Here is a 72,089-nt window from a genome sequence, read left to right on the forward strand (position 1 = left end):
AAAAAAAAAGGGTAGATGTTGCCAGTTCAAATCGTACTTAATTTATGGCTCACACCTGTAATCCCAGAACTTTGGGAAGCTGAAGTGGGCGGATCACTTGAGGTCTGGAGTTTGAGAACAGCCTGGCCAACATGGTAAACCCCATCTCTACTAAAAACACAAAAATTAGCCAGGCTTGGTGGCACGCACTTGTATCCCAGCTACTCAGGAGGCTGAGGCAGGAGAATCACTTGAACTGGGAGGCGGAGGTTGCAGTGAGCCGAGACTACGCCATTGAACTCCAGCCTGGGTGACAGAGTGAGACTCTGTCTCAAAAAAAAAAAGAAAAAGAAAAAGAAATAGAAAACCCCAACAAAAAACAACTTAATTTATGTAAACAGGGATACATAGTATACCCATTTTTATACATAGACATCAAGGAAATTATGATTTTTTTTATTTGTGCTATATCATTTCACTTATTTTATATCTTTGGTCATTCTCACCAAAATTTAATCATTTTAATCTACCTTTTAAAATAATAAATGACCCTTAGTTTATAAAGCAAGACATTTTCTGATAAATTATTTCTCTATAAAATAAACTTTGTTACTAACATATAGTATAATATAAGAGGTTCAGCTTACATATATATGCTCCTTAATATTTTGGTCTCAATTACAACGTCCCCTATACGTTAAACTGACAGATTCTTTCAATCCACCAGCAAATGTTTTCTTTGCCCACAGAAACTTAAATTGCAGGAAACTTCTCGCTCAGAATGAAGGATTAAGTAAACATGATTAAGTAAACATGATTAAGAAAACTCTGGTCATAAATATAATGCTATATGATTTAGCATAATGGCAGATAATTTTCTACAATGTAATTTGCATTTCTGCATTGATTTCAAGAACTGAAATTCCAAAGAGTCTTATAAATTGAATTAACAAAGTCCTCTTAAGTCAATTGTATTTCAATCAAGTAGTTGGACACAGCCTCCCTATCCTGCAAATGGGGTCATTTGGCAAAGGCTGAGAGTGAGAATCCAATGCTGCTGTCACGACATTCAAGAATTTTCACCTGGACGTGGTGGCTTATGCCTGTGATTCCAGCACCTTGGGAGGCCCAGGTGTGAGGATCTCTTGAGCCCAGGAGTTTGAGACCAGCCTGGGCAATATAGTGAGACCCCATTTCTACTAAAACTGAAAAAATTAGCCCAGTCTGGTGGCATGCACCTGCAGTTCCAGTTACTCAGGAGGCTGAGGTGCGAGGATCACTTGAGCCCAAGAAGTTGAGGCAGCAGTGAGCTATGATCATTCCACTGAACTCTAGCCTGGGTGACAGAGAGAGACTCTATCTTGAAAAAAATCAAAAACTAAAAAATTTTCATTTGACGTCAGAGTGAAAGGAAAGAATAAACTCTACTACACATCATTTGATAAAAGCTGTTGGATGAGACCAGGCACGGTGGCTCATGCCTGTAATTCCAGCACTTTGGGAGGCCGATGCGAGTGGATCACTTGAGGCCAGGGGTTCAAGAGCAGCCTGGCCAACATAATAAAACCCTGTCTCTACTAAAAATACAAAAATTAGCTGGGCGTGGTGGCATGCACTTGTAATCCCAGCTACTCGGGAGGCTGAGGCAGAGAATCTATTGAGTATGGGAGGCAGAGGTTGCAGTGAGCCAAGATCGCACCACTCCAGCCTGGGCAACAGTGAGACTCTGTCTCACAAAGAAAGCTGTTGGATGAAGTTAGGCTTGCCGTTCCCTTGGCATGGTTTTTTACTCCCTGCATTCTTTCCATTTTCACCCTTATTCCATCATTTGTTTCTGTTCTTCTCTTTTATGTATAAATATCCCCAAGTAATATCTTCCCTTTATAAACAGAATCAATAGTCCTAACAACTCAAAATACAGTAACAGCAACAACAAATTTCTCAAATCCACCTGAATCACGTGCTACATTCAGTCATCCTTCACCTTCTTTTCCACAACCTGTCTTTATCCTTGACTTCTCTCCTGAATTGTACAGGTCTTCTTGTTAGGAAGGAGGAATTAATGCTGTGATAGATACTGTGCTGGGCCTCTGTTTCTGTTCTCTCCTTTACGTATAAATATCCCCAAGTAACATCTTCAATTTACAAACAGAATCAACAGTCCTAACAACTCAAAATACAATAATAGCAACAACAAATTTCTTTCTTTCTTTCTTTCTTTCTTTCTTTCTTTCTTTCTTTCTTTCTTTCTTTCTTTCTTTCTTTCTTTCTTTCTTTTTTTTTTTTTTTTTTTTTTTTTTTGAGACAGAGTCTCACTCTTGTCGCCCAGGCTGGAGTGCAGTGGCATGATCTCAACTCACTGCAACCTCCACCTCCTGGGTTCAAGTGATTCTCCTGCCTCAGCCTCCTGAGTAGCTGGGATTACAGGTGCCTGCCACCACGCCTGGCTAATTTTTGTACTTTTAGTAGAGACGGGGTTTTGCCATGTTGGCCAGGCTGGTCTCGAACTCCTGACCTTGTGATCTGCCTGCCTCAGCCTCCCAAAGTGCTGGGATTACAGGCGTGAGCCACCATGCCCGGCCAACAAATTTCTTAAATCCACCTGAATCACATGCTACATTCACTCATCCTTCACCATTTTTTCTACAATCTGTCTTTATCCTTGATTTCTCTCGGTAATCATACATGCTTTTTTGTTAGGAATTAGGACTTCACGCTGTGATAGACACCGTGGTGGCATCAGGGATGAATGTCTGTGCTCACTTTATCTATGGGTTCAATTCACTGCAATTAACACATGCCATGTCCCCTATTCAGCATGTATTTACACAAATGTTTTTGTAGTTTAACCCTCTTCTTTGTTCACTTCCTATTTTTAAGAGGTGGGACCTTCTCATGTTGCTGGGATAACTGTGACACCTCTTCTGACTTTTTTTTTTTTTTTTTTTTTAAGAAATGGAATCTTACTCTGTTGCCCAGGCCAGAGTACATTGGCACCATCATAGCAAAGTGCAGCCTCAACCTCCTGGGCTTGGCTAAAGCAATTCTCTCACTTCAACCTCCTGAGTAGCTGGGATTGCAAGTGTGCACCACCACGCCCAGATAATTTTTTAAATGATTTGTATCAACAGGGTCTCACTATGTTGATGAGGCTGGTCTTAAATTCCTTGCCTCAAGAGATCCTCCAACCTTGCCCTCCCAGGCATAAGCCACTATACAGGGATTTTCTGACTTTTTAAATGGTGTCACCTATTTTACATCCCACGGATCTTCAGCTTCTGTTCTAACTCTTCTTGCTATCCCTCTGATGGCTCATTTTTTCCTCTGCGTTCAGCTATCACTCATAATAACTGCCCTTGTGCTACTGTCATCAAGCCAGAGCTCCCCTAGTCTCTAAACATGGCTTTTCTGAAAGGTTAAAAACTATCAGGTCTCACTGGATATCTGAAGGCATCTCAAACTTCAAAAGTCAGTGGTGATTTTATGGGCTTTCTTGAACCATCTGAGCACATAGCACTCACGGAATGATGTAGTTAGACCCCGTGGTGATAATTCCCTGGCAGAATTGATCCCTCATAAATGAGAAACTATGAATTAGACCGAATATTGGAGGAGAATTTCATTTTCCAACATTATATCTAGACTCTATGATCTCCCAGGGAATGAAAAAATGTCAATGTGTGTGTGTGTGTGTGTGTGTGTGTATAGGTGCTTCCTGATTTTTACCTGACATTAGGAGTATCCATAAGAATCATTACATATCTTTGCACTTTACCGAATACTTACAGCCTCCATGAAATTAACACAGTACAAGAAATTTTGAAAATCAGTACAAATGTGCTTATGATGAGGAAATGTGCTTACTTCGAGGAAAATCAACATTTAGGCCCAGGGTGCCCAAACTTTTGGCTTCCTGAGCAACACCGGGAGAAGCAGCATTGTCTTGGGCCACACATAAAATACACTAACACTAAAGATGGCTGATGATCTAAAAACAAATACAAAAAAAATCTCATAATGTTTTAAGAAAGTTTATGAATTTCTGTTGGGCCGCATTCAAAGCTATCCTGGGCCACATGCAGCCCGTGGGCTGCAGGTTGAACAAGCTTGATTTAGACCATCCCATTACATTTAACATACATCCTCTCTCTTCTTCATTTTGCAGGAATGGGGACAAAGCTGTTGAAATCTTCTCCTTCTCAGGCTCACTTTGTCAACATCTGTGGCTGAATGTAGACGTTCCCCCTTTTAGGCGAATTTCTTTAAATTCATAGCAAAGTATGCCCAAGAACATTAAAACAATGCTTCATTGCTTATGCCTGACATTGAAGGGCAAAATTTACACCTGCTATGCAGTTCAAAGTTTGCATGACCTTAGTAGAGGTCATGAAATGTACAGTTTTAAAACTTATTAGAGTATCTTTATGGAACTATTTTAATGGACTAGAGTGACAATATTTTTATGCACCATTGACCTCCCCTGCCCCAAATGATGTGAAAGACTGTGGCTGTATTAGAATTTAGTCTAGTAAGACCAATACCATTTCTGGGAGCTTTTTGTAGTTTTCCTCCATAAATATATTTTCCACATCAACTGTTCTGAGCTGAGTTGCTGGAACGTTTTCAATTCTTTATAAGTACGTATTTTGGCTGAGTTCAGAAACCTTGGACTAGGCACTGTCCTTTGAGTGAGACGTCAGGATTGAGGTAGCACGGGCACAAGACCAAATTTTAGTTCATGATGGAGTATTGCCAGCTTGTGAGCCTGTGGTGCTTTCAAGGAAGCATAGGTGATGGAAATCAAATAAAAACAGAGCCAGGAAAACATCTGGTGTGGAAAGTAGCTCATTGCATAAAATGCCAATTAAAAAAAAAAAAGTTGAGAAAATCAAGCCTCTTCTACTTTTTAAAAGAAAAATTTGACTCTACTAATTATAACCACAAGGAATGTTCTCCACATTTGGATATTTTAACTGAAAGATTAATATCCAGTCATTTATAAACCTCCAAATCCTTTCCTCAACTTTATTCATATCATTTTTTATTCTAGATTTTCAAAAAATGTATGGATCTAGTTTGGAAAAATCATGTCCTTGAACTGTTGAACCATGTTTGTAATCTGTTTTAATAAAAATATAGATATAATACTTAGAAAAACAGATTCTTTCTGGCATTGGAAGGTTAATGATCATTTCATCTATGTTTCTGTCCCCTAGTTCAACCACTTGTCCAACATTCTACTGAATTATCCTCTAGCCTTTATCTTCACAGCTGCGAAGACAGGGAATTTAATGCCTTGATGAAAACAAACTAGGATTCATAAGCTTTTACTGAAACATGACTAAAAATGTCAAACTATTAGAAAAAGTATATCCACATTCATTCAAGATGAAGAAAAACCCATCATAGCTTATCTTAGCCTGACTTAAATGATAGAAGTCATATTCTATTGCCATTTTAAATCATTTTACAGTTTTTAGTAAAGAGATTCCTTAAAGAACTAAAAGTAGACCTACCAATCAATCCTGCAATCCCACTCCTGGGGAACTACCCAAAGGAAAAAAGTCATTATGTCAAAAAGACACACCCACATGCATGTTTATAGCAGCACAGTTCACAATTCCAAAAATGTGGAACCAACCTAAATGCCCATCAATCAAGGAGTGGATAAAGAAAATGTGGTATATATACACCATGGAATACTACTCAACCACAAAAAGGTACGAAATAATGGCCTTTCCAGCAACTTGGTTGGAGCTGGAGGCCATTGTTCTAATGAAGTAACTCAGGAATGAAAAACCAAATATCATATGTTCTCACTTGTAAATGGGAGCTAAGCTATTAGGATACAAATGCATAAGAATGATACAATGGACTTTAGGAGCTCAGTGTACACTGTACCCAAGGAGTTGTCTTTTATCTCTCACTTCTTACCTCCCTTCCCCCTGAGCTCCTAAAGACACACCCACATGCATGTTTATAGCAGCACAGTTCACAATATATACCATATTTTCTTTATCCACTCCTTGATTGATGGGCATTTAGGTTGGTTCCACATTTTTGGTTACAAAGTAAACACAGGGATGTTTTTCTCCCACCCCTCCAATTTTTCCCCCGATTATTGTTTTTCTCATAGAGATATTTATTACCACTTTAAGAAACACACGTTTGTTGTTATTAGTTGCCCGCCTGCATTATTAAGTATAATCAGAACAAAATATACCTGACATTTTTAGGTTCAACTGAACTGCTGCTCAACTGTGGGAACAAAGATTATTAATACATAAATTTGTCTGTACCTAAAAAGCCTGCTTTCTACCTTTTTTTTAACTGTCCAGTTTTAAAACTGTGGTATGCAATTAATAAAACATAGAGTTTTTATTTTTTTGAGATGGAGTCTCACTCCGTCACCCGGGCTAGAGTACAGTGGCGTGATCTCAGCTCACTGCAAGCTCCGCCTCCCGGGTTCACGCCATTCTCCTGCCTCAGCCTCCCGAGTAGCTGGGACTACAGGTGCCAGCCACCATGCTGGGGTAATTTTTTTGTGTTTTTTTTAGTAGAGACGGGGTTTCACCACGTTAGCCAACATGGTCTCGATCTCCTGACCTCGTGATCCTCCCTTCTCAGCCTGCCAAAGTGCTGGGATTACAGGTATGAGCCACTGCGCCTGGCCCAAAACATATAGTATTTAACAAAACACATATAATTTAGAGTTTTAACCATTTTAAAGTATGTATTTTAGTGGCATTTAGTACACTCATCATAATGTGTAAAGCATCCTCTCCTGTTTTTTGTTTTTTTTTTTTTGGTTTTGTTTTGTTTTGGAGGAAGAGTCTCACTCTGTCACCCAGGCTGGAATGCGGTGGCATGATCATGACTCACTGCAGCCTCGACCTCCTGGGCTCAAGTGATTCTCCCACCTTGGCCTCCCAAGTATCTAGGACTACAGGAATGAGCCACCACCCCTGGCTAATTTCTAAACTTTTTGTAGAGATGGGATTTTACCATGTTGCCCAGGCTGGTCTTGACCTCCTGGGCTCAAGTGATCCTCTCACCTCAACCTCCCAAAGTGCTGGGATTACAGGTGTGAGTCACCACTCCCAGCCTAAATGGAAATCTTATACCTATGAAGCAGTGACTCCCCATTCTCCTATTGCCTAAAATACTGGCAACCACTAATCTGCTTTTGATTTCTAAAGATTTTCTTACTCTGAACACTTCATATAAATGGAATCCTATAATATGTAGCATTATGTGTCTGCCTTTTTCCACAGAGCGTGATATGCTTAAGGTTTATCCATGCAGTAGCCTGTGTCAGAGCTTCATTCTTTTTCATGGTTGAACAAAATCCCATTATATGGATAGATCACATTTTGCATCAGTTGATAGGCATTTGGGTTGTTCCTCCTTTTCACTATGGTGAATAGTAATTCTATAAAAATCATGTATATGCATTGGTTTAAAAATGTGTTTGTACTTCCTGTGGGTATACACTTATGATTGAAATTACTGGATCTTTCCTCTACAAAATTTTCAGATATCACATTTTAAAATTTCAACATGCCCTGCAAGAATGGCCATAATCAAAAAATCAAAAAATATGATATTGGTGTTGATACTGTGAAAAGGGAACACTTCTACACTGCTGGCGGGAATGTAAACTAGTATAACCACTATGGAAAACAGTGTGGAGATTCCTTAAAGAACTAAAAGTAGAACTACTGTTTGACCTTCCAATCCCACTGCTGGGTATCCACCCAGAGGAAAAGAAAAAGATACTAGCACATGCATGTTTACAGCAGCACAATTTGCAATTGCAAAAATGTGGAACCAGCCCAAATGTCCATCAGTCGATGAGTGGATAAAGAAACTGTGGTGTACATACACAGTAGAATGCTACTAAGCCATAAAAAGAATAAATTAATGGCATTCACAGCAACCTGGTTGGGATTAGAGACTATTACTCTAAGTGAAGTAACTCAAGAATGGAAAACCAAACATTGTATGTTCTCACTCATAAGTGGGTGCTAAGCTATGAGCATGTAAAGGCATAAGAGAGATACAATGGACTTCGGGGATGTGGAGGGAAAGGGTGGGAAAGGGGTGAGGAATGGAAGGCTACAAATTGGTTTCATCGTATACTGCTTCAGTGATGGGTGCACCAAAATCTCACAAATCACCAGTGAAGAACTTACTCGTGTAACCAAATACCACCTGTCCCCCAAAACTTATGGGAAAAATATTTCAGTATGCATAATAGGATTTCAACACACATAAATATGATTTTAACAAAGACATATAACCACACAATTTTAGTAACGTTCTTTCTAGCTATCAAATGACTGGTATCCCTTAAAATAAATATTTTATATCACACCCTCTATAGAGAAGAAGGAAGTTTGAAAATGTGAGTGATAGTTTGATGTATCTGATATAATCAATTTCTTTCAATTATATATTGCTGTTGGAGCCAAGTCAAGTTAAAGTTCCCTTAAATATATGAAGGAGAGTCCATTAGAAATGATCCAAGAATTCACAGGCACTTTAAAACAATTTGAAAGTGAATTCCATGGCAAACATGGTATTAATGACAATGACCACTTTCTTATCTCTGTAGCAAGTATGATGTACATGTCTTCAGAAATCTGTATCTGAAATATAATTACTGCCACACTGAGAGTATTGCTAGATTGCAGAAATTGTGTGTAATTGATAAATTCATTAAAATGTCTACAATTCTAACTTAGGACACCTTCCCCCTCCCATAAAAGGGTACTGACTTAGTGTAAATGCTTAGGAAAAGTGTTCACTGAACTAAAGTTAACAATCAAGTTATGCCTTTCAATGAAAATCTCAAGTTCAAATTAAAAAAAAAAAAACCCTTAGGAATAAATGAAGATAAAGAACATAGCCTAAAAACATCTGCAGAAAGCACTTCGTTGTCAGCCTTAGAGATGGGTCTTGCACACAGGACAATGTAAATTAGGAAACAAGGCAATATGTAAGTAGTGTCAAACTGGTCCGAGGTCTCTGTTGTTCCAGCCAACGCATTTGTTTGCATAACAGACTGGAGTGCCAGAGTAGAGTAATTACTGCAATCCGTCTCTGAGCCCATTAATCTGTACTGAACTGTAGGGAGTAAATGAAACAGAAAGAAACCCAGTGGAGAAATCTTTCTTTTGTTTGTGTCAAACCTCAAATCGAGTTTTTATCTTGAAACTCCAATTAATAATTTATTTTACTGTTCCTCGACGATCAACAACAAAAATACTAGGTGAAAATCTGGGATCAGCAGGCATTTCCAGACACTTGGCGGAAGTTGGTTAGTGAACAGTCGGTGGAAATGTGACATCGATCTGATCCGGGTCTGCTACCTCTAATGACTGCAGAGTCCTAATTAGTTGCCATTTTCTTACACAAGAATTGGAGCTCCTGTAGTCACCCTGTTGTGCTATCAAATAGTAGATCTTATTCATTCTTTCTAATTCTATTTTTGTATTTATTCACCATCCCCACTTCCCCACTGCCTCATTATGCTTCCCAGCCTCTACTAACCATCCTTCTCCTCTCTGTGTCCATGACTTCAATTGTTTTAATTTTAGCTTTCACAAATAAGCAAAATATGTGAAGCTTGTCTTTCTGTGCCTGGCTTATTTCACTTAACATAATCACCTCCAGTTTCATCCATGTTGTTGCAAATGACAGGATTTCATTCTCTTTTATGTCAGAATAGTACTCCATTGTGTATATGTAGCACATTTTCTTTATTCATTCATCTGTTGATGGACACTGAGGTTGCTTCCAAATCTTGGCTATTGTGAACAGTGCTGCAGCAAACATGGGAGTGCAGCTATCTCTTCATTAACTGATTTGCTTGTTTTGGGGGTATATCGATCAGTGGGATTCCTGGGTCATATGTAGCCATAAAAATAAAAAATAAAAAAAATTGGAACTAATGGTTTGCAGAAAATAACCAAAGTTTTAACTTTTTTTCCTTTTAAGATTTTATTCTTTAGTTATTTTATTTGGGTTTTTCTTTTTCTATTCATTGTTCTCATAAAGATTATTGCACTTGGATGGGATTTGTAGTTTAAGATCTATTTTGAATTAAATGAAAATGAGCACATACACAACATTACAATTTGTGGTGTGCAGAAATAGAAAGAAAAAAATACATCACCAAATACTATATTAAAAAAGAAAGAAGGTCTCAAATAAAGGATCTGAGCTTCTACTTCAAAAGTCAGTGAAATGAGAGCAAGTTAAATCCAAAATAAAGGGAAGGAAAGAAATAATAAAGGTAAGAACAGAAATCAATGAGAGAAAAAGCAATTAAACAATAGAGAAAATCAGTTAAACCAAAAGCTGGTTTTTTGAAAGTTCAATAAAATGGATAAATTTCTAACTACTCTATTTAAGGAAAAAATACATGAAAAAATAGAGAACATTGACAAAACTCACACAGGAAGAAAAAAAAGATAGCTTATGTATACTCAACAAATGGAATTTGCAGTAAAAGTCGTACCCCAAAGAAATTTTTAGTAAGAAATGGCTTATTGGGTGGAACTTTAAAAAAAATGGAGAAAGTAATACTGAGTACATGCAAAATCATCTGGAAAGAAAAGATTAAAAAAAGGGTTTCCAACTCATTTTAAGAGGCTAGTATAATAATAATAAATATTATAATAAGAGTAGACTATAACTTCTTATCCCTAGTGAATATAGGTGCAAAAATCCTTAACAAAATATTAGTAACTAGAATTCAGCAATGTTTAATAATGACCATCTATTTTGGTTAAGTGGGCTTTATTGTTGAAATATAAGGTTGCACTCAGTAATCCACCATTGTAAGTCCACATATGAACAGAATAAGAGGAAATATTTACATGATAATAGGAAGAATCACTGGCTAAAGATAATTGAGGCAGAAAAGACACATGCCAACATTTCAATATAAGAGCCAAAACTACAACTCTTCTATAGGAAATTATCATTTCTTGTAAGAAAAATTATTTGTGACCTTTGGTTAGGAAAATATCTCTTACATGGGACACAAAAAGATGGTCCATAAAGGAAAATAATAATAGGTTGTATTTCATTAAGATTTAGAAAACATTTTTTTAAAAGGTACTGTTAAGGATATGGTAAGTTAACCCACAAATTGGAGGAAAAAGCTTACAATACAACTAACAGATAAAATGACAAAGACTTCTGTTTTTGTTTTTGTTTTTTTAACCAGAATATATATGTTAAAAAAAAACTCTTACAAATAAACAATAAGAAGAAAAGCAAAACAATTAAAATACATGAAATGGCTAAATGATATAACCAGACATTAAGAAAATATTCAGATGACCAATACACACATGATGTGTATTCGATATCATTAGTTATTAAGAAGAGCAAATTAAAACAATGAGTGACCACTACACACATATTGGAGTGGCTAAAATTAGAAAGACTGACCATATTAAGTGTTGGTGATAGTGTGGAACAATTAGAATGCATACATGCAATTTGTAAATGTAATATTAGCAAGCCACTTTGGGAAAAATATTTGACATTTTTCAGTAAAGTTCAATATACACTTGACATATCACACCACAGTGCCTCTTCTATTTAGTTATCCAAGAAAAATAAAAAGATACTTCTACTCAAATGCCAGCACGTCAATGTTCAGGTCAGTTGAAGCCATATTAAGCAGAAATTGGAAAAAAATCCAAATGTCCATCAACTGGTGACTACATCCATAAGACGAAATCCTCTTCAATGATAAAAAGGACGAACTACTCAGATCCACATCAACATGAATCACACCCAAAAACATTATGCTAAGTGAAAGATACCAGGCAGGCAGAACAGAATGATTCATTTCATTAATATGAGATCCTTGACAAACAGAAACCAGTGACTTGGGACTCAGGAATTGTTGCAGACTAGGAGGGAGTTGTGGTAATCGACAGCCATGGGACATATACAATAGATTTATTTATTCATTTGTTTTTGAGATAGGGTCTTTCTCTGTCACCCAGGCTGTAGTGCAGTGGTGTGATCATGGCTCACTCCCGGTTTGATCTCCTGGGCTCAAACAATTCTCCCACTTCAGCCTCCCAAATAGCTGGGACTATAAGTGTGTGACACCATGCATGGCTAATTTTTTTATTTTTTGTAGAGTTGGAGTCTCAATTTGTTGTCCAGGCTAGTGTTAACCTTGTGGGCTCAAGTGATCCTCCTGCCTCAGCCTCCCAAGGTGCTGGGATTACAGGTGTGAGCCACTGCATTGGGCCTATACCATATTTTTGAGTGATGGAAATGGCCTATACCTTGGCTGTGATGATTTTTACATGTATACATATATTTATCAGAATCTATCAAATTCTACATTTCTTAATGTGAATTTTAAACATGGATATTACTATATATGAATTACTCATAAATGAAAATAACTATTATTAATTCTTAAAGACCACAGTTCAGAATTCATGTATGCCCAAGGATGATGATGATGATGAAGAAGTCAACTTGCTCAGAATGCTTGGAGATACCAACTCACCTACCTTCTCCAAGCAGGTCCACACTGAACCCAGAGGGACATCCAGGTTTCCTGTTTCTTAGAAAGTCCAGTGGCTATCTGAAAACCCATGCAGACTTGGAAACCAAGGGATTTTATGAACATTCTCAGTTTAATGAACTGCGTAGAAGGTAAATCTTATTTCCTCTGTAATGGGAAAAGACATATCATAATTTCCCTGATACCCTGGATTCTGGCTGTACTGTGATGTAACAAGGATAAATTCATCTGAGTGGATGAAGAACAAAATTGGGTAGAAATTCAGGTCTCTATCAGACAGATAAACATTGCTAAAACCCCATTTTATAAAGGAGAAAAAAAAAATCTCCCGTCTTATTACGTCTTTGATTCCCACAGTTTTCATCTCCTTCTTTTTTCCTCAGCTCCATGGCCAATGTCTGTGTGTTGGGTGTTTTTTTTTTTTTAATATATATTAAGAAATCATGCTCAATTTTTCTCTTTAAACTCTAGATGAAACAAAACAAAAAAGAGAGAGAAGAAAATGTTAGATAGGCATGCCGTTCAGATGAAAGAGTTCTTTTTATGTTGAACTAAATGGCTTTTAGAAATTAAACCTGATTGGCAAATGACATAAAAAGGGAATTAGAAAGTATTCCAACAAAATGTCAACAGGATTGGCAGTTTCAAAAAATTGTTTCAGTCTGGATTTGATCAACAAGATGAGAAATGGAAACATAAAATTATAAGTGGTTATGATTTTTGCAATTCTTTGCAAACACATAAATGGGTTAAAGAAATCTAGTAATTGAAACATGGTGTTACGTTCAGAAGGGAATTTTCCGCATCTATATTCCAATTCTAGCCTTCATTTTCATTGCTATTATTGAACAACACAAGTCCAGACACCAGATTTGGCCAATAATAAGTATAATAATTGGTTTCAGAACCTTTTTGGAATTAAAGATAAGATGTAACATCTATCTTCCCTCATCCATTTCGTACTTAAAGAAATAAAATTAACATTAACTGAATTCATGGAATGTACCTCAGTCATTATGTGAAATTTGGTTAAAGGGTGCAGTATAGAATACATAACATTCATTAAAAAATGATCCTCTAGGATCTTGCTCCTATCTGGAACAGATTGCTTATTGTAAAATAAGTGCAGACAAGATGGTTTGAGAGGTTATGAAAATTAAGAGACCTCAACTTGCTGCAATTAAATCAGAGTAAATAAATAAGATAGGCTTTCTCCCCTGCATCTCTGCCAAAGCTCAAATCTCATTCAAAGAAAGATAGCTTAAATGATAGCTTACGGTAGATAGCAGTGAATGCAAGGATTGGAAAGGAAAAATATATTGCATTTTGCTTGTTCAAGTTTGCAAAGAAAAGATAAGACCAGTGAAGAAGCAGAAAGAGATAACACCAAGAAAAGGTGGTCATAGGAATAAAAGACTCTTTGAAAATGCTGTCCAGCTGAGAGAAAAAGGAAATCTAAGACCAAAAAATAAAAAATAAACCCTACAAACCAAAGAAGGATATCAAATGAGCATCCACTATCAAATATCACCTGCTGAACACAGTCTCCCTCTAACGAAAAAGTGGCAAGAACTTATTAGAAATGTGATACTCCATTATAAGACACTTAATAGCAAACAAATAGAAATTTGGATGTGAGAATCGAGTATAAACATCCAAATCATGATTTCTGAGTCGGGGTTTTGTGTGTCACACGGATGCTCATTCTGCAAACTAAAACAAACAAACAAACAAACAAAAACAGATTTCTTAGCTGGGCAGTTCAAACACAGCAGTTCAAAATGAGACAGGCTGTCTGCGTTGCTGCTAGCTGAGGTCATGGGGCTAAGTTGTTGCAAAGGGCTGAAAGGAAAAATGCCATGTAAGAGCTTGCAGGAAACCTTCTATAAATTAAAAGAGAAAGGAAGCCCTTCTTCTGCCCTCTTCTTTGTTTTTCCTTTCCCTGTCGTGGGATTGGAATACAGATAATTCCAACTCAAACTGTGGATGAAGGATTTCCATTTGTGGTAAGCACTTTCAGCTTTATTCTAATTTTCTTGTGTGTATGCATTCTTCCTTTTTGTAGAGCAGTTGTTAGCAGCCAGAGAGACAAATTTGGCTGTGAGCTAAGAGTGGTTTGGACATTTTAACAAGTAAAATGTAAAACAAACAAATAAAACAAACAAAACTACTAGCTAGTCCTTCAGCGAGAACAACAGCTTGCCAAGTTGAGGGCATGGCATCTATTCAAATTTTTAAACTATTTACTCTCTGGCTCTTTAAAGAAAAAAATTGTTAACTTATTCCTAAATATATAGCAAATATTTATGAGAAAGGAATAGCTTATGTCTTTCCCTTTTCATTTTTCCAACAATACCTGGAATAATATTCATAATAAGCTAAGCACTTGATAAAATAAATCATGCAACCACTTTTATTAAATGCCTCTTGTGCCAAGTTTACTTTGACTTTGTGTCTTTGAACAATTCCACCCACCAATTTCAATTCTCTACCAAAACCAACCAAAACAAAACAAAACAAAAACCTCCACTGGCCATTTTGTTCATATGGTACAATACATCTAAAACAGTTTATTTGATATTGAAAACCTCATCATGTTTAAGAGATGGTAAAAGGATACTATTGTTTAATGTTTCCACAGCAATTCTTTCAAATAAAATCCTTTGTTTATTTGAGTGGCTTAGTTGAAATTGATGTTAAAAAGTGAATGAAGATGTTATCACTTGCTTACCTGTTATAAAAGTTCCCAGCAAAACTGAAGTCATGCTAGAAAGAAGTGGCAGGATAAGAGACAGATGAATGCTATTGAATTTTGACGAGATATAAAATAAAAGGTATGAATGTGTGTCATATTCACAGATTTCATCAAGAAACAACTTCTAGATATGTCAGATGTATTTTCAAGGCTGGCAAATTTAAGTTACTATGAAGGAAGCATTACTTTAAAAATTCTCTTATTTTTGTGCTAAATGTTGGAATCATTGGATTGTTTTCAATAAATTTTACATAAAATATTTTCAGATAACAGAAGAGAAAAATGTAATCTGTAATTAGTAAATTAATGAAATGTTTTCGAGTACATATGCATATAGCAGTGGTCTTTGATACCTTTTATTATGTAATATAATTTTTAAAAATAATAATTTGAAAACATTCTCTCATAGCTATCATGCTATGTTTTATCAAATCACTTCATTATGTCCATTATAGTTTGTTGACATTTCCTTGGTGTCAAGACAGAATATAGTAGCTGTAATCCTGTAGTTTCTCTGAACCTCTTGGCAGAAAAAAGCAAATTAGAGTGTTATGTATGAAAACATGTTAAAAAAAGAACTTGGAAAGTTAAGTAAATATTAACTTCAGTAAAGTCGTTTTCTCCCCAAATAGTGAACATGGATAGTAGAAATAATATAAAATTTATATTTATTATGTTATTTTATGACTTCAGCCCTCATTGTGAGGTGCATGTTTGTGAGTATATAAAACAGGGCAGTATTGAACATTACTTATGGACTTTAAAATCTTGGTATATTGTCAATTGCCACTATTTTTGTTTTGCTTGTTGCTTTATTTCTATTATTAAATAAATAGGATACTAATTCATAGTAAAAGAATGATTCTTGGCCAATTCTGTTGTAATCCTCTATGGCAAGACCCAAATCTGAAAAGTGATTAAAATCACTAATTTCCACATTGATCCAAAACCCTGACGAATGGTAATAAAATGAGGTTTCCCAACCATGAGAATTCACTTGTCAAATTAGTCCTTTATACCATTAGCCTTATTTTTAATTTCTCCAATTTACATGTTTAATTATCTTCATATAAATTCTACTGAATGGTAGTAAAAACCATCAATTATGTGTCCACCCCTTTGGGAGCTGAGTTTGCAAGACATTCTCATCTCTTATGTGGAGATTGGGAAACACCAGCGTACAATGGCTATCCTGTGACTGCAGTCTCAGTTGGCATCATTGAAGGAGAAGAACACCAAGTTACTTCCTAATGCTCTTAGCCTCTAACACTTTTAGGAAATGAAATTGCACCTGTGTGAGCCCATGTCTCCAGGTGGGTTCCCAAGGACCCCTGCCCCCGGTACCATTTGCCATGCCTTCTGTACAGCCATCCCTCCCTGATTGTGCTAGAATAAGATAGAGGTGATGTGATGGATGGCATTTCTGAAATTGGATTATAAAAAACCTTGCAATTGTTCTCTTCTCTGTATGTGTACGTGTGCCTCTCTCTCTGTGTTTTTCTCTCTGTGTGTCTGTCTGTCTGTCTGTCTCTTTCCCTCTCTGTCTTTCTCTCTTTCTTTCTCTGTCTGTCTCTCCTTTCTCTTTCCTTCTCCCTCTCATCTCTCTCTCCCTCTCTCTGTCCCCTCCCCTCTCTCTGTCTCTTTCTCTCTCCCTTTCTCTATCACTCTCCCTCTCTTTCTCTTTCTCTGTCTCGCCCTCTCTCTCCTTGTGTATCTTCCTCGCCATCTCTCTTTCTTTCTCTCTCTTTGTTAGGCTCTCTCTGTTTCCCTGTCTCTCTCTGCCCCCGCCTCCATCTCTTCCCTCTCCCCCCTCCTCTCTCGGTCTCTCTCTGTGTCTCTTTCTCCTTTTTTCTCTCTCCTTTCTCTCTGTCTATCTCTCTCTGTTGGTCTCTCTCCCCAACCTCTCTGTCTCCCTCTGTCTCTCTCTCCCTTTTTCTCTCAGTCTACCTCTGTCACTCTGTTTCTTCCTCCCTCTCTCCCCTCTTCTATTTCTGTCTTTTTGTCTCTCTCTGTCTCTCTGTCCCTCTCTCTATCTCCATCCTTTCTCTCCTCCCATCTCCTCCCATCAGCACTTCCTCTGGGGAAGCCAGCTACCATATCCTGAGCAGCCTTGTGGAGCAGCCCATTTGATTAAAAACAGAGGCCTCTTCTGTTGGAATAGCCACGTGACTGGGCATGGCAGCAGAATCTCAACCCCAGTCCAGGTTTCCTGTAGTTGCAGCCATAACTGAAAGCTTGATTTTTACTTAATGGGGTACCCTGTTTCAGGAAGTCAGGGACCCCTAACAAAGGGACTGGTTGGAGCCACGGCAGAGGAACATAAATTGTGAAGATTGCATTTTAATATGGACATTTATCAGTTCCCAAATAATACTTTTATAATTTCTTATGCCTCTCTTTAATCTCTTAATCTTGTTATCTTCATAAGCTGAGGATGTACGTCACCTCAGGACCACTGTGGTAACTGTGTTAACTGTACAAATTGATTGTAAAACGTGTGTTTGAACAATATGAAATCAGTGCACCCTGAAAAAGAACAGAATAACAGTGATTTTTAGGGAACAAGCGAAGACAAGCATAAGGTCTGACTGTGGGCGGGCCTGGGCAAAAAGAGCCATATTTTTCTTCTTGCAGAGAGCCTATAAATGGACATGCAAGTAGGAGAGATATCACTAAATTCTTTTCCTAGCAAGGAATGTTAATATTAATACCCTGGGAAAGGAATCCATTCCTAGGGGGAGGTCTGTAAACGGCTGCTCTCGGAATGTCTGTCTTATATGGTTGAGATAAGGACTGAGATATGCCCTGGTCTTCTGCAGTACCCTCAGGCTTACTAGGGTGGGGAAAAAACTCCACCCTGGTAAAGTTGTGGTCAGACCAGTTCTCTGCTCTCAAACCCTGTTTACTGTTGTTTAAGATGTTTATCAAGACAATATGTGCACCACTGAGCATACACCCTTATCAGTAGTTCTGCTTTTGCCTTTTGTCCTGTTCCCTGGGAAGCATGTGATCTTTGTTCTGTTTTTTGCCCTTTGAAGTATGTGATCTTTGTACCTACTCTCTGTTCTTACACCCCCTCCTCTTTTGAAACCCTTAAGAAAAAACTTGTTGGTTTGAGGCTCAGGTGGGCATCAGGTCCTACTGATATGTGATGTCACTCCCTGTGGTCCAGCTGTAAAATTCCTCTCTTTGTACTCTTTCTCTTTATTTTTCAGCTGGCTGACCCTTATGGAAAATAGAAAGAACCTATGTTGAAATATTGGGGGCAGGTTCCCCCAATAGGACTGAAGGCCACAAACCACCCCATGAAATGACTCCAAGATACATGATCCACTCACACTGTAAGACAATAGCTGTTTGACAACTCAGTTGCTAATTCTGGGGGAAATTTGTTCTGCAGTGATAGAAAATTAATACAACACTCTTGTCAAAAGTACAATAGGATTTTTAAAATAATTGAACCCGATAAACAGTATAGGAATCATTATTAGCATGGCTAATTATTAATCCTGAGAAAGTACATAAACACAAATGGTCTTTTTCTTAATAGTGGGACTTACCTTGAATAATAGGACAAGCATTTTTTTTTTTTTCTTATATAAAACCTACCTTAAGTTCTGTGTGATAACTAACAGGGAACTACAGAGATATTTCACTGGTTTCAAAAATAGACCAGGAAGTAGGAAACAGCCCCAAATTTCAAAATTTTAAAAATAGAACCTTCACATTCACTTCTATGAACATATTTGTTCCTTTTCTTTAGACCAACTGGATTTTCAACCATACTACTCACCACAGTGTCATCTTTAAATTTTGGCCTCTGATTACATGCTGAGACATAAAAGTAGTGCATAGAATAAATGGATCTATACTTAGCATTCAAATTAGATGATAGAATATGGAATTCTAAGTCAAACATTTATAAATTGGGTCTAATTTCTCAGTGTGTTATGAAAATCAATAAACTATTTTAATATGTGGCAAGGGTCAACTTTTGTCCCCTGCAAAGGGGCACGTAGTAAGTATTTTCAATGTTACAAGTCATGCTGTCTCGGTTGCAGCTACACAACTGATTGCAGTCGTGCAAAGCAACCACAGGAAATATGTAAATGAATACATGTGGTTATGTTTTCATAAAATATTATTTACCAAAAAAATGGTGATCAACCAGACATGGTCATGTGTACCATAGTTTGTTAAATGTGATGATTAATATTGAGTGTCAACTTGATTGGATTGAAGGATGCAAAGTATTACTCTTGAGTGTGTCTGTGAGGGTGTTGCCAAAGGAGATTGATATTTAAGTCAGTGAAGCGAGAGAGGAAGACCCACCCTCAACCTAGGTGGGCATCTTCTAACCAGCTGCTAGTGTGGCTAGGATTGTCTGTGTGTGTGTGTACATACATGTATATATAAATTATATCTGTACATATATACACAATCTGTATAGCCATATATATGATCAACAGATATATATATATATACACACACACACACACACAGGTTGTGTATATATACACACACACATATACATAAATGTATCCATATATATACACAAATATATTTATATCTTTATGTATGTGTAGCTTTAACATAGATATGTAGACATAGATGTGACCTTAATATAGATAGATAGATAGATAGATAGATAAATATAATATATAGATATTGATGTCCTGTGTGACTTTTGTTATTCTGATTCTGTTTAATTATTACAGAACCCTATCAAAACACACTCATGCAAATTAAATAAGAGTAATCAAAAAGCATACACAAATATGCTCTGCACCCTTGGAAGCATGGAATACTACCAGCTCCATGGCATATTTAAAGTTCAAAAGATACATACAAAGGTTTTGAAGGATCTGGGTTACAAAACCCTCTCAGACCTGACTGATGAGAGGTTGATGTTTTTGGAAGGACCATTGTAGAAAACAATTTATTTAAAAGTCAAATACACCTTATTTATACCTTGCAATTTCACTATTAGACAGTTACTCAATAAAAATGAAAGTAAGTCCACACTAAAGCCTGTATATGGCTGTTTATAAAAGCTTCATATAAAACAGCCAAATGGAAAGAAAGAAACCAACACCTCACCAATTAGGGGTTAAACCCATTAAGGTCTGTCTGCACAATTAGGGGTTAAACCCATTAAGGTCTGTCTACACAAAGGAATCCTCTGTAATAACAAAAAGCAAACTGTTGGTGGCTGAATTTCACAACAATATGGCTGAATTTCAAAAGAATTATGCTCAGTGAGAGAAGCTAGATACAAAGAAAACATTGTATTTGAAGGTTTGATCAAGTCTCTTTATCAATAATTCTATTTCTGCAACTTTCTTGAGAAGAAAATATAGATATCCTGTGTGAATCTATATAGATATAGATTATCCAATCTAGATTATCCATAACATAGAGAGATAAAGATACGGCTGTATATAGATATAGATGTATTGATACAGATATGACTTTAAGATAGTTATAGATCTATAGGGATAGATAAATATTATAGATATAGATACAGATATGTTTTATCTTTACTACAGCCATATCCATATCTATCTATCCATCTACCTATCATCTATCCATCCATCTATAAATTCACACAGGAGAAGATATAGATGTCTTCTTAGATATAGATATAGAGACAGAAAACAGGTCAAGAGTTATCAGAGGGTACGTGAAAAGCATGCTTTCTACGAAAGGACATGAGTGAGATTTTTAGGGTAAAAGAGATGTTATTTATCTATATCGTGGTTGGCATTGTGTAACTGAATACATTTACCTAAATCTACCACATCAAACATTTGAAACGGAGGGGTGAATATTGGTTACACCCAAGCCTTGGTAAGTTATATGTTAAAGAAAATATTAATAGTTATTATTATTGTTGTTATTGAAATGCTTATTGTTGAGCAATTAACAACTAGTTATCTTAAGATAGTATTGGGCTTTTTGGAAGTAATGCTTCAAAATAAATGTTTCTCATGGAATTAATGATTGACACCAGTTGTCATTTAAACTTACAGTAGGTTTGATAAGTGTGTGACCTCTTTGAATGCAAGACTGACTTTTTCAACTCTTATCAAATAGACTTTTCTTTCAAGAGTTTGCATGTATAACCTGGGCATCCCTCCTCCTTCTTTTTCCTTTCTTTTGAAGCTTTGAGAGACTGTGAAGTTTAGTAACCTCCCACTGATAAAGAAGTTTTTTCTTTAATGCACGTTATAAGATGCCTGGGGCCAGTTTCACCCTATGGGAAGAATAAACACAATAAGTTGAAATTCTCTTTACTTGTAAGTAGTACTTTTGTTATTTAGAGAAGAAAATTGCTTAGTTATATTTCATAATCTGTACTCAAGGACATATGTGGAGAATAAAATGCAATGAAAAAGGGCAAAATCTGTGATATCACTATATCACGTTGTCATTAGGGATATAGGTCTTGACATATTGGATGTGTTTGTTATTTTCAGTGTCAGTTATGGAAAATAGCATTGTCAATCTAGAAATCTTTTGCTGGACTCCCTTTCATAGATCTAATAAGTTGCATACTAATGGCTTAACTTTTAAGCACTGTATTAGTCCCAGTTGTCCAGATAAATAGAACCAATAGGGAGTCAAGAAAGAGAGAGAGAGAGAGAGAGAGAGAGAGAGAAAGAAGGAAGGAGGGAAGGAAGGAAGGAAGGAAGGAGAGAGAGAGAGAGAGAGAGAGAGAGAGAGAAAGAAAGAAAGAAAGAAAGAAAGAAAGAAAGAAAGAAAGAAAGAAAGAAAGAAAGAAAGAAAGAAAGAAAAGAAAGAGAAAGAAGAAAAAGAAAGAAAGGAAGGAAAGAAAGGAAGATTTATTTAAGTAATTGGTTCTCTTTTTTTTAATTATACTTTATGTTCTAGAGTACATGTACACAAAGTGCAGGTTTGTTACATATGTATACATGTGCCATGTTGGTGTGCTGCACCCATTAACTCATCATTTACATTAGATATATCTCCTAATGCTATCCCTCCCCCTCCCCTCACCCCACAACAGGTCCCTGTGTGTGATGTTTCCCTTCCTGTGTCCAAGTGATCTCATTGTTCAATTCCCACCTATGAGTGAGAACATGCAGTGTTTGGTTTTCTGTTCTTGTGATAGTTTGCTGAGAATGATAGTTTCCAGCTCTATCCATGTCACTACAAAGGACACAAACTCATCCTTCTTTATGGCTGCATAGTATTCCATGGTGTATATATGCCACATTTTCTTAATCCAGTCTGTCATTGATGGACATTTGGGTTGGTTCCATGTCTTTGCTATTGTGAATAGTGCCACAATAAACATACGTGTGCATGTGTCTTTATAGCAGCATGATTTATAATCCTTTGGGTATATCCCCAGTAATGGGATGGCTGGGTCAAATGGTATTTCTAGTTCTAGATCCTTGAGGAATCACCACACTGTCTTCCACAATGGTTGAACTAGCTTACAGTCCCACCAACAGTGTAAAAGTGTTCCTATTTCTCCACATCCTCTCCAGCACCTGTTGTTTCCTGACTTTTTAATGATTGCCGTTCTAACTGGTGTGGGATGGTATCTCATTGTGGTTTTGATTTGCATTTCTCTGATCGCGAGTGATGATGAGCATTTTTTCATGTGTCTGTTGGCTGCATAAATGTCTTCTTTTGAGAAGTGTCTGTTCATATCCTTTGCCCACTTTTTGATGGGGTTGTTTGTTTTCTTCTTGTAAATTTGTTTGAGTTCTTTGTAGGTTCTGGATATTAGCCCTTTGTCAGATGAGTAGATTACAAAAATTTTCTCCCATTCTGTAGGTTGCCTGTTGATTCTGATGGTAGTTTCTTTTGCTGTGCAGAAGCTCTTTAGTTTAATTAGATCCCATTTGTCAATTCTGGCTTTTGTAATCGGCTCTCTTGATTGTGGAGGGCTGGCAAGTTCAAGGTGTGCAGGGTAGACTTGCAGGATTGAGACCCAGGGAAGAGGGGATCAGTCTTTTCTATCAAGACTTTCAACTGATTAGATGAGACCCACACACATTCTGCAGAGCAACCTGCTTTACTCAATGTCTACCGATTTAAATCTTAATCTCATCTAAAAAGTACCTTCACAAGATCATCTAGACTGGTGTTTCACCAAATAGTCAAGTTGCATGTAAAATAAGTCCTCACAAACACATATCATAAATTTGCTGAAATTAACATAATGTATGCAGTGGATTTATAAATAATAATATTATTATTAAGTCTACAATAACTATAAAATATGAAAATAAATATTTTTAAAGACTATTTAGACAAATGTGGCTGCATTTCTAACTTGTCAGCACTGTTCACAGTAGCCAAAAGTTGGAAGCAACCTAAGTGTCCATCAGCAGATAAATGGCTAAAGAAAATGTGGTGCATATGTATAATGGTGTAGTATTCGGTGCGAAAAAAAATGAGATCCTGTCATTTGCAACAGCATGGATGGAATTGGAGGTCATTATGCTAACAGAGAGACCTCCTCTATCACTATTTAGCATTGTTCTGCTGACTTTTTGACAATTTGTACATTTTGGTCAAAAAGTCTTTTAATCATTGAGTAGGAAATAATCAAATGTTAGAAGCCTTAGAATATGGAAGTGTGTAGCCTAGAAATCCACGTTTGGGTGACTGTTTAATGAGGGCTTCTTTAGAACACTGTATAAACATTATTTTTGCCAAATATATATATAATACCAGTAGATAGCAAATCTATCTATCTATATATAATAGTATGTATTGGTGTGTGTGTGTGTGTGTGTGTGTGTGTGTGTATAAAAAAACCAGTAGATAGCAAATATATGTATTTATGTGTGTGCTATATATAGCAAATATATATATTTTTTATGGCTGTGTGCCTACCTTGCTCTCTCTCTCTATATATATATATTCATATATTTGCTACATAATAGCAAATACATTTGTATATTTGCTATCTACTGGTAGAACATATTGCAAATATATCTATATATTTGCTATCTACTGCTCATATAGAATTATATATTTGTATATAGAGATATATAAAATCAGACTTGTTAAGATAAAGTCCAAAGTGTATAAAGAGCAAGGAATGTTTTGATGCATTGCGCAGCTGCTTCAAATTTTATTACAAATTTACAGAAGTTCAAAGCAAGCGTTCACTAAAAGTTTGCACATGACTGCATCGGTTTTCCCAGTTACCTTAGCATTAATCAGTTGCATTTTTTCACACACACACAATCATGATAAACAAATATTTTCTACTGTTCCACCTTCCATGAGCAAGGTTAAGGATGGTTTCATGGAAATGGTTGAAATTCTCAGTTTGCCTGTCCTTTGCACAAACTCTTGGGATTACAAAAAATCACAACCATTTCCCTTGGTCCACTTAACTGCCAGGTTTCCTGTACAAATAACGCTGTAGGGGAATGTTGTATTTGGTTAGCTCCGATTCAAAGACTGAGTTTCAGAACACTTTCCAGCATCTTCAAGACTACTTCTATCCCTCCCTGCTTTCCTTCAACAGACTCAAAAACAACTAAGAGTTGTAAACTCTAGAGATTTTCAACAGTGGCTGCATTAACATTTCACACTGAATATTCTTTTGTACTCTAGGAGGTTTAGCAGCATCCCTTGCTTTTACCCAGTAGATCCCAGTAACATCCCACGCCTCCATTCTGACAACCAAAGATGTCTCTGGAATTGCCAAATGTCCCATGGAGGGGAGCAAATCACCCCCAAATCTGAGCTACTATGATGGATGCTACATCAGTTATTTCTTCTAAAATGATTAGACAACAGAGTCTGTGACCGTCAGTGTATCAGTCCATTTTCACAGTGCCATAAAGAACTACTTGAGACTGGGTAATTTATGAAGAAAAGAGGTTTAATTGACTCACAGTTCCACAGGCGTATAGGAGGCATGACTGGGAAGCCTTAGGAAACTTACAACTATGGTGGAAGGCAAAGGGGAAGCAGGCATGTCTTACCATGGCAGAGCAGGAGAGAAGGAGATAATGAAGAGGGATGTGCCACACACTTTAAAATAAACCATCAGGTCTCATGAGAGTTCACTGATTATCGTGAGAACAGCATGGGGGAAAATCCTCCCCCATGATCCAATCACCTCCCACCATGTCCCTTCCCCAATACTGGGAATTACAAGTCAACTTGCGATTTGGATGGGGACACAGAGCCAAACCATATCAGTAAGTATTCAAAAATACTTGCAGAATAGTTGCTACTATTTATTAAACTTCTACCGTGTCTTCAGGACAGCAATAGATGAAAGCCTCGTTTTCATTAGGGGAATGAGAAAACAAGCTTGAGAAAGAAGCTGGCTGCAGAGGCCAGAGATGTATTTTCATTTTCCAATAGAGGAGGTTGAGGAGCTTCTTTCTATGCATGCCTTTAAAATTCCCATGTCATAGTCGCTGAACCAGACCTGAGCCCATTTAATTAGCTTTGGGCACTGCACATCTGCTGGCCCAAGGCCTTTAATAAATAGCAGGTGATGATGATATTTCTGTTGCTTGTGTGGAAGATGCAAGGGAACCAATTCTTTCAATGCACGGTTCTGTCCTGGTAAAGGAGGCAATTTGAGAGATGCATTAACTTTTTCAGGCCATTAAGGTATTTTATGGGAGATGACTTCGACCGACGGTGCCCCAAACGGTCATCTGGTGGCCTCATCCAGTTAATGCAGCTTCCAAAATTACCTCCTCCACGGGACTCCATCGGGAGCACTCAAGGTGAGCAGCTGTTAACGTCAGAGTGAAGCCAGGGTACACTCTTCATCTGAGTCTTTTTCCAGGCGCTGTCAGGTCCCCAGTGGACACAGAGGTGCAGCTGGTCCATCATGCATAGGGGACTCTGCTCCTCTTAGAATCAGGACCCACGATGACCCCAGTTCTCTCCCTTTAACCGTAATGTTACTGCCCTGCCCTATCCAACAACTCTAATATCTGCATCTCCTGTGCTGTTGGGAAGGAGGGATGTGTCAGAATAAAAGTATGTGCTGCAAATTGTGGTGCATCATCATTAAGTATTCATGAATGATGAGATGCTGTTCCATGGGAATTTGAAGACATAGTGATACAGAATTCCTAAAGGATGTGTTTCAGAAAGAAGAAAACATTGAGTAACATTCATATCTTTTGTGCCAACTTCATTGCAGAATTGTACTCACAGAAACAAGGCACTCTTCCTCTATATAATTTTTTTTTTCAGCTGTGAAATCATGCCCTTTAGTTTAAGCAGTCATTTCATCATATCATCAGCACATTTGCCTTCTTATGGTAGGTCAAGAGTTAAAAGTTAGGGTTGGTATCACTACTCTTAACTACCCTGAAGCAAGGGGCACGGTTCTCTCATATGAATTACCCTTATAAATACATCACTGCATTTCTTTTTAAATGTTCTTTAAAGTGGGTTTCAGGAAATCTTGTAAATAATTCTGCATGCAGAGCTCTTCTGGGTGTCTTTTTTTTTTTTTGGTTTGTTTGTTTTTGAGACAGGGTCTCACTTTGTCACCGAGGAGGAAGTGCAATGGTGAAATCACGGCTCACTGCAGCCTTGACTTCCTGGGCTCAAGTGTTCTTCCCACCTCAGTGCCCCAAGTAGCTGGGACCGCAAGGTAAGAGTCATTAAGCCCGACTAATTTTTGTATTTGTTCCAGAGACGTGGTTTCTCCATATTGCCCAGGCTGGTCTCAAATTCCTGAGCTCAAGAGATCCTCCTGCCTCAGCTTCCCAAATTGCTGGGTTTACAGGTGTCAGTCACTGTGTCTGGCTATTTATTTATTTATTTATTTATTTTATTTTATTTTTTTGGCTAGCCTCACTCCCTAGCGTAGACACTATAGTTTCAACAATGGAGTATAGCTTTAAGACCAGGTATAGTTGTAACACTAGAGTATCATTTTGCCTGTTTCTAAATCTTGAAAATTGAAACCATGCAGAATATACTTTTTTTGTTAAGTGGATTCTTTCATTATGTGCATGAGACTCATTCATTTTTTATGCAGTTGGGCGTAATGTAAAATCTTCTAATATATGAATTAACAACTGTTTTCCATTCTGATATTGATGGGAGTTTCTGTTGTTTCCCGTGTCTGGTTTCTTTCTGTTACATGGCTATTTTGAACAAGTGCTGCTAAGCAGATTCTTATGCGTATGTTCTGGTAAATATATGTATGCATTTGTGGTGAGTACATACTTACGGGTGGAATTTCTGGATCCTAACGCATAACAAAAGTTTTACACAGTGCCTGCGCCATATAACTCTTCCTCCAGCTATGTAAAAAAGTGGATCTACATTCTCATCAACACTAGATATTTCCTGACATTCTATTTTTAGTCTTTGGTAAGAGTACAGTGGTATTATATTTTGCTTTTAATTCCATTTTCTTAATAATGAGTAATGTTGAGAACCTGATTACAGTTTTGTTGTTCATTTAAATGTCCTCAGTAAAATTAAAATGTCTGTTTTTTCATGAAGTGTTTAATAGAGGGTGATGGATCAGCAGTTAGATGGATGGATGAATAGACAGGAAGGCAGACAGACAAATAGATGAGATGGACATAGATAAATGATAGTTGAATAGATGAATAAACCAATTAGATAGATAGATGACAGATAGATGTAATTGATAAATTATATAGATAGATGATAGAGATGATAGATAAACATGATAAATAGATGATAGATAAATATGATAGATATGTATCTTTTGTTGGATATATTTACTATACTTATATTTTTCATTCAGTGGATTCTACTTTTAGTTCCTTCACGGTATCTTTTGTTAGATGGAAGAGTTTAATTTTGTTTTATTCCAATGTTTCCTTCTATAGATAGAAAGATTTTATCCTATTTAAATATTTTTACTTAGTTAGTGTCATAAAGATATTTTGGTTTTTTTCCTAAAATCATTATTATTTCATATTTTGCATTTAGGTGTGCAATATGTCTAGAAAGAATTTGTGTAAATGATGTTAACTGTCAGTAAAGATGCGTATTTCCTCATACAGACGTCCAATTGGACTAGCACCATTTATTGTAAAGACCATATTCCATATTACAGAGCTATGTCTGGTACTGCATATCTTTGAGTATTGTTCTTCAGTTTCAAGATATCGTAGCTATGCATTTTCCTTTATATTTCCATAAAAGTTTTGCAGTCACTTTGTCGGTACATATTAGATTGTATATATTAGTAACAAACTACTGAGATTTTTATAGTGATCATGGTAAATCTATAAATTTGATAAGAAATGACATCCTTATTCACGAACATGGTACGTTTTTCTGATTTTGATTTTTAATTCATCAAAATAATATTTTGCAGTGTAGAGTATAAATGACTAGCACATCTCATTAAGATTGTTTTCAAAGATATGATATGCTTGATATTGCAGCAAAGTTTTTCATTATTGAATTTATATTGACTTGCTTTTCTGCCATATAAAAATTGATGTTTTTATATTGCTTTGTGTCTGGAAACCTTTCTAAATTCTTTTAAATGGTGTATCTATAGATTCTTTGAATTTTCTATGTGGGCAATGATGGCTTCTATGAATAGTAGATTTCATTTTGAAACATATATAGATATACTAATTCTGAATAAGTATTCTTTTATTTATTAATTCAGAAATATTTATATTATATATGCATTCTGATGCCATATATATATACACACACACATATATACGACATGTGTATCTGCATATCAGAAGTTCTGTATTACAACTATTCAGCTGGATCATGTGTCGTGGAGGCACGGAAGCAGTCACTGAAATTGCATGTCAATACCGTCTCAGGTGTGGGTTTTTTCTAATAAAACTTTTTTTTTAATTTTTTTTGCAGAAACAGGCAGGGAGCTGGCCTGAGGCCTATAGTTTGCCCAATTTTGGCTTAAACCCACTAATACAGTATAAAAAAATAGTCTCTAAAATATCAGTCCAATGTGCTTGTACAGTAAAGCAAGTTATGAAAATAAGATGAAATCAATTAAATAAATGGACAGAACCAGAGAAAATATTTGAAATCCAAGTTTATTCTGAAAAAATTTGGTATAATCATGGCTTCATTGATCATGATAAAGATATACACGCCATCAATTAGCAATATCAGAAGGGAAACACAGGCTATCCTTGCAGATCCTAGGCATTAAATACACTAAATAATCAGACAAATGTGATGACCTACAGGAAACACACACCTTTTAAACAGTTGTCAAAAAAAAATTACAGTACAGGCATCAAATCAAGCCCATAGTCCATTATTGTTTGCTCCTTGAGCTAATGATGGTTTTTGCCTTTTGGATAAAGTGTATGCAAAAAGAGAGAGAAAAAGGAAGAAAGAAATATGCATATATTACACAGATCATATTCAGCCCAAAAAGTTCACCTCTGCTTTAAAACCATCAAATTATCAAAGAAAGATTCTGTAAGAAAGAAAAACTCTCACACACTATTTATGGGAATGTCAATTAGTACAGCCACTATGGACAACAATATGGCAGTTCCTCAAGAAACTAAGAATAGAGCTACAATTTGATTCAGCAATCCTACTACTGGCCATTTATCAAAAGAATAAGAAATAATTATGTCAAAGGAATACCTGCACTCTCATGTTTATTACGCGAAGATACGGAATCAACCTATGTGTCCATCAGTGAGTGAATGGATAAAGAAAATGTGCTGTATGTACACATGGAATACTATTCAGCTGCAGTAAAGAATGGATTGTGGTCCTTGGCACCAACATGGATGAACCCACAAGATATTATGTTAAGTGAACTAAACCAAGCACAGAAGGGCAAATACTGCATGGCCTCACTTATATGGGAAAACTAAAATAGTTGAATTCATAGAAGCAGAGAATAGAACAGTAGTTACCAGAGACTAGGCAAGAGAGATGGGAAGGAGAGAGATTTGTCATTGGGTACAAAGTTACAATTAGACAGGAAAAATAAGTCCTGGTGCTCTTCTGCACACCAGGGTGACTATATTCCACAATAATGCATACTGTACTTCAATATATCTAGAAAAGGGCTGGGCGGGTAATCCTAGCATTTGGGGAGGCTGAAATGGGTGCATCACTTGAAGTTAGGAGTTCGAGACCAGCCTGGCCAGCATGGTGAAACCCTGTCTCTACTAAAAAATAAAAAAATTAGGTGGGCGTGGTGGTGCAGACCTATAGTCCCAGCTACTCAGGAGGCTGAGGCAGGAGAATCGCTTGAACCTGGGAAATGGAAGTTGCAGTGAGCTGACATCACACCACTGCACTCCAGTCTGGGTGACAAAGCGAGACTGTGTCTCAAAAAAAAAAAAAAAAAAAAAAATCTAGAAAAGGAAATTTGGAATGACAAGTATTGGAGGTGATGGATATGCTAATTACCCTGATTTGATCATTACATAGTGTCTATAGGTGTGAAAACATGACACTGTACCCCATTAATATGTCCAACTATTATTTGTTAATTAAAAACAAAATAAAACTTTTTAAAGTCCCCAAAAAGAATCTTCAGGGCAGGATAAATGGACAGAATAAAATTTAATAGCCAGTATCCTTGTCTCATTTCAGATATTCATGGAACAGCTTTCACTAATAAATTATTAAAAATCATTTTAGGCTTACAGGTGTTGGAAATATAGCATTGTGAAGAGTTTTATTAGAAATCAGTAATGGGTCTTATCAAGTGCTTTATCTTAAACCACTAAGATGATCATATAGTTGTTTATTCTGTTGTGTGGGGAATTATATGGAGGATTTTCAAATGTTAAATCAACCCTGTATTTCTGCAATAAACCTCAGTTAAACAAGATGCATTATTTATCTTATGTACCATAGATTTAGTTTGCTAATATTTTATCTATATTTGCCTGTCTGGATATGGTAGAAATTGTATTTAGTTCAATTTCCATATTTGTTATTAGGTTAATGCTGTTCTCATAAAATGATTGGGAAGGTTTTCTTTCTTTTTTCATTCTCTACAAGAGTTTGTTTATGCTGTTTCTGCAGAAAGTTTTTAGATGAATTCACTATTGTGTCCATTGTGTTTGGAGATTTTTTTGTAAAATATCTAAACTAGTGAATAATTTTTAAAAGTTAATAGGGGTTATTGAGTTTCTACTCTTTGCTTTTTGTTGTTGTTTTTGTTTGTTTGTTTGTTTGAGACGGAGTTTCGCTCTTCTTGCCCAGGCTGGAGTGCAATGGCACGATCTCGGATCACTGCAACCTCTGCCTCCCAGGTTCAAGCGATTCTCCTCCCTCAGCCTCCTGAGTAGCTGGGATTACAGGCACGCGCCACTGCACCTGGCTAAGTTTTTGTATTTTTAGTAGAGACGGGGTTTCACCATGTTGGCCAGGCTGGTCTCAAACTCCTGATCCCAGGTGATCCACCTGCCCTGGCCTCCCAAAGTGCTGGGATTACAGGCGTGAGCCACTGTGCACAGCCTTGAGGTTCTACTCTTTGATTGTTACTTTTTGTTATATTATAAATGAATTTGTCCATGTCATCTAGATTTTTATTAAATAAGCATGTATTTGTACACGGATTCTTTTAATATAGTTTAGTGTAAAATGATGTTACCTTTGGTTTCTTAGTTTACTAATGGGGCCATCTCTATTTGTTTCTGGGATAGTGTTATGGGAAGTTTATGTTATATTACTCTTTGCAAAGAAATAACTTATTGCACTGTTAATTCACACTATTATTTGTACTGCTTATTATTTGTTTAATGTCTCCTCAGAAGTACAATATATTTTCTCCCTTTTGCTTTGTTTGCATTCTATTTGCTGGAATTTCTTCTACATTCATGATTTAGATAATTCATACTTGTTTTTCAACTTTTCTTTTTTTCTGACATATGTATTAACATCCATACATTTTCACTAAATTCAATTGGAGCCTCATAACACCTGCTTGGACACATTTTCTTTTTTATTATTATATAGCTCTGTATTTTTTCTAAATTGCAATGTAATTTCTTCTTTGACCAGTAAATTATCTGGAAATGTATTGATTAATTTTCAAATAATTGGATATTTTGTTTTGTCTAGTTGATTTCTAAATTAATTTTACTGAGACCAGGGACCATTCACTGTGAATTCTGTACTTTGAAAATTGCCTAACCTTGAATTATGTTCCAGCATATTATCAAATAGGGCAGACGTTTCAAGCATTGTTAAAATGAGTGCATACTGACCAATTTTGTTAATCATATTGTTAAAGTTGTCTTTATCCTTACTTTTCTTTTTTTTTTTTTTGCTAAATTTATATCAGTTTCTGCGTTCAGTATTATTCACTCTGATTTTGGATATCTCTCTCTTTTCTTTTGTTTCTGTTAATCTTATTTTTGGAGCTTTGTCATTTACATACATAAGAATTAAAATCATTATGTCTGTAATGGATTTCTTTATGGAACCTTATTTTTTGGCAATTCTGCTTTCTAGTCTACATAGAATAATATTAGGATAATTATTCCAATCTGGCTTGGTTAATGTTTACATGATATTCAACATATTTTTCTATTCTTCTGTTTAAAATATTCTGTTACCTTTGTGCTTAATATGCTTCTCTAGTAGGTAGCATATAATCATATTTTACTTTTTAATCTAGTCTGAAAATATTTCAAATAGATATTGAAATATTAGATGGCTAACATCTAGCATAATTACTGACATATTTGAACTAAACATATGACATATGTATTGTACTACTATTTCTTTTTTGTATTATTTGCTTTATTGTATTATTATTTGTTTTTTCCCTGCCTGTCCTTTGTTTCTTCTGCTGCTGCCATACCATCTTTCAATAATTTTCATTTTTTTCTCAAAGTTCATATTCATATTTTTTTAGCCATTTACCTTCTTAAGTTGCTGAAGTCAATATAAACTTATAATTTTTCCCACTTCCCTGAACTTGCATGGACTTAGAACACTTTGACTAAATAAACCTTAATCTATTCTTCTATCATCATGCATTTTTAAAGTGAAATTTAACTCACAAACCATAAATGTCACTATTTCAAATTGCACAATTTAGTAGCTTTTACTATATACACAATGTTGTGCAACCAACACCTGTCTCTAGTTTCAGAAGACTTTTCATTATCCCAGAGAGAGCCCCAATAACCATTAGCAGTCAATTCCCACTTACTTTTCCCCGGTCTCTGGTAATCAGTAATCTACTCACTGTCTGTGGATTGGCCTTTCCTGGACATTCTATATAAACAGAATCATGTAATATATGGCCTTTTGTGAGTTTCTTCTTTTGCTTCATATAGTGTTGTCAAGGTTCGTCCATGGGGTAGCATGTATTGGTGCTTTGTACCCATGTATAGCTGAATAATATTCCCTTGCGTGGATAGACTCCCTTTTGTATAGGCATTCATCTGTCAATAGACACTTGGGCTGTTTCTACTTTTTGGCTCTCATGAACAATGCTGCTTTGAACATGTGTGTAAATCTTTTGAGTGGACACTTTCATTTTTCTTTGAGTGAAATTGCTTATTCATGGGGTAACTTTATATGTAGCACTAGTTCTGAACTTTTGCAGCCTGATGGTGAGCAATGGAGGAGGTGAAAGTATTGGGAAGGACTATGAGGCCGGAAACCACCACTATTCAACATAAACTCAAGTATTTGACTCGAAGAACAGAAATGGGTCATAGTACCTATCCAAGTCGACTTTTTCAATCTGTTTCCACCAACAAGTACTTCTGCATTTCTCTTTTTCTTCTAAGTTATATATATATATTTGCTGACAAATGTGTTCCTATATACATAATAACATTACTCTCAAGAATGAGAGCGATGTTTTTTGTTTTTCATTATAGGTTTAAACAATTATAATCATGACCGTATATCGATATTGATATATATTGATCATATCAAATATACAATCATAATTATATAATTGATTATATCAATTATAATCATGACTTGATATTTCTATATATTTCTTTTATCCAAATCATTGACTATAATTTAAAAATAAATTGTTTCTTAGATGATCATTTTACATTTTCTAGGAATACTCTTTTACCATGTTCAAATATTTTGCATCTATAGCTTAGAGACAGATATTAATCAGTGATGAATGTGACATAGCTTTTATTTGCATCCATATTAAGCGAGATTGCTTGAATTAATTCACTAAATCATTAGTCTCATTGGTACCAAACACATAGCAAATAAATTCCCAGAAATATAGATAGAACCTCAAACACACACACACACACATGCACACACAAACACCCATTCCATTATACATATGTTAAAGTAGTTGTATGAATTCTCTTTTTTTGCTTAAATATTTTAATTAGATAATGCTTAATTTGCTTTACACAAAGTGATGATAGATCAGTGATTAAACTTATAATTCTGTGAGATGCACAAGTGACCCCTTTAAACACCAATAGTTACAGACATAATTCGATATAATTAATTAGGTATTACAACTAAGAACACTCATGATGGGTTCAGAGAGAACTTGGCCCCGCCTTAAATTCATGCACATTATGTACCCATTTCTAGTTATTAATTCATTTCCAAATCTCCACATGTTAAAAACAAAAACACACTAACAAGTTTCCGTTTTATCTTTTCTTTGTGTCATATAACTTCTCCCTCTGGAGTCGAGTCACTTCTTATCCTATTATTCAAGCATCAGGACATCAAGATTGTTTAATAAATCATTAAAATTTTATTCCAAATTAATTCTAGAAATTAATTTTATTAGAAATTAAAATTTTTATTAGAAATTTCTCATTCTGTATCTGAATAGACATTTTAAAAATGTGACGATATTTTATTTAAAATATGACTCTTGTAGTTAATTGATATCTTTTTTATTTTTTTTGAGACAGAGTTTCGCTGTTGTTGACCAGGCTGGAGTGCAATGGCACGATCTCAGCTCGCTGCAACCTCTGCCTCCGGGATTCAAGCGATTCTCCTGCCTCAGCCTCCCGAATAGCTGGGATTACAGGTGTCTGCCACCACCCCCAGTTAATTTTGGTATTTTTAGTAGAGACAGGGTTGCACCACGTTTGCCAGGCTGGTCTCCTCGCCTCATGTAATCCATCCGCCTCAGCCTCCCAAAGTGCTGGGATTACAGGTGTGAGCCACCGAGCCTGGCCCTATTGATATGTTAATATTTTAAATGAGCCATTATCATTCTTTCTTTATATCTGTCTGATGAGGTATGCCTTTTAGGTTGTTAAAAATGGTCTGTCCTCTCTAAGTAATAATGTATACCCTGACTGTAAATCAAGTCTCACTGAATGAGCTACCTTTAGGCTGAATAAATACGTAAGGTCCTTGGAGTTCAATTACAATATAATGCAGACTATCTGGGCCAATCGCTGATCATAATTTACAAGATGGTGATTAGAAATCAAAAGCAAACATGTTGCAATAATTAAATTTTAAATAGTTTTAACAATTTTTAATTTTCATTTTGATCGTGTTTTAAACACAATTGTCCATTTAACTCTGAGTGAATTGCCATGCTTGCTTTTATGAACTTTTATCCCAAAAATGGAGTCTGGGATGAAAACCTCCAGACGGGGGTAGGTTTTAGATGAATGATTAAGGGCAAAATATCAGCTAAACTTTAATGGCAGGTGACAAATGAGTACAAGTTAAAATTGTTCTTGTCAAGTTCATATATAGCTCATTACTTTCTAGCCTTTATTTTTCCCCTGCTGGATCTTGAAGAAAAAGCTTAATTTTAAAATGGCAGGGATAATTTTGTATTCGTTCCTATTACCATTTCTCTCTGTAAAATCGTTGATTTATTCTTTGCTCTGCTTTTCAAAAATTATTCTTTAAAAATCATTTTATAGGCTACTTAAAAGTTATCACAACTCAGTGCTATTAATAAGATACACAGCAGCCACAGAGATTAAAATTCTCTTCGTTTTTATTGGATTGAAGGAGTAACTCCACACTGAGACAGATGCTGTAATTCAAAGCAGTCCCTTGAGCTGTGAAAACTTGTATGACAGGAGACCATTAAAAACTCAAAGTATTTTTGAAACTTAGAAAATTTATCTTTTCTTTTCTGCCAGGCTTGGTAGCATGCATATGTATTCCTAGCTATACAGGAGGGAAACTGAGGCTGGAGGATTACTTGAGCCCAGGAGTTCAAGACCAGCTTACACAGCATAGTAAGAACTGTCTTTAAAATTAAAAAAAAATTAAAAGCAATAAAACTTTCAATTTTTGTATGATGATGTTAGTATGCTGACTTACGAGAGTAGATCATTCTAGTATGTATGACATAGGCTTTCAAAGCTGGTACTGTTCTATGCTTCAAATACTATTTTTATTCATTGGGTCTCATGGGATTTCATCACTGAGTTGTAAATCAATAATCATAATGTTGAGAGGAAGGGATTACAAGATAGTTCTTCAAAGTCATCATTGCATTTCACATTAAATGTCATTCCGTTTTGGACTACAATGAAAAACATTGAACTTTGTTTACTTTGAAAACAAGTCTTAGTCTATGAATGCCTAGGTAGGGTCAAGAATGAAAAATGAGAGGAAGAGAGAAGCATCAGGAAGATAAAATGATCGATCTCACAAAACTTGCTATTTTTAGAAAGCATCATTCTAATTTTGAAACCAAAAAAATGGGGAAAAACAGAGTAATGGAATAATAGGATGTCTCATGTGCAAAAGCAACAATTTCAGAGATGATCTAAAACAATTTATTAGTTATAGGAAGAAATATACCTGAAAAGTGCAAAAACAAATTGGATTTGGCCTCTTGTCACTGAAATGATCTACTAAATCTAATAGCATCTATGTTCTTTTAGCCATTGTGTATATTGTATACAAATGTGAAACCATAACTCATATTTTACTTACAATAATTTCTTATAAACAACTGGCTATGAAGGCTTACATGTCATTTCTGTAGACCTTATAAATCTAATTCAAAGGAATTTTCCAGGAAAGATATTGAGATATATGGTTATATATTTGCATATATAATTATATGCATATGCCATATATATGTATATATATGAATAATAAACACATATGTAATTTGAAATTAATTTCTCTAAAATACAATACTCAGGGATTAATAATTTTTATAGGTTTCTTAAAAAGTAGTTGTAAGTTTTGAAACTCCATGTTTTATACGGATATTCAGTTATTTTATCACTATTTATTAGACATTCTTTTCCCATTAAATTTCTTTGGCATTCTTGCCAAAAATCAGTATACTATATAAATGAGGATCAATTTATGCCCTCTTTATTTTTATCCATTGGTAATTTGCCTTCATATACGATAATAACAGGCTCTCTTAATTCCTGACGTTGACAGTAAATTCTGGAATTACGCAGCCTCTGACATATGCAGTTCTTTTTCAACATCACGTGCCTCTTCTTGGTCCTTACATTTCCAGATAATGCTTAGATTACACTTGTCCATTTCTGCTTCAAAAGCCTGCCAGTATAACGAGTAAAATTGCATTAAATATATCAATCAATTTGAGAAGGTTTTGTATTTAACAGCCTTAGGTCTTCTAATCTGTCCATGCACATGGTATATATTACAATTTATCTCAGCCTTCTTATTTTCTTAGAGCCATGCTATGTGGATTTCAGTAGAGAGATCTTGGATGATTTTTTAAAAAATATTCTAAACATTTTGTTTATTTGTATGCTAAGGTGAAAGTTTTTTTTTTTTTTTTTGAAGTTTTACTTACAATTGCTAGCTGCTAGTAGGTAGAAAAATGATTTATTTATATTGACTCTGTAAATTGCAACCTTGCTAAGTTCATGTAATGGTTCTATTATTGATTTTGCATGTTCATTAGGATTTTCTGCATTTGAAAACCATATTGTCTTTGGATATAGACAATTTCACTCATTGTTTTTTAATCTTTATGAAATGTGCCTGTCTTTCTTGGGTCATTGCAGTGGCTGAGACTTCCAGCACAATCTTGAAGAAATGAAGTGAGAGTGCATGTCCATGCTGAGCTCCCAATCTCAAAAAGACAGTGTTCCATATTTCAATAGAAAGCACAATGTTCATATAAGTTTTTAAATTAGGTGTCACTAATCAAATTAAAGAAATTCCAGGTTGGATTATGGGCTCACATCTATAATTCCAGCACTTTGGGAGGCTGAGGCAGGAGGATCACTTGAGCCCAGGAGTTCAACACCAGCTTGGGCAACCTAGTGAGACCCTGACTCTACAAAAAATTTAAAAATTAGCTGAGCATGGTGGCACACACCTGTAGTCCCAGCCACTCAGGAGGCTGAGGCTGGAGAACTTCTTGAGCCCAGGAGTTGGAGGCTGCCTTGAGCTTTGATCACACCACTGCACTGCAGCCTGGGCAATGGAACGAGATCCTGTCTATATTTAAAAAAAAGAAGAAGAAGAAGAAGAAGAAGAAGAAGAAGAAGAAGAAGAAGAAGAAGAAGAAGAAGAAGAAGAAGAGGAAAAAAGAAGAAGAAAAAGAAAGAAATTTGCATTATTCTTTCTGTATGTGGAGATTTTATCTTTAATATTTTTGTGTCATTTTGGTAAGAAATTGTCATTCTGTAATTTACTCTTCTTTGTGATATCTTTGTCAGGAGTTGCTATGAAAATTACGTTGACATAAAATAAGTCTCTGAGTGTTCCTTCCCTATTTTCTGAGATAATTTTTGAAGATATATATAATTTCAGCAAAATTGCCAGTGTCAGGAAAAACATTCTGAATCTCTAAATCACTTAAGACATGGGTAAGCACATGGAAAATTATGCCCGGTTATGAGACCTTCCCAATACAAATGAAATCCAGCAACAGAGATATTTATATTCTAATCTAGTTTCATTGTGGCTGTCTTCTGAGCATGGCCCAGGCTTCTGCTTCTACAAAATCTCTCTTTAGCCTTCAGTCTCCTAATGCAGCTTGTTTAACAATTAATTAAACATTCCGGATGTCCAGGGATGTGACATAGTTGAGTGGTTAAATACATGGAGTTCAGAGAGAGAAAGGGAAAGTTTCAAAACCTAGTGTGTCCCTTTGCTAGCTATGTTGTCCTGGAAAAGTTATTTAAACACTCTAAGTTAAAGTGCCACTGTCTTTAACACTGGCCTAATAATACCTTCTCAGTAGATTATAATATAAACTGAGTGTGTTAATGCTTACCAAACACAGTTCACAGTCCTGCTCATGGTGAAAGATGGTATTTTGTGCAATTTGGTTCATGTTCAGTTGTTTTGAAATAGCCATTTATCTTAGACTTTTTACACTACCCTTACTTTCTGCACAGATTTCTTGTAACAAATAGGTACTTTTTATTTATTTATTAATTTTTTTTTTTTTTTTTTTTTTTTTGAGACAGAGTCTCCTCTGTTGTCCAGGCTGGAGTGCAGTGGTGGGACCTTGGCTCACTGCAACCTCTGCCTCTTGGGTTTAAGTGATCCTTGTACCTCAAGCCCCCAAGTAGCTGGGATTACAGGCATGTGCCATCAGGCCCAGATAATTTTTGTATTTATGATAGAAATAGAGTTTCACCATGTTGGCCAGGCTGGTCTCGAACTCCTGACCTCAGGTGATCCACCCGCCTCAGCCTCCCAAAGTGCTGGGATTAAAAGAGTGAGCCACTGTGCCTGGCCAACAAAGAGGTAAATTAAAATTGCATTAAATATATCAATTTAAAGTGTTTAAGCATGTTTAAGTGTTTCCTGTTTCATCAACACTGGATCTCCTCAGTACCAAATGAAACAATATGGCAAAGTCCAAAAATAGCTTCATATAATGAAGTAAAATTAATTATATTTGAATACAAAGATAGGCAATGGGGCTAATGCCTTTATAAAATACCTTGCGAACTTGGATTCTGAATCTTATATTGTGAAACTGTAGTCACCGCTTAAGAAACATAGTAGCCGTTGCTATTGCTGCCTATTACAAAAACACATGGATCCAATATAGAAACAAGACACTAAAAGCTACATTTAATATCATTTCAATGGCTAAAATTGGCCTTGTCAAGAACTTGAGTAATCTAAGATGTATGCATGTCCTTATAGGTCTATAAACCTATTTCTCAATTAAAGAAGAAAGTCGACTGGTTGTTCTTTTCAGTCTTCCCACGTTGACAAGTGAAGTCAAGCACGATATTATCCTTGTTGTTTTGCTTTTCTTTTCTGCAAATATAATTTTCCAATAAATTCTAAAGCAAGTGGTGAGGGAGGCTGACTTCAGCTATTTTATAAAGAGTCTCATAACTTACATTTAATGTGCTGCCAAATGACTTTTTATAAGTGAACAGAAGTTAACTCTTCTGCAATCGTTTCTGCTAGTTATAAAACATCTTCAATTGCACACTTAGCACCAACCAAGTCATCTTTAGTTAAAGAATGCATTCAAGTCTGGGTGTGGTTGCTCACACCTGTAATCCCAGCAGTTTGGAAGGCAGAGGCAGGAGGATTGCTTGAACCCAGAAGTTCAAGACCAGCCGAATACCATAGCAAGACCCTGTCTCTGCAAAACTTTTAAAAAATTAGGTGTGATGGTGTGTGCTTGTAGTCCCAGCTACTTTGGAGGCTGAGATGGGAGGATTGCTTGAGCCCAGGAGGTCATGGCTGCAGTCAGCTATGATCACACCGTTTCACACCATTGTACTCCAGCCTAGGCAACAGAGCGAGACCCTGTCTAAAAAAATAATAATAACAAAAATAAATAAATACAAACATTCACCCCTTGCCTGCATTTGTCCGCCTGTCTATCTTGTTTTAAAGAGACACATTGATGAATTTATAAATGCTGATTCAGCTGATATTGATGAGGTTGCCCAGGCAACTCTAAAAGCACCGACGCACAGAGCTTCTGTCCTGTTATTTTCCAGCCCTGTAGGACTGTGAATAGTTCACCCGTTAGTTCCCCTACCTGAGACAATAACCTCTGAGAATTCCCCCTCATCGATTCAAAACCATCCTCTTGCCATGCATTTGAAATCTCTCCTGGTTTCCTCTTAGCACTTGAAAGGGACTTCTGTCTTCTTTGAACTTTACTTCCATTGGTCTTCCCATCAATGATATTCTCCAGGGCATCTTTCGTGACTCAATCCTGCATTCACACTATTTTTATCTCTGGTCAACATTATCAGCCTTCATTACTTCAGCTTTGCCTCTTTGTAGCTACCCTGGGTTGAAGAGTGCACTCCTAAACTTCATGTGCTCTGGGAACCTCAGAATGTGACCTTATTTGGAAATAGGGTCTTTGCAGATGCAATTAATTAAAATGTTGACATAAACTCGTGGGCCCTAAATCCAATGACTGGTTTCATGACACAGAGACAAGAGGAAGAAGAACACGGGAACATGGAGGCAGAGATTGGACTGATGCAGCCACATGCCGAGGAACACTTGCAGCCACCAGAAAATGGAAGATGCAAGAAGCAGCCTCCCCTAGGGCCTTCCATGGGAGCCTGACCCTAAAGACACCTTGATTTTGAGCTCCTCAGTTTATTGCAATTTATTCCAGCGCTCTGGGAAACTTAACGCTCTAGCTAGCTCAGCATTCACTTTCTCTATTTCCATCTGCCATTTCTCTCTTGAGCTCCAGACCAAAATTTGAACTCTACTCAAAGGATTAAAAGCAACTCAAATCAACTTTTTTTTTAACTTTTATTTTAGGTTCAGTGGTCCACGTGTAGGTTTGTTATGTAGATCAATTGCACATCACCAGGGTCTAGGGTACAGATAATTTTGTCACCCGGGTAATAAGCATAGTATCTGATAGGTAGTTTTTCCATTCTCTCCGTCTCCCTTCTTCCACCCTCCATTAGGCCCTGGTGTCTATTGTTCCCTTCTTTGAACTCGTGTGTACTCAGTATTTAGCTCCCACTTATAAGTGAGAGCATACAGTGTTTGGTTTTCTGTTCCTGTGTTAGTTTGCTTAGGGTGATGGCCTTCGGCTCCATCCATGTTGCTGCAAAGGATGATCTCGTTCTTGTTTATAGCTGTATAGTATATATATGTATACATACCAGATTTTCTTTATCCAGTCCACTGTTGATGGGCATCTAGGTTGATTCCACATCTTTGCTATTGTGCATCTTGCTGCAGTGAACATACGCATGCATTGTCTTTATGGCAGAAGGATTTAGATTCCTTTGGATATATACCCAATAATGGGATAGGGTCTGATTAACATTTCTAAAGCAAGAGGCATCTCCCTCCTCTTCCCAAAAACTGTGCGTTCCTTCAGAGCTTTCTATTTGTAATACTTTTCTTAACCCATTTTGGAATCCAAGCTAAAACCTCAGCAGAGACTGTCTTCATTCCATACTCGTGTTTATTTGGACCCCAAATTCCATGGATTCTTGTTTCATAGCTTTCCTCATGTAGATCCCCTCTTTTTATTGACCATTGCAATTGATCAAGATGACATCAATACTTAAAGAGTGCCACCCTCTGCCGGGCACAGTGGCTCACATCTGTAATCCCAGCACTCTGGGAGGCCAAGGGGTCAGGAGTTCGAGACTAGCTTGGCCACCATGGTGAAACCCCGTTTCTACTAAAAGTCCAAAAAATAGCTGGGTGTGGTGGCAGGCACTTGTAGTCCCAGTTACTTGGGAGGCTGAAACAGGAGAATGGTTTGAACCCGGGAGGCGGAGGTTGCAGTGAACTGAGATCACGCCGTTGCACTCCAGCCTGTATGACAGGGTGAGACTCTGTCTGAAAAAAAAAAAGAGTGCCACCCCCTAAAAAAATATCACCTCTGCATTTTAATCATCCTGCCTGCTGCCAGCACACCCCTCCCCAGGCCTGCCCCTTACTGCCCAGAGGAAAAAGTCGAAACGTTGCGCCATGTAATATACACAAAAGCCAACAGGTTCTGCTGCCTGACCAATCTTGGGGTCTTGAGTTTTCTTGCTTTTCTTGAGGCTCATGCTGGGATATTCTATCACTCCAATTTGCTCCCAGGCTCCTAAAGAACCCAATCCTTTGCTCTAGCTTTTAAAATTTTTATTATTATCAGAAAGTTCCCTTTTTTCTGGTCCAAACTTAAAATTCTTAAAGTCCCACCTGAAATGTCATCTCTTTCTTCAAAGTCTTCCCAACACAACCTCTGTGACAAAATATCTGATCTCTTTCTACCCCTTTGGACCCAATATTCATTATTCATTTAGCCTTACCCTTGATTTTTCTATTGAGAGCCCTTACATGCTCTTCACTCAGCCGTAATCTAAACACTCTTCCAGGAAAAGAGCTCAAACTCATTCACATGTGTTCTCTCGCTGCTCAGCCTAGCGCCAGAGACTGAACACATACTCAATGTTTCTGAATAGAAGAGACTCATGCTGGAGTCAGACCACATCTCTGAAATCCAGTTGTCAGTGCAACAAACTATGATTTAATTGTTTTGACCTGGCAGGAAGGAATATTTCCTTCAAACCTCAAACACAGAAGGCCTCAAAATTAAAGCTCTTCAAACGCATAAAATGTCTCGGCAATACAACAGACTCAGGGTGATGAGAGTTTTATGAAGAGTCAGAAGAATCATCAGAAATGGAGTAGATTCTAACATGTGGGGAAGGCTATGTTGTGTAACGTGTGGAACATTGGCCGACTTTCAGCTCCTTGGCTGTTGTCTTTGCCTGTGCTGGGTCTCCACATTCTCCTTGTAATTGTAATGTGTATTTGAACAGAAAGTCATTAGAATAGCAACCTGTAGGCTTTGTATGCAAGCCAGTGGTTTTCTTGCCAATTTTACTGCTAAACACATAAACTTCTAATGGAGAAAAATACCTCTCACTGTGGTGCGAAGTAAGCTATCATAAAGAATAGGTCGTTAGTGGTGGCGGTTTCTAGGAGCTGTGGTTATTATCCAAGAATAGAAGATGCTGAGGAAGCCATGATGGTCTTTGAGGGAACTTATTATTCTCAGTCAGCTACACAGCCAGACTGCCACCTCCAGAACTGTGTACAAAACATCCACCCTTTCTATTTCAATAAAGACAACAAAACACACAAAAATAGAGCCAGGATTCTCTCTGCCAAATCACAAAACTTCTTCACGTTTATGTTTTAAAAAGTATTAGATAGAGGAACAATACATCCCAGAGAGAATTTCCAAGACTGAATGCCAGTTCATTATTTTTATCATTCTACCATCATAAAAAAAATTTAAAAAAAACAGTATCTGCTCTTAATATGCTATTTACAGACAGACACTCAGTGCCAGAAATAACCCTGATGTGAAATCGGCGCTCATGCATTATTCATGGTGTCTGGTTTATATTATTTCTGGCACTCATGAGAAAACAAGGAGCATGGCTCCTCTGGAGAATAACTCAGGACTCTTCAAACTTAAGATATCCGAGAGAACAATGCCAAACACTGAAACACAAGCAGAGGTCTGATGGAGTTGTGTGGTTGTCAAAAAAAAAAAAAAAAAAAAAAAAAAAAAAAAGGCAGGAAATATACTCATTATGCTACGTTGCTAGATGAAGCAGGAAGGGACATAATGTTCTTTGCTCATCTTAAAAACATCCAAAGGGACAGGGAGGTTTATCATAATGATGTCAAAAAAAGCCCTGATATACCCCTATAACAACGTTACCTTGACAGTCATCTAGAAAACGCACCAAAGCACTAGATGTCAGCCAGGCGTGCAGCACGGTGAAAACAGAAAGGGCTCAGGCTTGGTTTCAAAGACCGCATGGGTGAGCCACTACTTGCATGACCTTGAAAAATCCCATCACCTGCTTCCTCATGTGGAAAACTGGGGAAACGGTCATACCTAGCAGGATTGATAGATGGTTTAATGGGGCACCTAACTTAGGACTGGGGAAATTGCAGGTAATAAATGGCCATCCTTCTTCTCTCTGTCTGTCAAGGAATGTGCAGACTTCAGGGAAACCCCCTTAGAATGCATGAGGAGGGCCTAAAACTTTTATTATAAGAGGAAGTACCTATCCTCAGATGTGTTTGACCTTGTATGGTGGAATGATGGACTGTAAGAGACACAGCAATTTCTAAAGCTCTTCTCGTTAGAAATTTTACAATCTTGTAGCGTTCTGCTCTGGCAGGCAATTTAGGTTTCAGTTGACATCAAAACGTGGATGATGAGTGAGGAAATCTCAATTCCCTTCTTGACTCTGCTTCTTATCAGAATAGTGACTTCGAATGGGCCCCTCCTGGCCTGCTTATCAGACGTAGCTCTCTCCAACACATTTGGAAGTGTTGGCCGCCTGTTCTCATGAATGTGCCTTCTATCTTGGTTTTGTAGCTTGCATTCTGCTAGGCAACATTTCGCCTGCTTCATCTCAGGGTTCTTTGATTTTTCGCTCTCCATGTCAAGATTTCTCCTCCTCATTTCCCAGCAGACAGCTCAAATGTATGACCAACAATGAAGTCATTAGTTTCCCAAAAGTTCTTTTCCCGGAGTATTCATCAGTTGATTAAAGTTAGCATTACCCACCCGGTCCTTGTAGGGAGACACTTCAGCAGCAGCCTTGCCCTTTTTGGTTTTCTCAGAATCCGATTCTCACTTTTTTTTTTCAGACAGTCTTTCTCTGTCACCTAGACTAGAGTGCAGTGGGGCAATCACAGTTCACCATGGCCTCAACCTTCCAGGCTTAAACAATCCTCCCAACAGCCTCCTGAGTAGCTGCGACTACAGGTGTACACCACCACACCTGGCTTATCTTTTATTTTTTGTAGAGATGGGGTCTCACTCTGTTGCCCAGGTTGGCCTCAAACTCCTGGCCTCAAACGATCTGCCTGTCTCAGCCTCCCAGAGAGCTGGGATTACAGGTGTGAGCCACCGTGCCCAGCCAGGCCGTAACGTCTGATTACTTGTTAAAGCCATCCCTTGTTCTCTGTTCCCACATGATGATGTTCCTCCTGCCCATTCCACCTGTGTTCGTTTCTAGAGCTACAGAAACAATATTCCACAAACTTGGCGGCTTCAGACAAGATGAATTTAACTCTCACAGTTCAAGAGACCACAAGTCAGAACTCAAGGTGCTGGCAGGCTGTACTGTCTCTGGGAGCTCTATCAGAGAGTTACTTTCTTGACTCTCCCAGCTCTGCTGGTTTCTGTCAGTCCTTGGGCTGTGGCCACATCACTGCAACCTCTGCCAAGATCGTGACTGTGCGTCTGTGTCTTTTCCTCCCTATGTGTGTTGTTCTCTGTGTCTACTTTTCTTCTCTTCTGTTTTTTTCTTTCTTTCTTTCCTTTTTTTTTTTCTTCTTTTTTTGAGACAGGGTCTCTCTCTGTTGCCCAGGCTGGAGTGCAGTGGTGCCATGTCAGCTCACTGCAACCTCTGCCTCCTGGGCTCAAGTGATCTTCTCACCTCAGCCTCCTGAGTAGCTGGGACTACAGGCACGTGCCACCACGCCTGGCTAATTTTTGTATTTTTTGTAGAGACAGGGTCTCACTATGTTGCCCAGTCTGGTCTCAAACTTGTGAGCTCAAGCAATCCTCCTGCCCTGGCCTTCCAAAGTACTGGGATTGTGGGGATGAGCCACCCTGCCCAGCCTCCTCTTCTTATAAAGACACTAGTCATACAGCATTAAGGTCCCACCTATTGCACTATGACCTCGTATTAACTTACATCTTAATTGCATCTGCAAAGACCCTATTTTCAAATGAGGTCACATTCACAAGTACTGGAGATGAGGAATTCAACATATCTTTTTGAGGGAGACAAATCAGTTCCTAACAAATGAATGAATTGGCATCACTGACTCACTTTTCTCCAGATTCAATTGCATCACTCAACATTCAACATGTCTCCAAGAGTTCTCTTCCTTTAAAGACTCCCACAACATAGCACTGTTCGCTCTTCACTTACAAAGTTCTTTACAAATTGAATTGCAGAAGAATACCTTGTTAGTCTACATCTTTTTTTTTTTGAGACAGAGTCTTGCTCTGTCTCCCAGGCTGGACTGCAGAGGTGCGATCTCGGCTCACTGCAACTTCCACCTCCCTTAAGAATTGTTCAAGCAATTCTCCTGCCTCAGCCTCCTGAGTGGCTGGGATTACACTGTGCAGCACCACACCCAGCTAATTTTTGTATTTTTAGTAGAGATGGGGTTTCTCCATGTTGGCCAGCCTGGTCTCGAACTGCTCCCCTCAGATGATCCACACGCCTCAGCCTCCCAAAGTGCTGGGATTACAAGAGTGAGCCACCATGCCTGGCCTAGTCTACGTATTACTCATCTGTTCTCCAGCTACATCAAGTCTTCAAGATTTGCTTGATCGGCACACCCTGTTCCTCTGCCCCACCACCGGTGCCACTTTTTGTCTATGATTCTTTTCCTAGGATTCTCATAATTCGAATAATCTCTCATCACTTCTTCTGCCTCCTCCCCACAAAAGATTATGTACATTATCTTCCTTCCTCTTGCAGTACTTTCTACACCTTTTATTTTAGCACTTGTGTTTTAGGGAAAAGGAAAATTTGCTTGTAGTCTCCGCACCATGTGTCAGACATGATAATAGATGCTCTTCAATCAATTTCTTGCTTACTTCTTGGGAAGATATTTCAGCTCAGTACAGAAGTATTCATCTCACCTCAAAGGCAAGAAAAGTAAGTGTCGGGTAGACAAATGTACTCAAGTTTGCATGGCTAAAATTTGGTGAAGCCATTGCTGCAACCTAAATCTGAAGCTGTTACTCATTCTATCAACCTAATTCACCCCTACATTTGTGGTTATGATGGGCTCCTTAGCACCAAAACAACATCCTATTTATCTTTGTATTGCTAGAGTTCATTAGTGCCTTGAACTTTCCCAGATGGAAAATGAGGATACAATAGATGCATAATCTCTCTGCCTGTTGCATCCTCTACGGGTGCAGGACCTTATTGATGTTCACATTCAAATAATGGTTTAGAGAATTCATACAGAGTGAAAGCATCTTGTTGCAAATATTGCTTCCAAATTGATCTTTGACCCCTTAAATTTCACCACTGAGGACTAATTTCCATGTATACATATCTGAACCACTCTGTGAACATTTCTACTGTATCTACCAAAGTAAAAACCTACCAGTTTTTACTTCTAGTTTCTGCTTTGATTTGAAGAGAGAGTCAGATACTCCCCCCACAAAATAAATCAGAAAATACTGTGAAAACTGAAAATGAAAAAGCAGGGAAGTGAGGCAGCATCAACATTGAAATCCAGACTCTGATTAATAAGTACGGCTTGACTGCATCAAGCCATTTCCACTTGGGAGAGCTTTTAATGTTTATTATACACCAATTAAAATGCTTTTCCTCTCAGACAAATTCTAATGGCTTTGTCTGGATAAAGTTGATGCGTGAGGAAATTTTGTTGACCTTGTTTTTAGTTTAAACTTGGAGACATACTGAACTTTATTTAATTGGTATTTGAAGCAAGTTTTGAAGTGAAACAAATATAAATTGTTTCAGTGAGTAAATTAATTACTTAGGTTGGGATACTTTGTGTTCATTTTACCAAGTGTCTTCTCATATATTAACTCCCCGAGTCTTTCATAATACCTTAATAATGCATAATTAAGTGTACTAAGCGATGTATGTACATTTATGTATATATTTAAAATGTACACTGTGAACCCAAAATATCTGCGACAGTTCTCAATCAATTTCGAAAGTTAATTTTGCCACAGTTAAGGATGCACCTGTGACACAGCCTCAGGAGGTCCTGATGACATGTGCCCAAGGTAGTCAGGGTGCAGTTTACTTTTACACATTTTAGGGAGATGTAATACATATAATACATCAATGGATTCATGTATAAGATTTACACTGGTTTCATCGGGAAGGGTGGGACAACTAGAAGTAGGAAGGTGGGGAACTTGCAGGTCATAGGTAGTTTTAAATTTTTTCTGATTGGCAATTGCTTGAAAGAATTATTATGAGGTTGTGCAAAACTAATTGCGGTTTACTTTCCATGGCAAAAACAGCAATTACTTTTGCACCAACCTACTATCAGTAGAAAGGAATATCTGCATTAAGATAAAGGGCTGTGGAGACCAAGGTTTTGCCACGCAGATGAAGCCTCCAGGTAGGAGGCTTCAGATACAATAGACTGGAAAAGTTTCTTATCAGACTTAAGGTCTGTGTTAATGTTAATGCTGGAAGGGTAGAATGGGGCATGTCTGATCCCCTTCTCCTCAGTCATGGGCTGAACGAGATTTTCAGGTTAACCCCGGGATGTCCTTGTCTGAGAGGAGGGGTCCACTCAGATGGTTGGGGCAGGCCTTAGAAGTTTATTTTTGGTTTACAATACATACATACATATATATATATATGCGTTACCTAAAATATATGTAACACATGTGTATATCATATACATACAGAATATTTTAACACATATGTAATAGGTACTATATATTCATATAAGTAATATGTAGATATATATTATATGTGTATTAACATATGCAATATGTATGATTAGTATTACTAATATGTTATATGTATCATATGTAATAGTCTTAAGATGTATTTTTACAAAGTAATAATTATATGGTAAAAATTTCAACACAATTCAATATATAAAATGAAATATGCTTCTTCCACTCCTATTCATAAGAGGCAAATATTATTACCAAGATTTCTTTTGTCCTTCAAAAATGTACATATACATATACACACACACAAACACATACACAAATGCATGTACAAACATTTATTTGTAAAATGTCCACTATCTTTCTCTTTAATCTTTTTGCCCTTTTAAACAATACACATGCACACACACACACAAACACCACCTACTTACACAAATGCATATACACACACACTTATTTGTACAATGTCTACTATCTTGGTCTTTAATCTTTCTACATATCTGTATAAGAAACCACTGTGAGGATTCTCTCTGAACTTATTCTGGTTTTGGAGGGTGCCCGATACAATTGAAAAGAAAAATAAACCACTATGTAATAGCAGTTTTTCTTAGAAAGGCAATGTGTCCAGATAAAAATCTTTACCTGCTCAGATTCCCCAAAAGGCAGCATGCCCATCTGGAGCTCTTCCTAACCAATGAGACGCGAGTGGAAGGTGGTGGGTGGAGCTTCCAGGAACTGCCCTGAGAAAAGCAAGATGCTTCCGATTCGTTACACACTCCTGATTAAAACTATTCCTAAAACTGGAACTCCTACCTCAAAATGTACGTGTATTTTTCATCATGATAGGTATTGCAAAATTCCTCCAATGATGTTACAGTAGTCTATATTCTCATCAGCTATTTATGAGACAGTTTCTCCATCCACTCATCAATTTGCTGTTATGAAACCTCCTCTTTACCAATCTATGAAGTGAATGTTTAGATCTTAATTGACATTTCTCCCAATGTGATGAGTAATAGCTTATTTGTAAATTAAATCTTTTTGTTTGTTTGTTTGTTTGTTTGTGTGTGTGTGTGTGTGTGTGTGTGTTTTTTTTGGTTTTTTTTGAGACGGAGTCTCACTCTGTCCCCCAGGCTGGAGTGCAGTGGCCGGATCTCGGCTCACTGCGAGCTCCGCCTCCCGGATTCACACCATTCTCCTGCCTCAGCCTCCCGAGTAGCTGGGACTACAGGCGCCGCCACCACGCCTGGCTAATTTTTTTTTTTTTGTATTTTTAGTAGAGACGGGGTTACACCATGTTAGCCAGGATGGTCTCGATCTCCTGACCTCGTGATCTGCCCGCCTCGGCCTCCCAAAGTGCTGGGATTACAGGCGTGAGCGACCATGCCTGGTCTTAAATAGTTTTTTTGTGAATAATGTATATTATCCTTTTTTTCTATATTCTTTATGTATTTGTATTTTAAAATATATATTATAGTTATTTTATATATTAAAGACTTTAATACTTAATGTTTTCATGTATGCTCTGATTTTATTGATAGTACTTGCAATCTATTAAAATGTAGCCCAATATACCAACATTTTAACAATAGGTGAGTTCAGTGCTAAAACCATATTTACCACTTTGAGATCATTTAAGCAAAATCATTTCAAGCTTTTTTCTGGCACTGTATTGTACTCCTTTTTACTCTGAAATATTTAATCCAGAGGAAATGAATTTTAGTCTATGTAAATGAATGACAGGAATCACTTTTCCCGCCTCAAGGGATACTCACTTACTATTAAAAATTTTCAAATGTGATGGAAGCCTACATCATACACTAGCTTGTTTTATGTTTTGGGATCTGTTCCTGGATGCACTATTTTATTGTAAGTATTTATTCAACTCTTCATATCCTAATCCCAACTCATTATTCAATTTCCAGTTATGCCAAAAATAATGATAATGACACCATAGCTAAAAATTAGGTACCCCCTACATATTGCGGGTTGTATGCATACTACATACAGGACAATATTTTAACTAGCACTTGTATACAAATCCCTTTCCATTTATACAAAAGACTGACAATATTAGTGATTTATTGTCGCAATTGAAAAAATGAGAAAATACAAACACAGCGATGCTAAGGAACTTGCCGTATGTCTTGAATCTAGTAAGAGGTAGTGCAAGAGGTGTACACAGGCATTTGGAGACCTCAATTTCTGCTATGAGCTTCATGCTTGTCTCAGGTATAAATAAAGCACTAATATAAATTAGATGGTAGGGAAAACTCCATGCATTATCAATCTGTTTCAGAATATTCTATTCTTCCCAGTTTATTTTTCTACAAAAGAGTCACCATATCTGATTTCTTTTTCCTTCAAAAAAAGTAGTATTTTAAAAGTAGAACTGCACTCACTTATGGCTTAATTTGTAGATAATTTATATCTAATACCGATAACTTGGGCACAATGATGGTGCTTGTTTTCCTTAATCCACGTAGATTGTATCCTCCTTTATAACATTGGAGTTACAATCATCCTCAGTATGTGAGACAGATAGTCTCCAGGACTCCTACTTACACCAAAATCTGAACATACTCGTGTCCCAAAGCATGCCTGCAGAACTCACATGAATTGGACCTCAGTAAACTGAGTAAACTCAGTATACTCAGATTTCCCATCTCATGAATACTGTGTTTTCAATCCACATTTGGTTGAAAAAAAAAAAAACTGTGCCTAAGCGAACTCTCAACTGTATTCTTTATAAAGCTTATGTGAGTTCTCTCATACGTTTACTCCTGAAGTCCTAGGACTATTATAATTTCGTCTTTAGTTTGTATTTGCTGTATTTTCTAAATTGTATGTGTGTATATAATTTGCTATTAATTTTTATGTATTCATTCTTTATCCTGCAGAATTACTGCATAACATCATTGCTTAAGGAAGAAATTCAATTTTTTATCAGTTTTGCATTATTATTAACTGTGAATATTGCTAATGTGTTATTTCTTCCTGATTTTGTATGATTTTTAAAAATTGCTTTTGTCTCAGGTACGTTGTCTAAAACAATATCACGTCAAAGTGGCTTTAGTGGTGATCACTGTCTCTCTTGAGATGCAATTCTTTCCTGAGGAGGACCAACAACTTTTATTCTGAATGTTTTTCAAAGATGTTTGAAACATAACAACATAGTTGGAAGAATCTCCGGTGGGGAGAGCTATCCAGTATCATAAAGATAACATCTCCGCCAGAGGCAAATGGTAGGCAGTTTCTCACTCTCACGAAAGATGGGAATTTCTTTATTTTTATTATTATTTATTTATTTATTTTAATTATACTTTAAGTTCTAGGGTACATGTGCACAACGTGCAGGTTTGTTACATATGTATACATGTGTCAGGTTGATGTGCTGCACCCATCAACTCGTCATTTACATCAGGTATAACTCCCAATGCCATCCCTGCCCCCTCCCCCCTCCCCACAACAAGCCCCGGTGTGTGATGTTCCCTTTCCAATGTCCAAGTGATCTCATTGTTCAATTCTCACCTATGAGCGAGAACATGTGGTGTTTGGTTTTCTGTTCTTGCGATAGTTTGCTGAGAATGATGTATCTAGTTCAACCATTGTGGAAAACAGTATGGCGATTCCTCAAGGATCTAGAACTAGAAATACCATATGACCCAGCCATCCCATTACTGGGTATATACCCAAAGGATTATAAATCATGCTGCTATAAAGACGCATGCACACGTATGTTTATTGTGGCACTATTCACAATAGCAAAGACTTGGAATCAACCCAAATGTCCATCAGTGACAGACTGGATTAAGAAAATGTGGCACATATACACCATGGAATACTATGCAGCCATAAAAAAGGATGAGTTCATGTCCTTTGTAGGGACATGGATGCAGCTGAAAAATGGGAATTTCTTAAGCTTGAAGTCCCTCAGCTGTAACACGAACTTACTGCATGACAGGGAGAACGCAGGGAAAACTCACACACTTGAAGTTGAAGCTTATGTTGCCTGCTGTGCATGAGTAATAGTATCTTTTGTCTCTGTTTCAGGAATCTCATGTCTTCCATCAGCATTTATGAAAACATGCTAGGCTAAATGGTCTGTTTGCAAGGAGGGTGATATCTCAGATCATTCACCATTCTTGACAGTCTTGCACTCCTGTATTAAAGAGTTTCTTTAATACAACTGATGATTACAGTTAGCTTGATATATTTATGATTATTTGTTAACTTACCCCTGTTTATCACCTGATTTTGTTCGTAAAATTCTCTTTTATTTTTCCTCTATATTTCTTATGAGAAACAGAAAGAGTGTGTGTGTGTATACAGGATAAAACAAGATTTTGAGAGCATGCTTTGAAAGAAGAATGAGTCAGCATGGATTATGCCTCATCTGTTTCCTTTTTGTTTCATGTTTTCAACCTTAAGATTTTAGAATTGTCTTCTAAATTAATGATTTAAAACTAGTTGAGTTCAGTCTTTTTATTTTTGTTTTTTAACTTTTATTTTAAGTTCAGGGGTACAAGTGTGTATTTGTTACATAGGTAAACTTGTGTTATGGGGGTTTGCTGTACAGATTATTTCAATACCCAGTATTAAGCCTAGTACACACTAGTTATTTTTCCTGATCCTCTCCCTCCTCCCACCATCCATCCTCCAAAAGTCCCCAGTGTGTGTTGTTCCCCTCTACGTATCCATCTGTTCTCATCATTTAGCTTCCACTTATAAGTGAAAACATGGGGTATTCGGTTTTCTGTTCCTGTGTTAGTTCGCTAAGGATAATGGCCTCCAGCTCCATCCATATCCCTGCAAAGGACATGATCTCATTAATTTTTATAGCTGTCTAGTATTCCATGGTGTATATGTACCACGTTTTCTTTAGTCTATCATTGATGGGCATTTAGGTTGATTCCATGTCTTTGGTATTGTGAGTAGTGCTGCAATGTCCATACATATGCATGTGTCTTTATAATAGAGTGATTTACGTTCCTTGGGGTATATGCCCTGTAATGGAATTGCTGGGTCGAATGGTATTTCTGTCTTTAGGTCTTTGAGGAATCACCACACTGTCTTCCACAATGGCTGAACTATTTGCTCTCCCACCAACAGTGTGTAAGTGCTCCCTTTTTTTCTACAACCTTGTCAGCATCTGTTATTTTTTGACTTTTTAATAATAGCCATTCTGACTGATGTGAGATGGTATCTCATTGTGATTTTGATTTGCATTTTTCTAATGATCACTGGTACTGAGCTTTTCTTCATATGATTGTTGGCCGCATATATGTCTTCTCTTAAAAAGTGTCTGTTCATGTCCTTTGCTTACTTTTTTATAGGGTTGTTTGTTTTCTTCTTATAAATTTGCTTAAGTTTCTTAGAGATGCTGGATATTAGATCTTTGTCAGATGCATCGTTTGCAACATTTTTCTCCCATTCTGTAAGTTGTCTGTTTATGCTATTGATAGTTTATTTTGGTGTGCAGAAGCTCTTTAGTTTTATTAGATCCCATTTGTCAATTTTTGCTTTTGTTGCAATTCCTTTTGGTGTCTACATCATGAAATCTTTGCCTGTGCCTGTGTCTTAAATGGTATTGCCTAGGTTGTCTTCCAGGGCTTTTATAGTTTCGGATTTTACATGTTAAGTCTTTAATCCATCTTGAGTTAATTTTTGTGTATGGTGTAAAGAAGAGGTCCCGTTAAAATTTTCTGCATATATGGCTAGCCAGTTATCTCAGCACTATTTATTGAATAGGAAATCTTTCACCATTCCTACTCAACATAGTATTGGAATTCCTGGCCAGGCAATCAGGTAAGAGAAAGAAATAGAGGGCATCCAAGTAGGAAGAGAGGAAGTCAAACTATCTCTGTTTGCAGACAACATAATCTTATATCTAGAAAATCCCATAGTCTCAGACTAAAAGCTTCTTAAGCTGATAAACAACTTGAGCAAAGTCTCAAGACACAAAATTCATGTACAAAAATCACTAGCATTCCTATACACCAACAACAGTCAAGCCGAGAGTCAAATCAGGAAAAACTCCCATACACAATTGCCACAAAAAAGAATAAAATACCTACAAATACAGCTAACTAGGGTAGTGAAATATCTCTACACAGAGAACTACAAACCACTGCTCAAAGAAACCGGAGATGACACAAACAAAGGGAAAAACATTCCATGCTCATAGATAAGTGGGAAGATTCAATATCATTAAAATGGCCATACTGCCCAAAGCAATTTATAGATTCAATGCTATTGCTATGAAACTACCATTGACATTTGCCTCAGAACTAGAGAAAACTATTTTAAAATTCATATGGAATCAAAAAAAGAGCCCAAATAGGCAAGGCCACCCTAATCAAAAAGAACAAAGCTGGAAGCATCATGCTGCCTGAGTTCAAACTATACTACAAGGCTACAGTAACAAAAACAGCATGGTACTGGTACAAAAACAGACACATACACCAATGAAACAGAATAGAGAACCCAGAAATAAAACCACACACCTAGTTTACTCTTAATAGTACCTTTAAATAGGTTCAGTCTTTCCCATTACCTTTTTTGCCAGAACTACTCACCAACAATAATTTGGCTGAAGTACACTATCTTGTATTTCACGTACTTAATACTTATATAATATACTTATATACATATAATATGTACTGATATGTATATGTAATATATATACTTACAAGTATATATACTTATATAATAAGTACATAAGTATATAAGTATATATACTCATAAGTATGTAATAAATATGTCACATACTTATTATATATCATGCACATTGGATCTCCCTACTTATTACTTATTTCTAGACTTTGTCCATTTTTTGTGGGGTTTTTCAGTATTCTTTTCCTGAAGTATTAGAGAAGATGTTTGAATAACAAGAAAACCAACATTTATGTGTTTTGACATGATATTGAAGACAACTTTTTCTACTGTCTCATTTTTTTGAATGACAGCTATTCATGTTGTACCATTATATTTTTCCCTGAGAACAACACAATAAGTGAAAACTACTCTACCTTATCTTTGCCTAAGTAGACATGCTGTGGGACTGTGAAACTGCTTCTTCCACTATTAGCCAATTAGACAACCTCCAGGCTAAATGAGAGAAGGTCAAGAATCTACAGAGAAGTGCCCAAGGCCAATTATGAGGAATTCCTTGGAGGAAGGTTTATATTTTCTGTTGGAACCCAAACATCTGGCATGAAGAATTGAGAGAGATGGAGAAGACAGTTGAAAGATGGAGAAGAAGGCAGCCACCAAAAGGAATGAGAGCATGTCCTTCACTACAAATGAAGTGAACAGCACCTTACTTATCTACTATTATCTTTCTTATTCAGTATCTCCTCTTTCTGAAACCACCCCAACTTCACCATAGAACTGATGGTTATTATTTTGTTAATTTGTATTTATTTATTTTAATTTTATTTATTTTTGTTTTTTATTTTATTTTTACATTTTTTATTCTTGTTATTAATTTTTTATTTTTACTGTTTAATTTTTTAAATATTTTAAATTTTTATTTTGTTTTTAATTATAAACTTTTTTATTTTTATTTATTTATTTTGAGACAGAGTGTCACTCTGTCACCAAGACTCGAGTGCAGTGGCACAATCTTAGCTCACTGCGACCTCTTCTGCCTTGGGTTCAAGCAATTCTCCCGCCTCAGCCTCCTGAGTAGCTGGGATTACAGGTGCACACCACTACGCCCAGCTGATTTTTGTATTTTTAGTAGAGACGAGGTTTCACCATGTTGGCAAGGCTGGTCTCAAACTCCTGACCTCAGGTGGTCCACCACCTCAGCCTTCCAAAGTGTTGGGATTACAGGCGTGAGCCACCATGCCCAGCCTGTTGTTATTATTTTTAATCAACATAGAAATGATTCCTCCCAGTCTTAAAGCTTGAAACTCACATTGGTCTAATCTGATTTCCTTTCTCAGGAAACTGACCCTCAGGCCTCCCAGGTAGTATCAAGGAACTGAAGCTCCTTTTCCTTACCCACCTCCCTCAATTCCTGTAGATTCCTGCCCCAACGTATAAACCCCCAGTTTGACTTGGTTGCAGAGATGGATTTGACATTTCTCTCCTGTCCCCTTGGGTGCCGCACCCATAAAAGCCTTCTTCCTGGGCAACAGCTGTCTCCGTGATTGGCTTTCTTTCTGGTGAGCAACAGAACCTAAACCAAATCCCCGGTGTTTTGGCAACATTTCCCCTGTCGTGAGATCAAATCAGGGAGCTTAATATACACCTCCTTGAGGATGAAATATATGAGACTTACAGCTGAAAACTCTGAAAGTGACCTCTTGTCCATGGTTATACACTCCCAGCACAGAACAGGAAGGGTTTCTGTGCAAATTGGCATCCAAGAAGACAAATGATTGAAACTGCATCATTTGGTCAATTAAGCTATTGATACCCAAAGGAATATAAATCATTCCATTACTATTCACAATAGCAAAGACATGGAATCCACCCAAATGCCCATCAATGGTAGACTGGATAAAGAAAATATGGTACATATACACAATGGAATGCTATGCAGCCACCAAAAGGAACGAGATCATGTCCTTTGGAGGGACATGCATGAGCTAGAAGCCATTATTGTCAACAAACTAACACAAGAACAGGAAACCAAACACTGCATGTTCCCACTTATAAGTGGAAGCTGAACGATGAGAGCACATGGACACAGGGAAGGGAACATCACACACTGGGGCCTGTTGGGGGATGGCGAGGGAGGGAGAGCATCAGGAAAAATGGCTAATGCATGCCAGGCTTCATACCTAGGTGATGGGTTGATAGGTGCAGCAAACCACCATGGGACACTTTTATCTATGTAACAAACCTGCACATCCTGAACATGTACCCCAGAATATAAAATATAATAAAATAAAAAAGAAACTGCATCAAAGCCATAGGAGAACCCAAGGACATCTAGCTGAAGGAGACAGTGCCTGGAGAAAGAAAACTTCGAAAATCTTTTTTAGTGAAAATGATGTCTCCAAACCCCAGCAATACCCCAGGAAAGAGCAAATCAGGGCTTTGAATCAGCCATACCCTCAACTGTGCAACTTTTCTACAATACCTCCTTCTTATGCCTTACCTGGGTGTGTTGTTTTTCACACTCCTACCTTGAAAGAAACGGGCACTGAAAGGTACCTGAGCAAGCAGACAAAAAGTTGCTTAAGAGTAAGTGGAAAATTAGAAAAATTTAACCACGGCTTTTGACTCCAGTTGTATTTCTGAACCGAGACTGGCTAGAACTAGGGTTTCTTAGTTTGTTTTCTGTTGCTTCTAACAGAATGCGTGAAAGTTGGTAATTTATAAACAAAAGAAATTTACTTCTTACAGACTTGGAGGCTCAGAAGTCTCAGGTCAAGGGGCTACATCTGGTGAAAGTCTTCTTTTTGTAATTTTTACTTTTAGAGACAGGATCTCACTCTGTCACCCAGGCTGGAGTGCAGTGGCATGATCATAGCTCACTGCAGCTTCAAACTCCTGGCTTCAAGGGATCCTCCCACCTCAGCCTCCCAAGGAACTGGCATTACTGGCACATGCCACCACACCTGATTAATTTTTTTTTTTTTTTTTGTAAAGGCAGCTTCTCTTTATGTTGTTCAGGCTGGTCTTGAACTCCTGACCTCAAGCAATCTTCCCATTTCAGCCTCCCACAATGCTGGGATTACAGCTGTGAGCCCCTGCACCCAGCCTGGTGAGTGCTTTATTGCTGGTGGGGACTTTGTAGAATCCCCAGGTGGCACAGGGCATCACATGGCAAGAGTGCTAATAGTGCTGGCTCAGGTCTCTCTTTCCTCTTCTCATAAAGCCACCACTCCCACTCTCTTGACAAACCATAAATGCAATAACTCATTAATGCATTATTCCATGATAGCAGAGCCTTCATGAGCCAGTCACCTCTCAATACTGCTACACTGGAGTTTACATTTCAACATGAGTTTTGGAGGGGACAAATATTCAAACCATAGCACAGGACAAGTGAAAAACTTTAATTGGATAAGAGTTTTGATTTTCGTGATTAGACTGGACAGGATTTTTTTAATCTCCTATATCAATAAGGCCTTATTGATATTTCCTAAAAAGGAAAAAAAGAAGGAAAGAATAAGTCAAGAAATGACAGCAAAGAAAATATAATAACATGGCACCTTGCACCATCATGTCCAGAGTGGTCAATTAACATTGCATGTATCCATTTTCCCTTATTCTACCTTTCATTTTGATGTTCTGACTTTCATATTGTTTGCACAAGGACAAGAGCATCTGATGGAAAGATACCTGTAAATGTAGAAAAGTAATACACACTCTATTAACGGAGATAAAGGATGCAATTTAGCATCCACAGACAATGCTACAAAGTAGGAGATTGCAGCATTTTTCATTGTGAAGCCCCTGACGTTCCATCTGCATGAAAACTCACAGCTGCCAAAAATACTCCTGCTGGGTCCGCTAGGAAAACACCAGCAAGCCTACTGAAAAACTCTATTGGGGCTTCATCTGAGAAAACTTTACCATGTTCTGCACATTCAAAGAGCTGCTTTTGAACATTCTGCAAATTTTGGCTCCGCTTTTAGTGGATTCTGTCTGATGTATCAGAAATATTTGTGTCAAAGGAAGGTTACTCCAACTGGAGGAAAGCCTTTTGACGTCATGGACCCCCTGTTCCTTGCAAATATGAGCTCTTTAAAGTTCATCACAAATGGCACAATGAGGTGACAATTATCCCGATTTTACAGATTTAATGTCAGAGGCCTGAAGCCTGGAATTTATACCCAGCCTGCTGATTCCAGAGTGTCTCTCCACCATACCAGCCTGCCTCTCTTTGTCTGCTACTGGCAGTGTCTGGCCTTAATGAAGATCGTGTGGATTTATATCTGTCTGGCCACTAAGGACACCATTCAGACTGTGAACCTCCTCTTGTTTTTTCCTTCTGAGTGCATTCTTTCAATTTCACCCCATAACTCATTTGGAAATGATGGCTATAGCTCTGGTTTTTACAAGGAGTTAACCCCCGCAAACAGCATTACTTTAGCAATCCATTTAAAGTAAATTCATCTGTAATGTCCTAATATGGTATATTTTACTCTTACACATACAATGGGCAGTGTCAAGCTTATTTCTTCCTTTCTGTGCTCTGAATGTGAATGCTAGGTCCACTGTAATATATTAATTATTTGGTAAACATTTTTTCCTTCTAAAAACACGTATTACCTATTTTGAAATGTAATACATACTACATTTGATAATGACTTATCAAGTACATTACATTTATTGCATTACATGTATAGTACATGTGAATGTGAATGTGAATCCTAGGTTCACTATAATATATTAATTATCTGATAGATTTTTTCCTTTTAAAAATACATCTTACCTATTTTGAAAGGTAACACATGGTACATTTGGTAATGCATTATAAACACATTACATTTATTATATTACATGCATATTACATTTGTAATACATATTACAGATTATATAGCACATATTTTCATTTTTCACAATAGACTGTGCCAAGTCATAAAGTAAATGTAATTGGAAATGTGTTTGTTTTTCATTAAAACTCTATGTCAACATGGTAGAAAATTTCCCTTTTCTCCCCTTTTCCTCGTTCCCTCTTTTTCTATAGTATCCAGTCATAAACATCACATATATAGTATGCCTCTCCATTTATGCTAGATTTGATACTTTTCCTTATAAAGTTGTTAAAGTTTCAATATGAGCTTCTTTAAGAATTTCACATTGAGTAGATTCATTTTCTCCATCTTATCTTTTAACTAATCATTGCTAATGCATAGAAATGCTTTTGGATTTATTAATTCTCATATGTTAATTTGATTATCTTGAATTGTCTATGTATTTAATTATATTGTCTTTAAAAATGTAATTATAATTCATGCTTTCCCAAAATTATCTCTCTCTTTCCTTTTGAAGTCTTGTCTTAGTTCAGGCTGCTAACTAAATAAATTGAGTGGCTTACACAACAGGCATTTATTGCTCACGGCTCTGGAGGCTGGAAGTTCAAGATCAAGGCGTGGCAGATTGACTTCTCTGGTGAGGGATCACTTCCTGACTTACTAGGTCCTCACATGGAAGAGAGAGCGAGCTCTGCTCTCTGGTCTCTGGTCTCTCGTCCTTTTTTTGTAAGGACACTCATCCGATTGTGGGCGCTCCACCTCCAAATGCCATTACTTTGGGGGTTAGGGCTTCAGCATGGAAACTTCAGGGGACACAAGAATTCAGTACATAGGAGATATGAGTGAATTCGAGTTTGCAGGAAAATGGCAGGAAGAGGAATCCTTTCATTTGCTGCCAGTTTTAAGGATGACATCATTAAGTGATCCTCTAGATGTTGGTTTAAGGAGAAATAGTTGGCTTATTTAATAAACGATTTCATTAGGCCTCATTTTCTAAAAGGTTGTTTTATCTTTAATGCATGCTTAATAGTAATAAATTCTAAACTTCAATTTAAAATAATATTTTGTTTATATTTAAAGCATGATAACAATAATGTTTGAGAACATTTTGGAAAGGTGGTGATGTAGGAGAGAGAATCTAAAATAAGCCATAATTCAATAGGCAGAGATATTGCAATTAACATTTTAATTGTAACTACTTCCTGCACACACTTGAAGTGCTTCAAAATATTGACCTAAATATGTAATATTTTTGAATATTCTATTTCCTCATATTAAAATTTTATGCTTCTGGGATGATAATGTTTTTGGCCACATGACTCATTCTATTAAAATCCAAATTAAGTCATATTTTTTCTAGGTTTTTCACATCATTATTTACAAGTAATATTGTCACATGAATTTTATTTCTGTGGTATATCAGACTCTGGTACTAAGCTAAAGCTAAGTATATTTTCTGAGTAAAATTTCATTTTTATTTTGTTCTTTAAAAATTATTTCATCAGAGGTATTTCTTTATTAATATTTTAAAAACTGTCCCACTAATATCTGACCCAGTGTTTTTAGTAATGGCAAGCCTTTCGTTGTAGGCTTAATTTGTTGAGGTCAATTGTTGATAACATTTTATACTTCTCTTTGAATCAGTTTGATGTAGATCTTTGATAAATCCATTTAATTTAAGGCCAAAAGTGGTGTTGTTTCTAAATGTTACTAACATTTACATTTATAACAAATTTGGAATTGATCCATTTTTTTCTACTATATCAATATTTTGCAAACTTTAAAAATCACTCAGAAATCATTGTGGGGTTTGAAGGGCTGGGCTTGCTTGCTTGCTTGCTTGCTTGCTTGCTTTCTTTCTTTCTTTCTTTCTTTCTTTCTTTCCTTCTTTCTTTCTTTTCTTTTTCTCTCTCCCTTTTTTATTCTTTCCCCTCCTCCTCCCCCTTATCTCTGTTTAATTTTCCTCCCTCCCTCCCTTCCTCCTTTCCTTCCTCCCTATCTCTCTTCTTTCTTCCCTCCCTTCCTTCCCCCCTCCCTTCTTTCCTTTCTCTTTCCTTCCTTCTCTTTCTCTTTCTTTATTATCCATTCTTCCATTCCCTTTTACCTTCCTTCCTTTCTTTCCTTCTTGGCATTCAAGGAGAGAATTTTTTCTTGTTGGAATGCTATTTGACAGATGTTGTCATTCATTTATGTCCTCTGCAACTGAGTTTAGCTATGAGCATAAAGTTGTAACAAGCTGCAGGTGAAGGAGCGATAAGGAGACCTCCATTGCACATTTACTCCTGTACAATAATAGGAATAATTTATGACCCCTCTCCTCTTTAGTGAATGTTCGTGTATATTTTAACATAAGACTAGCAATCTTTGACAATGTGAATGCACAATTTACTGGATACCTCATTGGAAATGGTGTTATTGCTAAGTTACCTTTGTCTTAGTGTTCTTAAATCTGCAGGCAGCATTTCTCAAGAGTACTATTTGTCCACCACAGGGAGCTGCAAGCTGTTCCTTTGGCTCTAGCAAGAAGAAAAGCTAAGCCCATTCCCCTTTAATCTACAGCATTCAAAAGCTCTCTTTTTGCATTCATCCAAGACAAAAGATTACAATAAAATAAAATTTAAATGCATTCACTAGACTTACGGATGCCTTTAGACCTTCAGGCATACATGTTGAATGTTATTTTACAACTGCAAACATAAATCTCAGAATACTTTCTTTCCACAACTGCAAACAAAAATCTTGGAATACTTTCTTATTCCACATGACTGAAACTCCAGGAGCAGAATTCTCTGCTCCACCATGCCTTATGTTAATACCACCGTCAAATTTGTCTTTTTTAGGTTGATTCGATAAGTACTTAGTGTGCGCCAACACACTCCTCTACTTGGTCAGACTTATCAGGGAATGGAACAAATACTACATTCTTCTGATTCTTTTTTAGCTCTTTGAGGAATCACCATACTGCCTTCCACAATGGTCAAACTAATTTATACTGTCACCAACGGTGTACAAGTGTTCTCTTTTCTCCGCAATGTTGCCAGCATCTGTTATTTTTTGACTTTTTGATAATAGCCATTCTGACTGGTGTGAGATGGTATCTCATTGTGGTTTTGACTTGCATTTCTCTAAGAATCAGTGAGATTGAGTTTTTTTTCATTTCCTTGTTGACTGGATGTATGTCTTCATTTGAAAAGTGTGTGTTCATGTCCTTGCCTACTTTTTAGTGGGTAGTTTGTTTTTTCTTGTAAATTTGTCTAAGTTCCTAATAGATGCTGGATATTAGACCTTCGTATGATGCATATTTTGCAAAATTTTTCTCCCATTCTGTAGGTTACCTGTTTACTCTGTGAGTTTCTTTTGCTGTCCAGAAGCTCTTTAGTTGAACTAGATTCCAGTTGTCAATTTTCGCTTTTGTTGAGATTGATTTTGGCATCTTTGTCATGAAATCTTTACCAATTCCTATGTCCATATTGCCTAGGTTGTCTTCCAGAGTTTGTATAGTTTTGGGTCTTACATTTAAGCCTTTAATCCATCTTGAGTTGATTTTTATATATGGTGTAGGGAAGGGGTACAGTTTCAATCTTTTGCATATGACTGGACAGATGGATATTTAAAGTAACCATAATAGCAATGTATTAAGAGATAATAGCATATATGTAAATAAAATAAACACATGGCAGTAATTACATAAGGAATGGGAGGGTGGAATTAAGAATACTCTCTTAAGAGGCAGCTCCATTGTCCAGGAAGTAATATCATGGTATTCAAAACATGACTTGTATTAACTAAAAAGATACATTAGTAATGCTCAGGAAAATACTAAGTTGTTTTAAAGTGTAATTTATATGCCAAGAGAAGGGAAAAATAATATTGTTTAAACTGCTCAAAATATCCCATGTATCCCCAAAATAAATACATCTACTATGTACACACAAAAAATAAAAATAATTTAAAAAATATTCAACAAGAAAGCACTGACAGCCAAAAATGGGGAAAAAACAAACAACAGATATAATAAATAGGATTACAAACATGTTAGAAATTCATCCAAGTCTGTCACTAATCACTTTAAACACTCATGCTTATGTACTTCAGTTAAAAGGATGTGACTATAATGGTAGATTTAAAGAAAAAAAAAACTCCCAATATACATTTCTAAAGAAAACTCATTTTGAATTTAAAAACACAGATATGTTAAAAACAAAGAGATGGTGAGATATGCCATGCAAACACTAATCAAAACAAATCTGGAGTACCTAATGAATTTCATACAAATCAGACTTCAGAACAAGGAAAATTATAATGGATTAAAGTGCACTTTCTATAATATCAAAAAGGACAATTCTTCAAGAAAACATATCAATGCCAAATATGTATTTGCCAAAAACAGGAACATAAAATTGCATGAGGTAAGAACTGATAGAACTGAATTGAGAAATGGAATAATCCACTAATTTAGTTATATACATTTAAAATCCCCTGTCAGTAACTGACAGATGAAAACAGCAAAATATCAGAAAAGGTATAGTTGAACTGATCAGCACTATCAATTAACTTTTAACTCACATTTATAGAATAAGTCATACAACAATAGCAGAATACACATTTTTCTCAGGCTCACATGGAATACTCACCAATACAGAAAACATTCCGGGCAATAAAACACAACTTAACACATTCATAGGCATAGAAATCATACTAAGAGAGGAGAAAGTAAAAAACTGGTCACACAGGCAGTTAGGGTAGGTTCTTGGTAAAGCTCCTTCAAACAAAGAAGATCCTGAAATAAAACTTCAGGCCCCAGATAAGAAAGAGCCTGAATCCTTGAATGGAAATGTTTACTCTGTGAACCCAGGTGAACAAATTCCACCCCTTTTTGGCACATTTCTTTCTCCTTGGCATGCCTTAGGCTCTTGCTTTTCACCTATTTTACATATGCCTACCTTTCTGTAATTGGCTGCAAGCTAAGTCTTCATTTACATAGGGTGAGTCATCACATCAGCTGCCGACTGGTCCCAGTCCAAGATCCTGGGCCAAGCCTTCACTTCTGTCTCCAATGGGTTCTTTACACTCTCATACCTCTTCCTAAGTGGTACTTTCTCCAAAACAGCCTGCAGCCCAGTCAGCACATTCTTCCCCATCCCAGTCCATAAAAACCCCAGACTCAGCCTCATAGTTGGCAACCTTCTTTCAGGCCCCCTCTCCACTGCAGAGGGCTTTCCTCTTTTGGTTGTTAAACTTTTGCTCCCACCTCACTGTTTGTGTCCACACTCCTTAATTTTCTTGGTCATTAGACAAAGAACTCCAGGTGATACTTCAAACAATGAGAGACTGCTACCTTGTGGTGCATTCGTGAGACTGTAACAAAACAAAGTATATTCTCAGCCTACAATAGAACTAAACTAGAAATCAATAACAGAAAGATAGATGGATATTCCCAAAATATCTGGAAATGAAATAATACTCTCTTGACTAACACATGGGCCAAAGAAAAAATCTGAAGAAAATGTTTTAAATATTTTGAATTCAATGAAAATAAAAAAATACAACTTATTGAAACATACGGAGTGCAAATGAAATTTTAAAGCAATAAATGCATATATTAGAGAAGAAAGATCTAAAATCAATAATCTAAGCTTCCACCTTGGTAAAGTATAGAAAAAAAGATACATTTAAATTTAAAGCAAGTAGAAGGAAAGAAATAAATCAAGGCATATAACAATAAATTTTAAAACAGCCTACAGAAAAAAAGCAGCAACCAAAAAAAGGTTATTTTAAAAAATCAGTAAAATTTAAAGACTTCTAGGTATACTATCCAAGCAAAAAGAGAAAAGACATACTCTAGTAATATCACAAAAGAAAGAGAGGCTATCATCAATGAGTTCATGGACAGGAAAATGTAATAAAAGAATAATATTAAAAACTATGCCCACAAATTTGATAATTTCAATGAAAATAACAGAATTCCTGAAAGACACCAATTGCTAGAACTCATACAAAGACAAATAGATAATTTGAATAGGCTTATATCTATAAAGAAATAGAATTGGTAATTAATATCTTTTCCAAAAATGTACCAGGACCACCTAGTTTAACTACAGAATTCTACCAAACCTCTAAAGATTAAACATGTAGTAGTCTGCTTGGGCTGCCATATGAAATACTACAAAATGTGTGTGGCTTATATAACACAATTTAATTTTTTCGCAATTCTGAACACTAGAAGTCTAAGATTAAAGTGTCTACAGGTTTGGTTTCTTCTGAGAACTCTCTGCTTTCTTGAAGATGGCTGTCTTCCCCCTGTGTCCTCATATCGTCTTTTCTCTGTGCAAACCCCAGTCATAATGGCTAACGGCCCCATCCCAAGGACCTCATTTTAGCTTATGGCCTCTTTTAGGGCTTTATCTTCAAGTAATGTCACATTCTGAGATACTGTGTGTCAGGACTTCAATGTATGAAGACTGCAGAGTGGCAGTCCCACTCATAAGAAACAATCCCAATTTCCTGAATCTTTTCCATGAAATAAGAGCAAAGGGAACTTTTTTTATCTCATGCTATGTGGCAAGTATGATCCTAATACCAAAACCAGATAAAGACATTGCACAAAAGAAAAACTGCTGGCCAATGTCTCTCATAAACATAAATGCAAAAATTCTTAACATAAGTAATAGTAAATAGAATTCTACATGATAAACCAGATAAAGATAATGTACAAAACTAAAACTACAGGCCAAAGTCTCTTATAAACATAGATGCAAAAATTATTAACATAAGTATTATCAAATAGATTACTACCATATGTAAAAATATGTATACACAATGACAAACTGAGGTATATCCTATCTATACAAGGCTGGTTCACATTTGCAAAATCAACAAGCTAAAGAAGAAAAGTCATCAGATTATATAAATTGAAGTAGAAAAAGCATTTGATATAATTCAGTACCACTTCATGTAAAAACACAAAACAAAAAAAAAACCAAAAAGAAAACCCAAAAAACTCTGAGCAAGTTAGGAGTAGAGTCCTTAATTCCTCGATTTTATGAAGAATATCTCCTCACATCCTAAAGCTAATAACTTACTTAATTAGGAGAAACTGAATATTTTTTCCCTAAGATCAAGAACAAGACACGGATGTCTCCTCTCACTATTCCTAGTTCAAATTGTGATGGAGGTTCTAGGTTATGCAATAAGACAAGAAAAAGAGATACAAATTATATCAATTGGTAAGGAAGATAAAAAATTGTCTTTTTCCTTATAGATAATATGATTATGTACGTGGAAAATCCCAAAGAAAAAACTGCTGGAAGTAATAAGTGATTACAGCAAAATCACAGAATACAAAGTCAACATAAATAGTCAATTGCTTTTCTATTCACCAGCAATTAGTAATTGAAATTTAAAAGTAATTAAAGGATTACTTAACACCATAAAAAAGCAACTGATTATTGGAAATAACCAGTGAAAAATCTACCCTTATGTTAGCGCTTTGTGTATATGTATAATAACAAAATATTATAGACAACCTCAAGTCTATTAGTAGAGAGATGGCTAAACAAACCATTTTATAGGTAGGATCATTTATAAAGCATAACACACAGAATTATAATATTGATCTGCATGTACTGTGATGCACCCCAAGCTACATTATGTAGTATATAAGTACCATATAATGTTATTGATAAAATGCATCAGCTTGTCCATATGTTGTCTACAGGTATTTATACGTATACCAAATGATGATAGCTATCTCTCAAGAGGTGGCAGGGAAATGAAACCCTACAGAATAATAAAAAATTTGTAACTTTCACATGATTTCTAAGAGACAACTAGCATCATCACCTTCCTTACAGATGGGACAATCAAAGCTCAGAGAATTACTGTTAACAGTGTTACCATCTACATAATCAGAATTACACTTGGTCTGCGAAGTTTAAAAGTTCATGCTCTTGCACCAGAGCCTCCTCATTTTATATTCATAAAGCAAGTAAAATGTATCCCAATGAGAGCTATTATCTAGAAGTAAAATATGACACTCAGCATCATTGGAAGGGATATCATTAGAAGATCCATTTCCATATTCTAGGGCCATTTCTGATCTCAGTAAATGACCCATAATAAGTGATTTGTAGATCTTGTTATAAAACCTCCTAATAAAAATTCCTATAGAAGTATCCAACTCACTTCAACAAGAATTCATTAGCTTGTTTTACCAATGTAAGCAAGTTTAGAATTAAAGTTTCATAGCAAAGCGTTTTGGAGATCACAGGAGACCACTTGCAGGGCTGAGATGAGAGACAAAAATTTAGAAATGAGAGAAGAAGACTTCAAAAAGTAGAGACTGAGCTCTAAAACAAAGGATGTTGAAGACCTGTAGCAAGGTAAGAAATAAAACAAAACAAAAATCAAGGATGTGCTATTTTCACTTTGGATTTTCTTATTTTTGTATATTCTTATTTTTCAGTATATCCCCCAAAATATACTGAAAAATAAGGATATACAGCCACCCTCAATAGAAGCCAGTCATGATCGCATACCTAAACTTTAAATAAGTGGGGTTGAATGCACAAAGAAATCTATTAATATCAGACTCTTTCTACTATCAGAACATTTCTACTAGCTAGGATACTGCCATACCATTTGAATTTTAATTTTCAGTTTAGAACCTAAGATTACTTCACTCTTCCTGGATATTACTTCGTCTATTTAAGAAAAATTTTGTCTTTGTTTCCTTTCTTCCTGCCTCCCACTCTCCCTCTTTCCTTCCTCACTCCCACCTTCCCTTCTTTCCTTCTTCCATCCCTCCCTTGATCATGTGAATTTTGTTCTGGCATAAATTGAATGAGTCATCTGCCACAAAGTTGAATTCTAACACACGATGGTGCTTGGTTTCACATAGTGTAATCACAATTCTGTGCATTTTAAAATTACCTTAAGCAACACTGAGATCCACAACAGCAATGGAAATCATTAACATGTAGAGAATTACCATCGGTTGCCAAAATTCTTTCCACATCGACTGCCTATACTCGCGTCCTCTGCAGCCAGAGGTTGCTTTGTTTCCTCCTTTGGAAGCTACAAAAATTGCAAATGGTTGTGTGATATTTAAAAACTACAGGGATGCCACCCTCCAAAGAGAATAGACTGGGGCCGAACAAGTGTATATTCTGTGAACTTAGTTTTCCAAAAAGTCCGGTTGAGTGTTCAGGGTCCAACTAGCTACCAAGTAATATGCCAAGGTCTGCAAACTGTAGAAGGCCAAACGATGGCAAGCTGCTCTTCCATGCATTTCATCAATTCATGCATTTTTTTCCTTTAAATAATAAGCCAGTTTTACCCTTTAGATTCAGCCAGCACAGCTTAGGGGATGGCACAAGCATAAGGTATACTGCCAGAGTGGTGTACTTTGTAAAATAGAAAGAAATGAAAACAAAATAGAAAGAAAAACAAAGCAGATGATTTGCTAGGAACTCTGTCTGACTTGTAGTCTCTCAGCCCATAACATTGTCTCTAGCGAAGAAGAAGAGTTCATCTTAGGCTGTAAACAGACAGTAAATGGTAAGAAGTCTCAGGTTCTGAGACTTGGATAACCACAGTAAGAATCCCCCATGTTAGAGCATTGCAGAGCTCGGCTTTCCAAAGTGGAGATTTCTAACGAAGAGACAAGTTTACCGGTGTAGTGAGGGAGTTGGGTTTACGGGATTTTTCATTTTGCTTACCTTCTGTGTGCATGAAGATTTTCATTATCAAGTATACTATTGTCAGATCTTGACAAAATTCAGATTGCATAAAATGTTAAAGGGTATCTACAACCATTTTTTAAAGCACAGTTGAAAAGCTCTTCTCTTCTTCCTACCCCGTTTAATTCATCAACCTAGAAGATTTGGTTAAAGCCCTCTCTTTAACAGTTTAGAAGTGGTGTGTTACCATGGACTTTTGTTTGAGTGACATAAAATAACTCCTTGAGTAGCTTTGCAAGGAAGCATGTAACACTTTGCAAGAAAGCATGTAACTCTGTGTTCTGCAAATGTAACATCACAAGGTTGGGCACGGTGACTCACACCTGTAATCCCAGCACTTTGGGAGGCTGAGGTGGGCGGATCACCTGAGGTCAGGAGTTCAAGACCAGCCTGGCCAACATGGTGAAACCCTGTCTCTACAAAAATACAAAAATTAGCTGGGCATGATGGAAGGTGCCTGTAATCCCAGCTACTCGGGAGGCTGAGGTGGGAGAATTGCGTGAACCCGGGAGGCAGAGGTTGCAGTGAGCCGAGATGGCACCATTGCACTCTAGCCTGGGTGACAGAGAGAGACTCTCTCTCAAGAAAAAAGAAAAAAAAAGGAACACTAACACCAGGAGGCCTTGGGATTATCCACCTATTAGTGCTGAGATTGAGAAGCTGTTAAAAGTGATCCTTCTTGCTCTAAGCTTGTGCAGGATGTTCTTTGGTTACAGCATTTTGTTGCATATTGACCATGTCCTTCATCTTCTCTTAGCTTACGTGTCAATTCACACTCATCGGTTCAGTTCCTGGTGTCTATATGAAGAGACTGGCTGCCAAAATCTTTCATCACTCTGCCTGCAACTATGAAAAAGTTAGTTCTAAAAACTGCAACCTTGCTGTACTGACTACCAATAGGATTGGTTTAATTCTGTTCTATGTTCCAAATTGATATGGTGTGCATCTTTGCCATGCAGGGTTTGTAGGGGTTATTGCATCTCTAACTTCCCACCAATGTTTGAAAACATATTTAGATTTGTAGAACTTTATTGCTTCAGGCAGAATAAAGCATGTAGTTCTAACGGAAAGGCTCATGAATTCCGGCAATATCACTGAAAATCAATGGCCTTTAAGAGTATTTCCTATTTCTTACTATGGCTCACAATTTAAGAATAACTCGGCCAGGCGCAGTGGCTCACGCCTGTAATCCCAGCATTTTGGGAGGCCGAGGCGGGCAGATCACGAGGTCAGGAGATCGAAACCATCCTGGCTAACAAGGTGAAACTCCGTCTCTACTAAAAATACG

Source organism: Macaca nemestrina, chromosome X, assembly GCF_043159975.1.
Source record: "Macaca nemestrina isolate mMacNem1 chromosome X, mMacNem.hap1, whole genome shotgun sequence".
Taxonomy (NCBI): Eukaryota; Metazoa; Chordata; class Mammalia; order Primates; family Cercopithecidae; genus Macaca; species Macaca nemestrina.